The 72,089-nt window shown below is 35.7% G+C and overlaps 3 protein-coding genes across 5 annotated transcripts in view; all 3 read left to right on the top strand.

The window, feature by feature from the left end:
- LOC112323976 (glucan endo-1,3-beta-glucosidase 7) overlaps positions 1–227 on the top strand; it is a 2,412-nt gene extending 2,185 nt beyond the window's left edge. Inside the window, exon 4 of the mRNA XM_052447121.1 lies at positions 1–227. This exon is cut by the window's left edge and continues 304 nt beyond it. Within this exon, the coding sequence (XP_052303081.1) occupies positions 1–11 (11 nt within the window). The 3' untranslated portion in view covers positions 12–227.
- A 23,320-nt stretch (positions 228–23,547) lies between these two features.
- On the top strand, positions 23,548–24,735 carry LOC18105391 (glucan endo-1,3-beta-glucosidase 7-like). Its single transcript, XM_052447040.1, has 4 exons — positions 23,548–23,645; positions 23,817–24,135; positions 24,234–24,410; positions 24,502–24,735. The coding sequence occupies exons 1-4, from the start codon at positions 23,548–23,550 to the stop codon at positions 24,733–24,735; spliced, it is 828 nt and encodes a 275-aa protein (XP_052303000.1).
- A 13,496-nt stretch (positions 24,736–38,231) lies between these two features.
- LOC7463414 (glucan endo-1,3-beta-glucosidase 7) lies at positions 38,232–40,509 on the top strand. 3 transcript variants are annotated; one of them, XM_024585009.2, is made up of 4 exons: positions 38,232–38,372; positions 38,545–39,209; positions 39,300–39,623; positions 40,145–40,509. In XM_024585009.2, the coding sequence occupies exons 1-4, from the start codon at positions 38,306–38,308 to the stop codon at positions 40,379–40,381; spliced, it is 1,293 nt and encodes a 430-aa protein (XP_024440777.1). In that variant the 5' UTR covers positions 38,232–38,305; the 3' UTR covers positions 40,382–40,509. The 3 variants fall into 3 exon arrangements, with proteins under 3 accessions (XP_024440777.1, XP_002321274.2, XP_024440778.1); XM_002321238.3 differs by having other exon boundaries at positions 40,139–40,509; XM_024585010.2 differs by having other exon boundaries at positions 40,122–40,225.
- The last annotated feature ends 31,580 nt before the right edge of the window (positions 40,510–72,089 follow it).

Raw genomic sequence — 72,089 nt, 5'->3', positions numbered from 1 at the left:
TTAAAGGGTGAGACTAGTCCCGTTCGGGGCTTGTGGCTGCCTCTCCCAACAAGCATGCTTCTCAAGAATCGAACTTGTATTCTCACCCTTGCAGAGATATAACGGTGCCTAACTACTAAACCAACACTTCATTGGTTTTTGCCTTTTCTTTTATGACTTGCAAACTTAGAATATGAAGTTGTAAAGAGATTATGAAGATGGGTTAAGGTTTTTCTCTCTATTTTATAAGTTTCTCACTTAAAATGGTGAAGCCATCATCTTTTTACGAGTAAATTAGGGAGATTCAGGGTGTGTTTTTAAGCTTGCAAAGAAATGTTCATACAATATATTTTGCTAGAACGACCTATCCTCCATGTATTTGTGAAATTAGTCAGTCAAGTTTCTTACAACTGAGTAATGCTTGAGGTTAAGCAGCAAGATAGTGTGATTTGATCAATGCAAACAACAATAAAATATATATAGACTTGTCCCCTAGGTCTTGTAGCCCTTTCTGGCCCAAGATAATTGGGTCAAGAGTCAGACCCTAGGTTAATGGGTTCGCGTCAGGACCCAATGCTCTTGAGTCTTGCATCTTCACCCAACTCTGATGGGTTCGGAATGCAGCAAGACCCAAGGCTTTTAGATCCGTTATTTAAGAGGGGTCCAAAGCTCTCCGGTCTGGTGTTACAGCTAGATCTACTTAAACTTGAGTAATTTTATTGTTATTATTAATATTAAAAATATTATTATTTGTTTTAAAAATATTTTTAATTTTATTATTATTAATATTAAAAATATTATTATTTGTATTATAATTAATATTGCTAATATTAAAAATATTATTATTTGTATTATAAATTTTATTGTTTTTATTAGAATTAATATTATTAATATCATAATTACAAAATTTTGAAAATATATAATTAATTTTGAAAAAACAACCATAGATTTGATTTGAAGGGAAAAAATATTATTATTACTATTATTATTATTATTAAATTAATAAATTTAAAGAAAAATATTATTATTATCGAACAAAAACAACAAGTTTTATTTGAGGGGATTAAAAACTATAAAAACTTAGGTCAGATAAGTTTAATATTATTATTAATATCATAAATATTATTAAATTTGAAATAATTTTTATTACTATGGAAAAAAAAAACATAAATGTTATTTGAAGGGTAAAATAAATTATTTTTATTATTTTTAACTTGGGTATGGAAGGACTTGCTAGACCCAATTTGTTTGCGAGTGGCCAGGGTCAGATAAGTCCCTTAGGTTTTGCATCCTTCTGTGGCCCAAGACAATTGGGTAAAGCGTCGGACCCTAGGCTAATGGTTCCACGTCATGACCCAATACTCTTCGATCTTGCGTCTCACCCAACTTTAATGGGTTCGAATTGTGGCTATACCCAAGGCTTTTGGGTCCCTCATTTTAGAGGGGCCCAAAGCTCTTGAACCTGGTGTTGCAGTCAGACCCACTTAAACTTGGATAAGTTTATTATTCTTATTAATATTAAAAATATTATTATTTGTATTATAATTAATACTGCTAATATTAAAAATATTATTATTTGTATTATAAATTTTATTGTTTTTATTATAATTAATATTTTTAATATCATAATTAAGAAATTTTAAAAATATATCATTAATTTTGAAAAATAGCCATAGATTTTATTTGAAGGGTAAAATTATTATTATTAGTTTTTATTAAATTAATAAGTTTGAAGAAAAATATTATTATTATTATTATAGAAGAAAAACAATAAGTTTTACTTGAGGGGATTAAAAACTATAAAAACTTAGGTAAGATAAGTTTAATATTATTATTAATATCATAAATATTATTAAATTTGAAATAAATTTTTTTACTATAAAAAAAACATATATGTGATTTGAAGCATAAAATTAATTATTTTTATTATTATTAACTTAGATCTGGAAGGGCATGCCAGACTCAAATTGCTTGAAAGAGACTGGGGGAAGACCAAGTCCCTTGAGATTTGCAGCCCTAACTAGTCCAAGTCTTTTGGGTCAAGAGTCCAACCCGAAGCTAATGGGTCCGTCTCAGCATCCAATGCTCTTAGGTCTTACGTCCTCACCCAAATATAATAGGTTCGGATTGCAGCCAGACCCAAGACATTTAGGTCCCTTATTTAAGAGGTGCCCAAAGCTCTTGGGCCTTGTGTTACAGTATGACCCACTTAAATTTGTGTAAGTTTATTGTTATTATTAATATAAATTAAATTGAGGGTGTTACAAGTTTTATCTAATTTTAATGGCTCATTAATTATTAGAAAATTAATAAAGGGTATATTTATCTTACATAGTAAAATGAATTATTTATCCCAATATAAAAAAAAATTAGAATTGTTTACCAATAGTTTTGTTTGTCTTTTTGTTTCTTAGAATATAGTAAAAAAATATCTTCACCCCTAGAAAAAGACAAAAAAAAAATAGGCATGCATTTATGGGTATTTTTTCGTGAACTCCTAAAACATGAATGCATGAGATTTAGTAAATAGAGAAGAACCTATTGGTAAAAGACAATAGCTCTAACTTGAAGTATGAAACACACATAAGTGAATAAGGAGAAATTGGGATTTAATATGAGAAAGACAAAAGAGTGAGGGGACTAAACTGAAAATATATAAACCAATGAGGGACAAAAGCAAAAACAAAAAGAAAAAAACCTATTAGCCCTAAGAAGAATAAGAGGGCTGATGGCAGAATAGAGAGGAGGGGAAAAGGAAGAGACACTCTTCTCTTCAACATCTTATTCCAAAGAACAGGTGGAGAAAATCAAAAGCAAGCAAACACATAAGAGAAATTAAGAGGTTTGAGTGAAGATTAAAGCATCAAAAGCAAAATAAATTGAGGGAAAGGAAGGCAGGAGGCTAGCGACAATAAAGGAAGAGTGGAAAGAGACCAAGAAAATATGAGGGAGAAGAGTTTTTAGGGAGTAGAAAACGCAACTAGGATAAACCCAAAACCTTCCTAGAACAATTTCTAATACATTGGGTAAGTTTTGTACAAAAGTTGTCTCTTATATTAGGGTTTTTGAGGATTTTTCTTGGGTAGATAGAAGTGAAAATAGTGTGAAATAGGAGAGAAAGCCTTCAGCCAGACATGAAGGAGACAGGGGGGCACTTTTAATGTTGAATTATGTATTACATGTTAAAATAAACAAGTATGGATCATGCAAGAGGCCATGGTGTGTTGAAACATGAACATGTATACAAATTTATGTGTGCATGCTCTTATAAAAAAAGAAGAAACGCATGAAAATAATTTTTTATATGTTAGACATGCAAACTAGAATTCTAGACAATGTTTTTAGTTAACTTCTGACAAGAAATTTTTTAACAGACACATTAGTTCATGTATATAAATTTTTTATTTTCACTCTTTATTGACACTAAACATTTAACTAATATACATCCACTTTATTGTGTAAAATAAAATAATATACTTATTTGAATAAAAATAAAGTTCAAACACCTAATTTTAAAAATCAATAAGTTCAAACACTTAAAATCATATTGTTCCTTTGATTATCTCGAGAGTAGACTAATAAAATCCAAAATGGGCGCAATATTAGGGTCATTCCAGGGAGGCATTCATGTCATTTCCCCTGCATTAAAGCGATTTTCAGTTCATGCCGCCACGTGTAAATGTTCCATATATCATGATCCATGCTTACAAGTTTACTAGAATATTCCCTATGCTTTGCCGTGATCAATTTTTTAAAAAAAATATAAAAAAATTATTAAAAGTATGAAGAATTTTTTAATAGTATTATTAAACCTGATAAAGTGGGTTAATTTTATCTATAACATTCTACTTGAAGGGATAATGACCAAAAACTTCCTTGTGATTCAGAAGGAGCGACCAGGATTAGATCTTCTGTTGGGGGAGGTCACAAGATAGGCGGAGCAGGTGCGTGATTTTCCCTCCTCTTTGCACTTATGCAATTTAAAGTTCTTCTGGTGAATGCCATTACAATAAATGCCATTTTCAATGTAAATAAAGTCTAGTGTATTTCCAAGATTAGCTTCGGCTAATGGCATCTGTGATAGGATTGTCGGGAAATGAATCACAAGATTAGCTTTGGCTAATGATGTCCGCGTCGGGACGCCCGAGAATGATTAATAAGACTCGATTTGTAAAGGGTATCCGTGTTTGAATGATCTGGGAGAAATTGATAAATATAATTGCCTAAAAATATCCAGGTTGGACTATGTAAAGTCACCCGGTTCATGCAAGTAAATAAGAGTATTCAAATTAAAGATACGCAAATGAGTTTTAATTAGGTTTAAATGATTTTACAAGCAAATTATAAGTTGATTGTTAGAATTCCTATGGATTCGATAGAAAATTTATACTTCATTCGTATACATTCCATGATCATATATATTTCTTTTATCAACATAATGGTATGCTTACTGGATTGTTTGTGTAACAGGTACATCAAATGTCCAGGGAGATCATTAGTTTAAGACTCTACTTTGTTAAGCTTATATAAATATTGAACTTAAGCATAATGGAATTAACGCGATTATGCAGCATTCTTTTGTGTAAACCTTGATATATATATATATATATATTGTGTGGATTGTATGAGGTGTTGAATATTGGTTATTGAAATAAGGTTCGGAATTATAGGACCTTGTGATGATGGGTAGATTGAGTTAATTGATAGTAGTCGATAACTTGGGATGTCCTAAATACAAAAGAAACTTTGCCAAAATTTTGATAGAATTATTTACAAAAAAAAAAAATACCCTCAAATTAAGAGCATATGTTGGGATCTTTTAGCATAGGATTTTCATTCAATTTGCACTACTTTAAATCTCGTGTGTGGTTGGTTTCTGTTTCTTTTGAGTTTCCTTGACAATTTATGCTTGTAACCCGTTCTACTAACCAGAGAAGTGCATGTAGATCTTGAAATAGAAAACACTTTACGTAGGTTATGAAAAGAAGCTCGCATCAACATTATGGTTGTTACACAACAACAGACACTCAAAGAGCTTGGTGCTCCTAATGTGGAGAATCAACCATTTTGCATAAACATCGACAACAATGCCAACTTCGAGCTCAAGTCTGGTTTTATACATTTACTATTAATATTCAATGGACTTGCCGGAGAAGATCCTTACACTCATCTCAAAGAGTTCCACATGGTTTGTGTTGGCATGAAACTAAACGGAGTTGACAAAGAACAAGTTAAGTTGAAAGCTTTCCCTTTCTCTTTAAAAGGGGCAGCAAAGACATGTCTTTTCTCTATTCTCCCAGGTTCCATTGGAACTTTGAATGACATGAAGAAGATTTTCCTTGAAAAGTATTTACTAGCCTCTCGAGTTGCCAACATAAACAAAGAAATATGTAGGATTCAACAATCTCATGGGGGGAGACTCTCTGAGTGTTGAGAAAGATTTGAGCAATTGTGCATTCAATGCCCTCATCATCAGATACCCGGTCAACTGCTCCCTTTTTTTGTTCTATATTCTTTATTTAATAAAAAAAATTGAATAAATATAAAAAATGAAAGATTTGAAAGAAGGATAAAAAATATCTTTGTAATTAAAACATATTTATCTTATTAACACGCTCCCTTTTTTATAGCATTTTATTACAATAATATTTTTTTACAACACCTCACCATAATCATAAAAGGAAGTTTAAATTAAAAAAAAACTAAAGTTTTGATAATTTGAACGCAAATGCATTAAAAAAAAAATATAAGAATGATACGAAAATTGTGTGTTTATTCAGAGAACATTTTGGCTAATTTATCAAATCCAGTCTAGCTCTGCGGGGCAATCTAGAGACCCTTATACCCGGTTCCTTGCTTGACCCGAGTTTCAAATTAAATCAGGTTGAAGTTGACATGATATGACTCGGTTGACATGGTAGGTCCAAACACAACTCGGTCAAAACACAATTTGACTTAAAAAAAATTCAAGACAACTTTGTTTAATTTTTTTGAAAAAAACATTTAGAAGATGTTTTGAATCAACCGGCGTTTACCTAAGTTAACTCGTCAAACTCACGATCCAGGTCATAGATCCAGTTAGGTTTAAAAACTTTTTTTAATCTATTTTTTTATTTAATTATGAAATAATAAAAATAAAGATGCATATGAAAACAACCGAATAAAATTTAAGCAGAAAAAGAAATACAATACATGAAGGGTTGTACAAAAAGAGTGCTTGCTATATTATAAAAAAATATTATAATATCATTCAAAAACAAACAAAGAATTTAATGGTATTTGATAAAATAATATCCCAAATATATATTGAATTAATTAATTTTAATAAATTTTAAATGACATCGAAGACTCATTGTGCAGACCCATTACCTGACTGAGTTTCAAATTAAAACGTGTTAAAGTTGATTTGATGTGACCTGTTTCATAATCCATCAAGAGTCATTCATATTGTTGTTTCAAGGCCATGAACTCCTCAGACTGGATGCTCGATACTGATGGAGAGCTCCCAATGGTTAAGACACTACGACCCGCCCACAAGTTTTCGGCCGTAGTGTTGGAGAGCCCGTAGACCCGATTTTTATCGGGTCCACTAGACGATCCTACCTCCATCCATAAATCCGGATCGAAATCCAGATGGCTTGAAGGATCGTCCCCATATCTCTCCCTCAACCGGCTATTATAGGTCTCCTGAAATTTTTTTAAAAAAATCATCATATTCAATTCAAGAAAATAATAACTTACGAAATAAAATGATTAAATGAACATACCATGAAGTGTTGAGCATGGTTGTCCACGAACTGTTGCACGCCCTTTTGGCGGTCTTCACTTCGCACGTGCGTCTCGACAAACAACTCTATTGGGCTCAGCTCACGTCCAAGAGATGTAGCCTGGAAGAAAAACAATGTTGCAAGTTAAATATATTTATAAGCAACAACAAATTAATTAATGATATATTTCATTTAAATTAATCTTACCATCTGCTTCGTATGTGCACTAAACAGAACAGAGTCGCCGGTGAGCGTGGTCACCGAACCATGAATTTTTCGGTTCTGTCTGTCAGCACCGGACTGTGAGCATCGTGCGAACCGCTCAGACATCACGTGCGCAATATATTACATCCATTTATCCCCCGAGATGAATGGTGGTTTGAACTCCCGCCAAACCACCACCTCATTCTAGCCTTCTAGATTGTTATCTCTCACATATCTTTTTGCTTTTTTTTGTGTATCATACAAAAAATTACACAACCTACTTCTATAGTAACAAATTAGAATTTAGAACATAAAATTATAAAACAAAAAATTATATTATTTTCAGTGTTACCTAGTTGCTGCGTGATTCTCTCATACCCTCCTCACAACATTGTTGTTCACGCTATCCCACTCAAATTTGTGTTGTGTATAAATAATTCATTTAAAATAATAATAGTACAAGATATAAAATTAAAAAAATACTTTATTAAAAATAAGCTAGAAAATAGAAGTTAACACCTACCTGAAATCGTCGAAACCATACATCGATATTAGGTCTCCACTCAGGATGTCTGGAAACCTGACTCCATTGAAATAATGGAACCTCCATCGACGATTTAAACGTCGATGTTATTGTTCAGGCACCCTCAATGTTTGTGAACCTGAAATTAAATAAAATTAATAAAATATTAATTAGTTGTTCATAAATTATGTTATAAGTATAAAAAAAACTAAAACCTAAATAAACTGACATTGAAAGGTCATCCTTCCAATGTGCCTGGTACTTGCGGGTGAATTGACCCCGCTATGAAGGCACAACACCTCTGCGATGTGAAATCGCGCTAGAAGAGGCAGCATTACAAGTTGGCGTAGGTGCCTCTTCTTGATTAGCATCTAAGGATAAGTCATCCTCGCTACTATAAGAACTAGCTGCAACCGTCTACTGATGATGTCCTGTTGATTTCATTCTACACATCTACACAAATTTATACGAAAAATTACATAATTAAATTCAATTATTTAAAAACAATTCGGTAGCACCTCCCCTATATTGGAGACTACCCATAATTTTCAAACCTGCAAATATTTACAATAACCACAAACCAATTGACTCCATTGAAAAATCTTATATACAACCTAACATCTATAGAAATTTAACATCTATATATTTTCAACTAACATCTATAAAAATACATAAATGACAAAATAATAAAAAACATAACAAGCAATAATAGAATAAAATTGAGATAAAATAATTAAATTTAATTCTTCATTTTCAATTACCATTTTCAAGGTAAATTCAACAATAACAATTAAAATTCAACAAAATTTTCAGATAATTATTACAATACAAACAATAAAATAATTAAATTTTCATTCTACACATTTACATAAATTTATACGAATAATTATATAATTAAATTCAATTATTTTAAAAAAATTTGCCAGCACCTCTCCTATATTAGAGACTACCCACAGTTTTCATACCTACAAATATTGATAATATCCACAAGCCAATTTAATTGACTCCATTGCAAAATCTTATATACAACCTAACATCTATAGAGATTTAATATCTATATATTTTCAACTAACATCTATACAAATTCATAAATAACAATTAAAATTAATCGAAATAATAAAAAACATAACAAGCAATAATATAATAAAATTAAGATAAAATAATTCAATTTAATTATATATTTCAATTAACATTTTTAAGGTAAATTCAACAATAACAATTCAAATTTAACAAAATTTTCATTTATTATGGCAATACAAATAATAAAATAAATTGAACAAATAAAAAGAAAAAACTAAAGACTTTAGGAATGAAAAATGTTTACCTGAATAGTGTGTTGATTTCAAGATTTTATCTACGAATAATACACAAAACAAAAAACAAAACAAAAATAATCATAACAACCATTACTATGATAAAGATAAAGAAAGGAGAATACATATCTTTTAATATGTTGAAAACTATAATCAAAACAATTAAAATCCGCACCAATTCTTGCAAAAACAAAACACAAACAGAGAGGAAAAGAGAAGATTAATTGAGAAACAGAGAAAAAAATGAACCACGGAAGGGGGGGGGGGTGGGTTTTATACTACAATTGTACCGACGGACATTTGAATAATATTTTCATGGCAGTGGCATTAAATTTCCGTCGGTAAATTCCATCGGTATATTTTGAATTTGCAGTGTCCGTCGGTGATTCCGTAGGTATCCGCATCAACAAACCTAACACTCTGACAGTCGCACGCACCTCTATGATGATATACAGACGGCCTGTCTGTTGGAAACAACGTTGATGATTGTGGCATGGGTAGTAAATATTTTGCAATTCTCGGTATGGTCGTCGATGATTGTGGCGAATGTAGTAAATATTTTGCAACTCTTGGTAAATTACTGGCGGACGGTTTCTGTTAGTATGTACGTCAGTATTTGTGTCATACTTTTACATATTTTGTTTGTATTGCCTATTTATCCTCCTGCTCATACACTTAAATTGCAAACTTACTGAACAACACAATAACAACAGCAAACAATTATAAAATAAATATTTCATATTCCAAAATATCATCCATAATATTACATTACAAAAAAAGGCTTTACACTTTCATGTTCTGATCATATTTAGTCAGAATTTTCATCTTCGTCGTCAATTGAATTGTTATCAGCTCCATCGCACTCTTTAATGTGCTTATCATCATCTTCATTGACATTTGCTAGTCCACTAGAGCTCAAAACAACATTCAACTCCTCTGCGTCAACATCAACAAGACTATCATTGAAAACATGAAAATTCAAATTTTCTTCTAAGTCAATCGAAAGAGCAACTCGATATGGTTCAACCAACTCACTAACTTGAAAGACTTCATCTATCACACTTATGTCTTCGTTCTCATCCTGAACAACCTCGACACGACCCTTGGGTTTTGTTTCTAAAAAGGATAACCAATCAACTCTTGATCGGTCCTTTCTAAAAGAAGAGGTGTATGTGTAATAAACTTGATGTGTAACAGTCCGATTGTACGACTTGATCAATGTTAAAAGATCCCAACATATCCTTTTAATTTGAGGGTAATTTTTTTTTGATTTACTAAAAATTCAACAGAGTTTCGTTTGCATTTAGGACATCCCAAGTTATCGACTACTATCAATTTACTCAATCAACCCATCATCACAAGGTCCCATAATTCTGGACCTTATATCAAACATCATAATTCAACGCCTCATACAATCCACACAATATATATATCCTACGAGTAAGTTCAATATGAACATGGTCCACATATCATATCATAAAATTTAAAAGAAAAGGAAAACTAACATGCAAAGAAAGCATTTACAACATAATAAGTGTTCTTAAACATTTCAAAAGGGTTAATTACAAGATAACTAAAATACTACATGCTAAACTGAACTTTTATACATATATCAAGGTTTACACAACTATACTACATAAACACGTTAATTCCCTTTTGTTTAAGTTAAATATTTACATGAGCTTGACAAAGTAGAGTCCTAAACTAATGATCTCCTGAATATTTGATGGACCTGTTACATAAATAAACATACCATTATGTTGATAAAGAATATATATATATATGCTTATGTAATGTATACGAATGAAGTACTAATTTTCTATCGGATCCATAAGAATTATAACAGAGAGCTTATATTTTGCTTGTAAATCTTTTAAACCCAATTAACACTCATTTACATATTCTTAATTTGAATACTCTTATTTACTTGCATGAACTGGGTGACCTTGCAAAGTCTAATCTTGAAATTCATTTCTCGGCAATCCTATCACGGATGCCATTAGCCGAAGCTAATCTTGTAATTCATCTCCCGGCAATCCTATCATGGATGCTATTAGCCAAAGCTAATCTTGTAAATCATCTCCCGGCATTCCTATCACGGATCCCATTAGTCAAAGCTAATCTTGTAATTCGTTTCCCGACATTCCTATCAAGGATGCCATTAACCGAAGCTAATCTTGTAAATCATCTCCCGACAATCCTATCACAGATGCCATTAGCCCCTATCACGGATGCCATTAGCCAAAGCTAACCTTGTATATCATCTCCCGACATTCCTATCACGGATGCCATTAGCTGAAGCTAATCTTGCAATTTGTTTCCCTGCATTCTTATCACGAATGCCATTAGCCAAAGCTAATCTTGTAAATACGCTAGACTTTATGTACATTGAACACAATATTTATTATAATTGCATTCACTAGAAGAATTTTAAATTGTATAAGTGAAAATAGGAGGGAAAATCACACACCTGCTTTGCCTGTCTCGCGACCTCCCCTAACAGAAGATCCAATCCTGGTTGCTCCTCCTGAATCACAAGGAAGTTTTCGGTTATGATTCCTTCAAGCCGATATTATAGAGAATCCATATTCATTCATTACCCATATGTTACTTTCTATGCATGTTCATTTCCTCATAATAACATACATACATATATCATGTATATTTTCAGAGTTAGTATCTCAATGTGCAAGTGTTCGTATGACTCAATTCTTTTGTATTCTTATATATAGTATTCACGTGAAAATCTACTGTTACTGTCTAACTTTGAATTGTTACTGTCAAATTTCCAATTGTTACTATCTAACCGTTACTGTCTAGACATTGAACTATTATTGTCCAACCGTTACTGTCTAGATATTGAACTGTTACTGTCTAGACATTGAACTGTTACTATCTGAACACTCATCAGATTTTTAACTATATCTAAAGTTCTAAAACTCTATTTTAAGTGAGATTGATCTCGTTAGAAAGCTAAGACATGAGGCTACAAGTTCTCTGAAGGAAGGAGAACCCAGTTCTGCCTTCAAGATAGTCAAAATTGCTCATCAACTAATCAGTCCTACTGCCTTACATAATCATTTACGACTCAATCTCGGTTGGTAACCCATAACTAGAGTTCTACATCTTCAAATTGAGCAAGACTAGTTTTCTTGGTTAGCTAACATTCAAATCTACAATTTCTATGAAGAAACCCGATCCTAATTCCCTCATCCTCCTACCTGAAATCTCACCGAAAGTTAGGAGATGAGTCTGTCCAGATTCGTCACCCCCTTCCCTTCACATAATACTTTTATAAACTACATACCACACATGAATTAACTTAATTTTAACAGCAAATACTTTTTCCCCAATTCATGTCTAAGAACCCTAACTTATAATTCAATATCAAGGCATCAATTCATTATCGAATTTAAAATGAATTTTTAAGATCATGTTTAGAACACCTTACCCGGTACGAATTAAGATTTTGATCTTCAACAAGTTGAAGATCTTCAACTCCTTCCTTTCTTTTCTTCTTGTTCAACTTTTTTGTTAATCCCTTGCACACAAGTGTTTATCCCATCTATATACCCTTAATCTTGAATGGGTTCTTGAAATTTTAGTGTTCCTCTCTTGATTTTGTAAGAATGGGTACAAAACTCCCTATTTTCTTTCCTTATGGTTCCTGCAGATTTTTTTTTTGGTGAGGAGAGGGTATTTGTACTCTATAATTTTCCTTATTTGCATTTAGGCCCCCCTTTTCTTTTAAGTGTATTATTTTCTTCAATTAAATCCAACCCTCAACAATATGGGGTTTATTATAATGTCTCGAATTATTTCACCCGGAAATTTATATTAAAAAATTTCTGAATTCCTGTTTTTATTTAACCATATATATGAATTTCTTCACTTTTATTTATTTATTTATTTATTTATTTTCCCGAGTTTTACATTCTCCCCTTCTAATAGAAATTTCACCCTCGAAATTTAAGTGTTGTACCTAAGTTTATAAACAAGTCAGGGAATTTTTGTCTCATTTCTGATTCTCTCTCCCATGTTTCTTTCTTGATTTGTGAGCTTCGCCATAAGACTCTGATGATGGGAACTTTCTTATTACGAAGTTCTTTCTCGCCCCAATCAAGTATCTTTATCGGTCTTACCTCAAGTGTTAAGTCTTCTTTTACCTCCACTGGCACTTGAGGTAACACTCTCGAAGGGTCTACATGAGCTTTTCGCAACAAAGAAACATGAAATACATTGTGAACCTTGGCCAACTGTGAGGGCAAGTTTATTTCATATGCTACAGGTCCGATACGTTTTCGGATTTCAAATGGTCCGATGAACCTTGGAGCTAGCTTCCCCTTCATGTCGAATCTCAGCATATGCTTCCATAGAGCTACCTTCAGAAATACTTTATCTCTAAGACAAAATTCAAGTGGTCTTCTTCGAATATCTGCATACTTCTTCTGTCTATCCTGAGCCACCTTCATTCGATCCTTAATAATCCTCACTTTTTCAGTAGTGATTTGTACTAATTCTGCCCCATACAACTTTTTGTCCCGAACTTCTTCCCAACACAAGGGTGTCCTACACTTTCTGCCATAAAGAGTTTCAAATAGGGCCATTCCAATTATTGTCTGATAACTATTGTTATACGTGAATTCTACTAGTGACAGGTGCTCCTCCTAGTTTCCATCAAATTTCAAAGCACATGCCCTTAGTAAATCCTCTAAGATCTAAATAACTCTCTCAAATTGGCCATCAGTCTACGGATAAAAGGTAGTACTGATACTCAAATTTGTTCCCTAGGCACGTTGTATGCTCGGCTAAAGACATGAAGTAAATCTTGGATCTCGATCTGAAACAATTGATGTTGGGACTCCATGAAGCCTTACAACTTCGTTCACATAAATCTTAGCCAACTTGTCAACTGGATCTGTCATCTTTACTGGTAGGAAAAAGGCAGACTTAGTTAGTCGATCCACAATGACCCAGATTGCATCATTTCCCCTCTTTCCTTTAGGTAGTCCCGACGCAAAGTCCATTGTGATCATCTCCCACTTCCACTCAGGGATTGGTAATGGTTGTAACAGCCCTGCCGATTTTCAGTGTTCTACTTTTACTTGTTGGCAAATACTACATTTTTCCACATAGTCAGCCACTTCTTTTCTCATATTTGGCCACCAGTAGTACTGTTTCAAATCCTGATACATCTTATACTACCTGGATGTACAGTGAACTTAGACTCGTGAGCCTCTCGTAGTAACTTTTGTTTAAGGGCTTTGTTGTCAGGCACATACATACGTCGCCCCAACATCACTATTCCATTATCACCCATTCGAAAAAGAGTTTCACCCCCCGATTCCAGTTTGATTCTTACTTTTAACACTTCATCATCAAGCTGTTGTGCCTCTAATATCTGCTCTCGATATCCTGACTTCACCCTTAGTTGAGCTATTAAGGATCCTTCCGGACTCACATTTAATACTGCCCCCAATCTCTTTAGCTCAATCATGGTTTCCTCATTCCAAGTCGTTGGTCCACCCCTAATCGCCTTGTATTTACGGCTGAGAGCATCCGCGACTACATTTGCTTTTCCTTGATGATAATCAATAATACAGTCTTAGTCTTTAATTAATTCTACCCATCTCTGTTGTTGCATATTCAACTCTTTCTGCGACATCAGATATTTAAGGCTTTTATGATCCGTGAAAATTTGAACCCGGGATCCGTATAAGTAGTGACTTCATACTCGTAAAGAAAAACTACTGCTGCCAATTCTAAGTCATGAACTGGGTAGTTGACTTCATGAGTCTTCAGTTGTCTCGATGCATGGGCAACTACTTTTCCATGCTGCATTAGGACACAACCCAATCTTTTTCTTGAGGCATCATTGTAGACTACAAAGCCTTTTGTTCCGGATGGAAGGATTAGTATGGGGGCAGTAGTAAGCTTTCTCTTCAATTCTTGAAAGCTCTTATCGCACTCCTTTGACCACTCTCATCTTATGTTCTTCCTGGTGAGTCGTGTCAATGGAGTTGCTATCGTTGAAAACCCTTCGATAAACCTTCTATAATACCCTGCCAATCCAAGAAAACTACGAATTTCAGTTACCGTAGTAGGCCTTTCCCATCTCAAAACCGCTTCGACCTTCCGAGGGTCCAAAAAAATGCCTTTTGAAGACACTACATGCCCCAAAAAGGTAACTTCTTTTAACCAGAAGTCATATTTATCCAACTTGGCATACAACTGGCGGCTCCTCAGAGTCTGTAGTGTCTGTCTCAGGTGCTGTTCATGCTCCTCATAGGATTTGGAGTAAACCAAGATGTCATCGATGAATACGACAACAAACTTATCAAGGTATGGTTGGAATACTTGGTTCATTAAATCCATAAAAGTGCTGGAGCATTAGTTAATTCAAAGGGTAGCACCAAGAACTCGAAGTGTTCGTAGCAAGTTCTGAAGGCAGTTTTTGGCACATCTTGCCCTTTGATTTGTATTTGGTAGTATCATGATCTTAAATCAATCTTTGAGAATACTTTAGCACCTTTCAACTGATCGAACAAATCATCTATCCACGGAAGTAGATATCTGTTCTTTACCGTCACTTTATTCAGCTGACGGTAATCTATGCAAAGTCTCAATGTTCCATCTTTCTTCTTCACAAATAATACGGGTGCCCCCCAAGGTGAGTTGCTTGGTCGTATGAACCCTTGTCTAAAAGCTCCTGCAATTGAATTTTCAACTTATCCAATTCTTTTAGGGCCATTCTATACGGTGGTTGGGCTATAGGAGACACCTCAGGCAATATATCGATGGTGACTTCAGCTTCTCTTTCTGGGGGTAGTCCTGGCAATTCTTCCGGAAATACGTCCGGAAATTCCCTCATAATTGGAATGTCAGACAATCCTATTTTACCCTTTTTTGAATTTATCACATAGGCAAGGTATGCTGTACAACCTTTCTTTAGTAGTTTTCCCGCAACCATACTCGAGATTATATTTGTAAAGTTGGAAATTCTCTCCCCCTTAAAGACCATTGTTTCACCCTTAGCCCCTTAGAAGGTTACTGTTTTTGTAAAGCAGTCTAGACGAGCCTTATTTTTGCCCAACCAATTCATACCTAGAATTATATCAAAATCACTTAATTCTAAGGGTATTAAATCTACTTCTAGTTCACACCCATTAATGTTAATTCCCACCCCTTCAAATACAACATTTGTTTTCATAGTTTCACCCAAAGGTGTCCTAATAATAAATCCTTTTTCTACCCTTTTTGTTTCCTTACTCAATTTGGTTACATTTTTATTTGCTATAAAGGAATGAGTGGCACCAGAATCAAACAAAACATGCATTTGATAGTCTTTCATTTGCAGCATACCTACTACCACATCTGATGCTGCTCTGACATCCTCCTGGGTCATATGAAAAACCCTTCCTTGATCCCTTTTATTTTGCACTCTGGGTCGTCCCCTATTTGAGTTAACTCCTAACTGAGTCGACCTTCCCGGTCTATTTACTGTGATGGACTGCTGATGACTTTGACTTTGTTGCCTATGTCTCTGAGACTGTTCAGTGTTTAACTGGGGGCATTCCCTTTTAAAGTGACCCTTCTCACCACAGTGATGACATCCTCTTCCCAAGTACTGGCAAGTTCTCCAATTATGACCTTCTCCTCGACATATGTAGCATCATCCAGGAGAAACCAAGCAACTCCTGGGGTGTCTTTGTTCTCACTAAGCACATCGAGGGTAAACAATTTCCTTTTGTTCATTAGCCCCCCTCGCAGATATAGACCTGGAGCGGGTCTGACCTCTTCCCGACTTCCCACCGATATCCTGTCAGGAGCTAGTTGATGTCCCCCCTTTCTTTTTGAATTGAAGGAACTGTTCGCCTCTACCTTTCTTTGGAAGCGGTGGCCTGCCTAAAAATTTCATATCCTTTTGTTTTCCTACACCCCCGTGACCATGTTGGCCTTCTTCCATACAAGCCTCTAAGGCCTGTGCTGCTTAAATCAGTTCCCTTACTGTCTTGAATTGTAAAGCAATCAACCCCTGCTTCAATTCTTGTCTGAAGCCATCCCTTAACATAATGTGGTGCGAATAGTGAGAGGTCATGAAATCGTCTCTCGTACTCGAGTACTGACATTCCCTCCTGTCTCAAGGCTAGGAATTCCTATTCCTTCATCTTCCGATGATATTTGGAGTAATATTGATTCTTAAACTCTGTCTTCAAATCATCCCAGGATAGGGTTTCTGTAGCCCTCCTTAACTAAACTGTCTCCCACCAAGTCATAGCTCTGTCTGATAGTAATTGTGTAGCACAATCTACCCGCAGATCATGTGGTATCTTAATTTGAATCATTGTTTTCTCCACCTTTCTAATCCATCTTCCCGCCATTTCAGCATCCTGTTCACCTCAGTAGGGTTCACAACCCATTTCTCTCATACTTTTCACCAAACAAACTAGATATACTACATCATTAGTAGCTGTAGTTGCTTCTGAAACGGTTGGTATGATGGGTGCGGGTGGGGGTGCTAGCATAGGAGTGGCAACATTAGCCATACCTTCTATTACTGCTTTGACTAGCTGAGTTAGGAGCATCGGATCAACATAGGAAAAAGATGGCCCTGCAGGTGTAGTTTGAGGGGGCTCCTCTACTCGTTCCCGTGGGGCTGACATGGTCGGCCGAACATCCCCAGTTTGTCTTGGTGCCAGTCTAATTTGAGGCCCCGTCGATTCTTCATGCCCTTCTTGAGTCGATACTACCGGTGCAGGTGAAGTAGTATCTTCCAAAGGGCTCTCTTCTTGCCCCTCGGAAAAGTCTATATCTCTATTCCCTCTCCTTGCAGAGGTTAGATCTGTTCTAATCTCTTGACGGGTACGTACCATCCTGCAATAATTAATGAACATCAACAACCTCTTTTGAATTCTTCTCATAACCCATACTAGGGCTCTGATACCAACTGTAACAGTCCGACTGGATCAATGTTAAAAGATCCCAACATATCCTCTTAATTTGAGGGTAATTTTTTTTTAATTTACCAAAACTTTAGCAGAGTTTCGTTTGCATTTAGGACATCCCAAGTTATCGACTACTATCAATTTACTCAATCAACCCATCATCACAAGGTCCCATAATTCCAGATCTTATATCAAACATCATAATTCAACGCCTCATACAATCCACACAATATATATATCCTACGAGAAAGTTCCATATGAACATGGTCCACATATCACATCATAAAATTTAAAAGAAAAGGAAAACTAACATGCAAAGAAAGCATTTACAACATAATAAGTGTTCTTAAACATTTCAAAAGGGTTAATTACAAGATAACTAAAGTACTACATGCTAAGCTGAACTTTTATAAATACATTAAGGTTTACACAACTATACTACATAAACGCGTTAATTCCCTTATGTTTAAGTTAAATATTTACATAAGCTTGACAAAGTAGAGTCCTAAACTAATGATCTCCCTGGATATTTGATGGACCTATTAAATAAATAAACATATCATTATGTTGATAAAGAATATATATATATATATATATATGCTCATGTAATGTATACGAATGAAGTATTAATTTTCTATCGGATCCATAAGAATTCTAACAGAGAACTTATATTTTGCTTGTAAATTTTTTAAACCCAATTAACACTCATTTGCATATTCTTAATTTGAATACTCTTATTTACTTGCATGAACTGGGTGACCTTGCAAAGTCTAATCTTGAAATTTATTTCTCGGCAATCCTATCACGGATGCCATTAGCTGAAGCTAATCTTGTAAATCATCTCCCGACATTCCTATCATGGATTCCATTAGCCGAAGCTAATCTTGCAATTCATTTCCCGGCGATTCTATCACGGATGCCATTGAAAGCTAATTGCATTCACCAGAAGAATTTTAAATTGTATCAAATAGGAGGGAAAATCATGCACCTGCTTCGCCTGTCTCGCGACCTCCCCTAACAGGAGATCCAATCCTGGTTGCTCCTCCTGAATCATGAGGAAGTTTTCGGTTATGATTCCTTCAAGCTGATATTATAGAGAATCCATAATCATCCATTACTCATATGTTACATTCAATGCATGTTCATTTCCTCATAATAACATACATACATATATCATGTATATTTTCAGAGTTAGTATCTCAATGTGCAAGTGTTCGTATGACTCAATTCTTTTATATTCTTATATATAATATTCACATGAAAGTCTAGCTTTTGAGTTGATTTCGACTAGACCATATTGAGGATATACTCTGATTCCTCTGTCAATGGTGTCATACCAATAGCATTTGAACAAAAACACTCTATTCTACTCGCTATTATATTGTAATTTGACGACCTCTTTTAATTTTTCATAGTAGTCAACTTCAAACTCACTACAAGTCGATCCTTTAATGCAAACACCGTTGTTGTATGTCTTTCTTTCATGCTCGTATTCTTCAGTATGAAACACATATCCATTGACAAAATACCCGTTATAGCACTTGACTTTTCTTTCAGGGCCCAGTCTTAGTAAAAACAATGAAATGGCAGCACTACCTCCCACTTGATACACCTTGTATATCAAATACAATAGTAATCAATAAATGGACATTCTGTAATATTGACGTACAGTTACCTTGCAAGAGATAATGAGTTTGTAATAGAACTTACATGTGTTCTAAACCACGTGGCAAATTGTTCATCTTGTAATTGAAAGATTTGGGATTCGATCACCTGTGAGTTATTGGACAGTAAATATCATCGATGTTGCCTACAAGGTTGTTCCAAATTATATGAGTTTATGATATCACAATATATAAGTAGTACACTTTTGACAAAGTTTAAGTAGTACATCTACTTACTTAATAAAAGGTCTCAGCTCATCACAGTTAAATAGAACATAATTGTGTTTTTCTGAACTCTATTTCAGACAAATATCTTCCCCTTAAGGAATTTTTAGGTGTGGGTCATCCAGGATTGAAGAATATTGACAAGTTCCCACTTGAAGGCACTTCACCACTATCATCATGTCGTGGAACACGGTTGATTCTCGTTCTCAAATGAGGTTCGAAATAGTACGAGATAAATGTTGAGATCTTATCAACAATATAGGCCTCACATATTGAAGCCTCAACATGCGGCTTGTTCTTAACCTTTTTCTTAAGATTGAACAAGTACCTGCATATATAGAATTAAACAAAAATTATCAAATAAAAAAAACAATGAAAAACTTTTAATTATGAATTACATTGCAATTGTAATATCTAACCTATCGAATGGATACATTCATCTATACTGGACCGGTCCTCCAACTTTTATCTCATACGGTAAATGTACAGGTAGATGCTCTATTGAGTCAAAAAATAATAGAGGGAATATCATCTCAAGTTTGCATATTGTCTCGACGATATTCATTTCAAGCCTTTCAACGTGATCAACATTCAACTTGCTGGAGCATATATCTCTAAAGAAATGAGTGATCTCTGTGAGTGCATCCCATATCCCATTTGGCAACAAATCACGAATAGCTAATGGAATGAGTGTTTGCATAAACACGTGTCAGTCATGACTCTTCATTCCATACAATCTGCATTCCTCCATATTAACCAGCCTTGATATGTTCGAGGCATGTCCACCGGGAAAATGCAGACTCTTAAGCCATTTGTAGACTAATAGTTGTTCATTTTTCTCTAACATAAAGCTTGCTCTAGGTTTTGTGACCCGTGACTCATGAAAAACCAACTCCATATTTTTTCGATTACAGAACAATGCTAAATCCAATCTAGCCTTGATGTTGTTCTTTGTTTTCCCCTTCACATCCATGACGGTGTTGAAAATGTTCTCAAACATGTTCTTTTCTATGTGTATGACGTCAAGGTTATGGCGGAGGAGATTGGTCTTTCAATAAGGAAGCTCCCAAAAAATACTTCGCTTTACCCAATTATAGGTCAAACCAAAACCAGGAAACTTCTGCTTACCTGATTGGAAACCAGACACAATGTCATCGTACTCTGATACAACATCATGCAATTCATCACCAGAAAGACACGGGGGTGCAACATCCTTTTCAACTCTGCTAATAAAAAATCCTTTCTATTCTTTCTGTACATGTGATTCGGTGGCAAGAAACGACGGTGACAGTACGTACAAAAAAGAAGCTTTACCTCTGTTTGTTAGCGTGAAAGCCTTGTTGTTTTCCATGCAATATGGACAAGCTAGTTTTCCATGCATGCTCCAACCAGAAACCATTCCATAAGTTGGGAAATCATTGATAGTCCACATCAAAGCCGCCCTTATAACAAAGTTATGTTTCCTCGATATATCATAAGTCAAAGCTCCGGAGGACCACAACTGCGGCAACTCATCAATCAACTGTCGAAGACAAACATCTATATTTCGGTCTGGACTCCTCGGACCTGGTATGACAATAGATAAAAACATGAACTCCAACCTCATACACATCCCCGATGGCAAGTTATAAACCGTTAGTATAACCGGCGAACAAGAATAAGGAGCAGCAAATGACCCGAATGGGTTGAATCTGTTTGTACACAACCCAAGACGCACATTCCTTGATTTAGCTAAAAATTAAGGATGCACATTGTCAAAGTGTTTCCATGCTTCCCCATCAAAAAGATGCATCATCACTCCATCAACCGTATTATGTGATTGGTGCCATATCATGTGCTCAACAGTTCTTGGTGACATGAATAACCTCTGCAATCTAGGTGTGATTGGGAAGTATCCAAGTTTCTTATATGCCATGAGATTCTTTCCCATGTCAGTTCTGGGTTTGTAACGGGAATGCCCACATGTCATGCACTTGGTCAGCTCAGTATTTTCAAGGTAGTAAATCATGCAGAAGTTAGGGCACAAGTCAATTTTCTGGTATCCTAAACTGAGGGGTTTCATCACGGACTTAGCAGCATTGAAGTTCTCTTTAAGCTTGTTCCCTTTAGGTAAAATACTTCTCGCTCATTTCATAATTTTGTTGTAACTGGCCTCACTCAACCCGTGATCTGACTTGATGGTGAACACTTGTGCTACGGCTGATAATTTATTGTGGTTCGTGCACCCATCCCATAATGGTTTGTCAAAATCTTTCAATAGATTAAAAACCCTTGCTGCATCTGCATTAGGTTCTTCTATGATTGGACAATATTGACATTACCTTGATTCATTCTCATTGCATCCATAACCATATTCCTGTAAGGATTACTGTTGTCATTTACAACTTTATGCACGTTGCTAGCACTAGAAGTTGACCCAACCACCCTTTTTACCATGCTCTTATTAGGAATAAATAGTTCTTTGTGTGTATACCAACACAGGTAATCCTCTATGAACCCTTTGATTAGAAGATGCATCGTTATAACATCTGGATGCAGAAACTTTTTATTTTTACAATTTCTGTATGGACACCTAATACCGCCATCAGTAAAATTCCTCGGAATAGATGTTGCGAAATTAATAAAACCCTGAACCCCATTACAATAATCCATCCTCCGCAATCCTTGGGGTGAGTCTCGATACATCCATGAACGATCATCCATGACTTATATCGAACCTCTATAAAATTATGATGACAACATGTATTAATTAACTATGTTACTTAAATAAATTTGCAAAAATATTGGTTTGCCCTGACATTATCCAACAAACTAAAAAAACACTTATGTTAAATATTCATTATCAATTATTAATTATCAACGTTCATACAAATTTATACGTATATAAATTTACGGAAATCATAACTCCGCAATAGAATTGATAAAAATTAAAACGAACCCATTAAACAAGCTATTATTTATTTCATCACAACACATCTAATTCAGTAATTCAAACAAAGTTTCAACAATTTACAAACAAATACAATTTGACAAAATCTAAAATAAACTATAACGACTATAAAATTATGTATTCATACTACAAGTTTCTTTGACAAATAACAATAAAACAAGTACATACGTTAACAAAATACATATACTAAAAAAAACAATAAAATTGACATTTAAATGTTAAAATTAAAAAGGTGAGTGCTTGTGGGGGATATGTTTAGGGGGGTGGGTGGTTGTTTGTAGTTTGGGAGGGGAGAGTTGGGATGGGGAAGAAGAAGGAGAAATAGAGGGGGAGAGAGTCGGCAGAGTGTGGATATATTGGCTTTTACCGATGGAATCACCGATGGACACGTCATGTTGGTATACCTGTCGATAATTCTGACGGTGAATGGGCTATATCACTATACGGGGATCCCAGTTTGAATCCCTCGGTCATTCTATCAGTAAAATAATCTGAAAAAATTTCATGTCATCAAACTGTTTCTTTTTTTCAAAATTCTATATATTCCATCGGCAATTCGGTCAATATATACCGACAGAATTATTCTTTCGGTATATACTGACTGAATTACCGATAGAATATATGCCATCAGTAATTATTATTGACAACAAAGGTTTGTCGGTAAAGACCGACAAAGTTAGACACGAAATTATATCTATCGGTAAAAATTACTGACCAAATAATTCTGTCGGTAATTCCATTGGTTTTCGCTGATTTTCTAGTAGTGTATTTGATCATAAAAAATAGAGAAGCTCATAGAAGTAAAAAAAAAAAAAAAAATTAAAAAACACGCAAATAAAACATTACACGAAGGTTGTACAATATAACAATTGCTAATATTATAAAAAATGCTACAATCTTATTAGAAAATAAAATAAAAATTGAATGGTATTTAATAAGAAATATTCCAGATATATTTTTAATTTATTTATTTTAAAATGCTAAATTATTTGAGATACCTCCTAAGCCTCGGTGGTGCTTCCTTATACTGTTGCTTTCCTACTCCTTTCCTTCTTACAGACTGTAAAAATCGCAAGTAAGTTTTCGTCTCTTCTATTTTAATGACCTCCTTCCATTTCTAAACAATTTACCTTAATTTGGCTGTCTTCTTTTCAGTCTATGAAAACAAAAAAAGTTGGTGTTCTGTTTTGTCGTTTAAAAATTGATGTTTGATCATCTGCTTTAAATTTTGCTGCTTTTTGTGCAGGCTCGCAATCATTCATCGGTATAAACTATGGCCAAGTTGCGGACAACCTTCCACCACCATCATCCACCGCAAAACTTCTTCAATCCACTTCAATCAAAAGGTCCGATTATATGGAATTGGAATTGGAATTGTTATCGGTACTACAAATGGTGACATTCCAGGACTAGCCTCTGATCCCAATTTTGCCAAGAGCTGGATCAACATGAACGTGCTTCCCTTCTATCTAGCTAGCAATATCATCCTCATCACTGTTGGCAACGAGGTCATGACTTCCAATGATCAGAATCTCATGAACAAGCTCTTACCAGCCATGCAAAATGTACAGAATGCTCCACAGTTCATTCGATGGGAGTGCTTAAGCAGTCCGAGCCACCTTCTTCTGGAAGCTTTGATCCAAGTTATGGGGATCTGATGAAGGGCTTGTTGGAGTTTAATAGTGCGAATGGTTTGCCTTTCGCAATCAATCCCCACCCTTACTTTGCCTACAGAAGCGATACAAGGCTTGAGACTCTCGCTTTTTGCCTTTTCCAGCCGAATGCAGGACGAACGGATGGAAACACTAAGATCAAGTACATGAACATGTTCGATGCTCAGGTGAGAGTAAATGAAATTGCAAGTGCGAAAATTTTGTATCAATAGATGATCTAATAAAAATGCTACTGACAAGTGGTTTAATCAATTGCAGGTGGATGCAGTGTATTCTGCACTGAATTCTATGGGATTTAAGAATGTTGAGATTGTGGTGGCCGAGAGTGGATGGCCATATAAAGGGGATGACAACGAAGTAGGGCCAAGCATTGAGATTGCCAAGGCTTACAATGGCAATTTGATCGCACACCTTCGATCGATGGTGGGCACTCCACTCATGCCAGGAAAATCAGAGGATACATACCTCTTTGCTCTTTATGACGAAGACTAGAAACCTGGACCTGGTTCTGAGCGATCATCTGGACTTTTCAAGACTGGTCTCACCATGGTTTATGATGTTGGATTCTCTACAAGTAGCCAGTTAATCCCAAAGATCTGTCATTGTAGAATAGAACTCCTGAATACTCACATTTTTCTGGTGAAGAGCTCATATGTCATTCTTTAATTGATACTACTTTGTAAAATTTGATTGCGTGAATAACTTTTGCAGATGATTCCAAACCTCCTTTGCTGTCTCATACTCCGCCAACTACGTACCTATGGAATGCTCAACAAAATTGTTAATCCAAGTAATAATCTTTGCATTGTTTGCTTCTCATGCATCTATCAAAGCAACATCCCCTTCCTCAGTATTCTTAGATACCACATAGGTTCCACTGACATATCCCCACATCTTTTTGCCCTTAAAGAAATTTCACATTACATAACTCCAATACGAATAGTTCTTCCCATCCAACCTCACACTCACAGATTGAACTGAATCATCTCTTTCAGTAGCTATAATCAACAATTACAGAGAACCAGAATGCAAAAGCAGCAAAAAACAAAATACCAAATTGCAGAAACTAAACAAATATCTCAAAAACTAAACAAATATCTTCTCGAAGTTATATGATTACTCAAAAACAAAAAATTGAAAAAATAGAATGCAAATGCGAAGTTGTAGAAACTGAAGAGAAGATGAAATACCAAATTGCAAAAACTTAAGAGAAGATGAAACACCATATTTGCAGAAACAAAGCAAATATTACTAAAAAAATTAAACCAAAAGCAATCAAACCGACAAGATTGTGCAACCAAGTCTCTTCAAAATCCGTCTAGTTCTAATTATTATTTCTATCTCTTTTCAGTTTTATCGCATATTAATTTAGTCTTTTATAAAAACTGAACTAATTAATTATTTTGTTCATTAATTTTTTTTATTGCCTTGGTTAATCCTATATATTCGAATATAATAGATAACTATGTTTTCAACCATTTTTAAAATGTACTAGTTCTGTGACCCGCGCTTTGCCGCTGGTCAAATATTTTTATTTTTTATAAAAAATATTTATGTATATTTTTTCAACGCATTTTAATAGTTCAAAAAATATAACAAATTAAAAAATGTATTTTTATGACAACTATAGTTACGAAACCCGACCTAGGGGTTGACTTGGCAAAGGGGTTGGGTTCTGGGTTATAAGGGTTGACTTGAGTCAAACCGGGAATATTGAAAAAAAATTATTTGAGGTTTTAATATTTTATATGAAAAAATCTAGAAATAATCCATGTGGATATAGGCTATACATCTTGTAAACAATTAAATTCAAAAGATTACCTCAAAAAACTTTTATCCCACATTGAAAAGATACTATCTTATACTTCTAACTTGAAGTATTTAAACCAAAAATGTTTTTTTATCCCACATTGAAAAAATAAAATATTCTTCTAATATTTATATAGTGAACTTTGAAATGAATTAGTAATTAACTGAAAAATATGAAACAAGAGGGGTCTCTAGGTTGGACAAAAACAAATTAAAAAAAAAGGAGACTCTACCGGGTTTTAGTCGAGTCGCCCAAGTTACGGGTTGACCCGGCGGGACAGGTTTCCTCCGGCCCAATTACAGGCCTAAATTTTTAATGAAACAAACTTGGCCAACGCTACTGGGTCCTGGTGACAAAAATACCCAGCAGCAGTGGGTCTTTGTTGGCAACTGGGCCCACCTCTGCTTAGTCCTGGTGGAAGCAGGGCCCAACTTTAGTGGGTCCTGCTTCAGCTAGGCACCCAGACCCACCATCATTGGGTTTGGCATCAGAGTTAGGCCCAATAAACTTAGGTCCAGCACCATTGTTGGGTCCTGCTGACAGCAATACACAACAATGAAGGGTCTTACTGTCAGCAATATTGATAAGTGCAAAATGTACATGTGTTTTTCTTCCTTTTACACTATGCTTTTTAAGGGATTTTGAACTTATTCGAGTTGCTTGGAAGTTATTTTTATGAGTTTGGCATGCAGAAGAGACTTCGTGAATTATTCGCTAAAAGATAAGAAATTCTGCATTTTATTTTTTGGATCTAGCTCCTTGTGATAGGTTTTTGGCCAAGTTAGAGTTCTAGAATGAGAATGTGGGCTTAATTTAAGTTGAAGTACACGTGTCAAGATTTCCAGGAAGGTATATATGCCTCTACATTTTTTCTATCTTGGTAAAATCATAGCCATAACTCAAAGCTACGCTTAATCCATCCTTACTATCAAAATCACAAACTTGCTGCACACACTTATCAACTTGGTCATACCATGTGATAGAATAAACATTGCTATAAGGATATGTCATTGCATCATGAAAATTAAATTCAATTTTTTCATCTCCTACCTCCATAGACAAAGTATCATTACCGCAATCAATTTTTGTATTGGCAGTTTTCAAGAATGGTCTCCCAAACAATATAGGAGTGTTGTTTGATGAATCACAAGAATCATGTTCCATATCAAGAATATAAAAGTCACATGGAATGACCAAACTATCAATATTCACTAGGACATCTTCTATCACACCAAGTGGGTAAACAAAACAACGATCCGCAAGTTGTATTACAATGCTAGTTTTATTCAAAGGCTCAAGACTAAAAGAATCATAAATATGTTTAGGCATAACACTAATGGATGCACCTAAATCACACAAGACCCTTTTGAAACTAGCATTACCAATAACACATAGGACAGTAAACACACCTAGGTCTTTTTGCTTCAAAGGCATATTATTTTGAACAACAGCAGATACAACTTCACCCATACATACCATTTCATGACCTTTCAATTTGAAAGCTCTCTTGGTAGTACACAAATCCTTCAAGAATTTGGCATACTTGGGAATTTTCTTGATAGCATCAAGCAAAGGAATGTTGAGTTCTACTTTCTTGAAAACCTCTAAAATCTCTTTTTCTTTGTCCTCTTTCTTAGACCTAGTAGAACTCACAAGAAAGGGTGGAATTGTTTTAAAACTAGAATTCATTGAGTGAGGAGTTACCTTTGAAGTGTTGGTCGATGTTTCAGTTTGTGGAGGAGGAGGATGTTCCTTCTTTGTACTCAAATCGTTTTTTATCTCTTCTTCTTCCTCCAACTCAATTTGTTTCGACCTTTTCTCTTCAAGTTCTTTCCCACTTCGCAGCATGATCGCACTAACATTCTCTATTGGATTCAATGCTTAGGAGGGCAATTTTCCATTCATTTGTGCTTCCAATTTCCCCACACTTGAAGCTACTTGCCCCATTTGCTTCTCCAAGTTGTGAATACTTGACCTTGTTTCCTGTTGAAAGACATGACATTTTGTTGCAAGGTCACAGTGTTAGAAGCCAAAGTTTTCATCATCTCATGAAGATCATCACTGGATGACGACCCCATAACATTGGAGTTTGTGAATGGAGGGGGTTGTCTCGCTTGATAATTCTGTTGGGATTGAAATCCATGGGGATGGAACTGTCGGCCTTGATTGCCTTGTTGAGGTGGGTTCCCATAGCATAAGTTTTGATGATCTCTCCATCCGGGATTGTATATGTTGGAAAAGGGATCATGTTTACGTTGGGGCTGTCCGTTGAATCCTCCATCAACTGCATGAACTTGTTCAATGTAATCTTCTTGCATTGTTGGGCACATATCTGAGGTATGTCCTTGTAAGGAACACATGCTACAAATTTTCATCTGCTGTACATTTCCACAAGCCAAAGAATGCATAAGAGAAGTAAGATCATTAACTTTATTTTCAAGGTTAGAAATACTTACCTCATTTACTCGTTTGTTTGCAAAGTCTCCACGCGTGCCAAATTTGTTTTGAGTTGGCTGCCATGTTTGAGATCAATTGGTGTGCAGCCTCAGGTGTCTTATCTACCAATGCCCCTCCACTTGCAGCATCAATGATACTACGGTCAGTAGGCATCAATCCTTCATAGAAATATTGAATGAGCAGCTGATCGGGTATTTGATGATGAGGACATTGAATGCACAGTTGCTCAAATCTTTCCCAATACTTGGAAAATGTCTCTCCATGAGATTGTTGAATCCCACATATTTATTTCCTTATGTTGGCAATTCGAGATGCTGGGAAATACTTTTCAAGGAAAATCTTCTTCATGGCATTCCAAGTTCCAATGAAACCTGGGATAATAGAGAAAAACCATGCCTTTGCTGCCCCTTTTAAAGAGAAAGGGAAAGCTTTCAACTTAACCTATTCTTCGTCAACTCCATTCGGTTTCATGCCAACGCAAACCATATGGAACTCCTTGAGATGAGTATGAGGATCTTCACCTGTAAGACCATTGAATGTTGGTAGCAAATGTATAAAACCAGATTTGAGCTCAAAGTTTACATTATTATCAATGTTGATGCACAATGGTTGATTTTCCATGTTAGGAGCAGCAAGCTCCTTGAGTGTTTGTTGTCGTTCAACAGTCATGGTGTTGACGCGAACTTCCTTTCGTAACCTGCGTAAAGTGTTTTCTATTTCGAGATCCACCTGCACTTGAATCTGGTTAGTAGAACGGGTTACAAGCATAAATTTTCAAGAAAACTCAAAAGAAACCAACCACACAAGAGATCGAAAACAATGCAAATTGTATGAAAATCCTACGCTAGAAAACTAAAACTGCCTACAAACCCTAGAAAACAGTGGAATTTGGCCTCGATAGGGTGGGGCTAGTGATACTTCACTAGTCTTGTTTAGAACGTCGTTTTCCTTTTGGAAAAAAAAGGCCGATACCTAATTCCACCAAAAAATCTGTTTTGAACAGTACCGCTGCTGTAATGAACAGTACCGCAGCAAGCAAAAATTATGTTTCTCTTTTTTTTTTCAGAAAAATAAATAACAATCACAGTAAATAAAAATAATAGCACAAGAATCAACTAAAATTACTTTCCTGGCAACGGCGCCAAAATTTGTTACGATGTCGCGGTCGCACAAATTAATTACCCTAGCTTAAAACACAACACACAAGATAGTATAGGTCAAGCAAGGGGTCGATCCCACGAGGAAGGTTCAAGTCAGATTTGTATGCTAGATGATATGCAATTTGGGGGGGGGGTTTGGACGTTATCTAGGATAAAGCACACATCCACCTACAGAAATCAGAACTGATCATGGAAACGAAACATCAAATTATATTCTGAATATTTATCTCTTCTTAACATTGGTTAGTTAACGGATCCGCCGTATAACTAACCCTAACCATCAAACAACCACAGTATCCGCACTAGTAATTTAATTCAATTGCAGCCTTAAGAACTAGATAAGTTGATTAATCAAGAAAACATAACTGTCCGCAGTCTATGTTTGATTTGATTGAATGTTCTCCCTAAGATTAATAATGTAGATCTGCCACAATTATTAAACTTAGTTGCTTCACAAGTTCATATACCACAACTCCGGTTTTGATATCAAACTTAGCAATAGATTGTCTATAATAATAACTTAGAGTCCGCTCTAGCAATTAAAATAAACAATCATAGGAAAAATAAGCATAGGAGAACAAATATATTCATCATGTAAATTGAAAAGAAAAGGTAAAATAAATCTCACAATTCTTGAAATCCGAAGGTTTTCGTGTCCTTGCAACCAAGAAAAAGAGTTTAGCCTTGCATGTTTGTTGAACAACTAATCAAAAAGAAGGAGGAATGCATGATTTTGTGTTTCTTAGAGGAGAGGGGTGTTTTTCTCTTCTTGGCTGGCTGCCCCCCTTCTCTTCTCTCATTCTTTTTATATCCTAGGAAACCCTAGTCTCTATTTTACAAAATAGTCCTCCCTTAAGTAGACTGTTTACATTTAAGTAGTTCAATAACTATTTTTCTAAAAAAAGAGAAATAGCCTTGCATGAAATCTTCAAGCTTTGACTTTGAGGAGCTAAATTGTTGAAATAAAAACTTGGATATCGGTTTAGATGCTTCAGAAAGTAATTTGGACTCGTTTCTTCACGAAACCTGTTTACTGGCAGAATTCAGTTATCATCTTTGAAAAATCATATCTCTCTCATATAACATCTTTTTTTGCTGAAATGTGGAGAGTTTATAGACCTTTGAGTCAGGAATCCAACAAAATTGATTTTGCATCAATTGGACTTCTGTAGGGCCAGATATTCGAGTCAGAATGGCCGAAGATCAACATTGGCAGATTGCGAGATTTGACTTTGAAGGCTGCGATTTCCATGCTCTTCCTTATTTATTTTCTTGACTTAGATGTCCAGAAAGGTGTCGCACCCGACATCGCGGCGGCCCTAAAAATAAATCTTGATTATGGAAAAAGAACAGATTTCTGGCATCTTGTTCTTTTAGAAAAAAAATGTCTTGTTTAAGGAGTCGCCACCTAGTATTATGGTCACTAGGAACCCTAACTGGTCAACAGAGATTCTATGGTTCGGGACTGGTTACGTAAAATAGAAGATATTATCACCCCTTAAACGTTCTGCCTGAGGCAGACTGCATTGCTGGTTTTGTCTTATATTGCTAAATGTTTATTAGTTTTTGCTATGATAATTTGCTTATAATATTCCTGACTTTGGCGCCAATGAATATTCAACTACGAATACTTCCAACTCTGGCGTTGGTAAATATTACGTAGCTATAAAAACAAAATAAATTTAAATCAGTATTTTTTATTCCTGACTCTGGTGTCAGTGAATAAACAAACAAAATAAATTTATTTTTACACATGCACAATTTTATTTTTTTCTTGCTAAATAAAAATAAAATACAATGAATAATATAAATTTAAACCGGTATTTTTATTCTTGATTCTGGCATCAGTGAATAAACCAATAAATCTATATAATTTTTACTCATGCATACACATTTTATTTTTTATTTTTGTTTATTTTTTTTGGTTGGGCTAGGCTGGACCCAGCCCGGCTCGGTCACTGGCCCAAGCCAGTGACCCGGCTGGGCTGCAGGCACGCGTGGTTCAAACCACGCGTGCGCTGCTCAGGGATTACCTTCGCCCCGTTCTCTTCTCTACAGAATGAAATGTACATAAACGAAGATAAAAGGAAAGCCTTACCTGGCGATTCGAAGGCGCAGGCGACAGCAACAGTTCGGGCACTCCCGGAGAATTCTCCCTTCCTCCTCCTCTCAGTCTCTTCTCCTCTGTTCTTGTGTTTCTGTTTGTTGGGTTTTTTACTTACTCTCTGCTCTCCTCTGCTTTCCTCTTCTGTTCGGATGTTGTGATTGAATTCTGGGACTAAACCAAAGATGGGTTTAGCTCTCTGTTTACTTCCTTTTGTTCATTCTGCTTCTGGGTTTTTTTTGTTCTCTGTGTCTCTTTTGCTCTGGTTTTCGGGTCTTTCGTTTTCTGCAGGGATGTCTGCAGAGATGAAGGCAATGGCCTTAGGCTGAGTTTTTTTAGCTATGGTTTTCGGTTCGTGCTCCTCCAGTCTCCCCTCCTGCTAGCCTCTCTGTTTCTTGGAATTTCCTCTGTTTTCTCCCCTGTTTTCCCTGCTTTTCTTCGGTTTCTGGTTACCTGCCTCTCCCCCTGTTTTTCTTCCTCTCTGTTTCCAGTCCCCTGCGTTATTCGTCTTCCCCCCCGGTTCTGTGACTCCTTCCCGTGGCTCCTTTTTTTTTCTCCCTTTCTGCTTTCTTTCTCTGGCTTCTTATAGCCAGAGAAAGCCATGCCGTTAAACAGATAATAAAGTGACTGTTATTGCAGGAGTAATGGCGATGCATCGTTGGACATCCGTTTTTCTGGTTTGGTGAACGGAAGAAGATGATGGGTTCTCTTTGAAACGACGCCGTTCGATTGTGTTTTGGTCCTTGAAGTTTTGAAATTTTCGTAAGCAAGCCCCTGGATAAACTTTAATTGGACCCCTGCAATTCAGAGCTTTTTACAAAACAGTCCTTGGACTCTAATCTGTTGCAATTTTGCCCCCAATTAACCCCAAACTTTGGTAATTCTTCAATTAAGTCCCTGATTTCATTAATTAAATTAAATTCAAGTCCAATTAAGTCTCAAAACTTATCAATTTTACAATTAAACCCTTAATTGGATTAATTAAATTAATTCCAAGCTCAATTAAGTCTCAAAACTTATCAATTCTTCAATTAAACCCCTAATTGGATTAATTAAATTAATTCCAAGCTCAACTAAGTCTCAAAACTTACAATCATGTTGTCTTTCACCAAAATTTTAATTTATTCTTCATTTTTTATTTGTTTTTCATCATCATTTTTCTTTTTTCTTTTTATTTTTCAGTAGATAAAATAATAGTAATAATAATAAAATAAAAGGGTCAAAAATTGGGTTATGACAAAAGGTATGGATGTTAGCTTTTTAATGCCACTAGAAGAACTTCATTTTAACCTCTAGAGCTCATGCTCAACACAAAACATCGACTGAAGGTCAAATCTGCCAATTATCTCAAATTTACTCCTTTTTGCATCTTTCATCCAAAAGTGCCTTCAAAACATAAAACAAAGAATATCAGGAGTGAAACTAAACAGACACTCAAACGAAGATGTATTTTGAAGAACAAGAGTAGGCATGCGATTAATAAGGTATACCGATTATTCAAACGCATAGTTCCAAAATCGCAATGGGGCACTACACTGGCCTATAAGGGTTAGGCCAGTTTCGACAATATGTTGATGACGACGTTCAACAGTGCTATTTTGTTCATGAGTATGAGGATAAATTAACCGATGATGAATACCAATGGTCTGAAAAAATTTATTTAATTTACGATATTCACCGCCCCAATCAGTTTGAACAGATTTAATTTTAAGTGAAAACTGACGCTCAATAAGTGTTTGAAAATGTTGAAAAGTGGAAAAGACATCAGATTTCGCAACAAGCGGATAATACCATATATGTTTGGTATGCGCATCAATAAAAATAACAAAATAGCGGAAGCCATCAGAAGAAAACATAGGAGCAGACCCCAAACATCACTAAAAATTAAATCAACTGGGGCAGAAGTTTTATGACCCGTAGGTCGCAATGAGAAACAAGACGACTTGCCTAAAGGACAAGCTTGACACTGGGTAAGAGAACGTCTAGAAGTATATACGATTTTATTGCCGGAAACTAACAAATTTAAAATGTGAGGGGTTGGATGACCCAAACGACAATGCCATAGGTCGGCAGTCGCGGAGATGCACGGAGACCAAAAAGCTTGAGGAACTGACGTGGCAGAAGACTCGGAGAGGACATAAAGACGATCATGAGTCTGACCAGAAAGGAGAACTTCCTTGGTGACGAGATCCTTCACATAAAACATAGAAGCGTGAAATTCAAAATAAACATGATTATCACGGCAGAATTTTTGAACAGATAACAACAAATTGGTAAAGTGAGGCACATGGAGAACATTAGATAATGTAAACATGCGTTTTGGGGAATGTAATGTAGTATGTCCAATATGGGATATGTCAAGGCCCTTACCGTCACCAACATGCAAATAATCATTACCAAGATAGGGTGCAGAATCGGTTAGAGTTCCAAGATCAGGTGTGACGTGTTGATTTGCGCCGGTGTCGGGGAACCAAGTCACAGCAAAAACATTCCTAACAACAAGGTGAGCGGAGGGTTGCTGAGTGCTGCTGCAAAACTGGGAACAGTGGGGAGCTATGTGACCGAAACTGGAGCCCAATTGGCAGCGTACATGCTGCTGTGCAGACCACTGCCCAACACCGGAGTTGCGCCTGGTATGCTGCTAGTGGTTTGGCCGCCAATCTGCAACAGATTGGCCCCTGTTCTGGGGAGTGTAACGGTTGTTGTTGGGATGCCAATTACCTCTAGAGCGACCCTTGTTGCGGCTGAAGTTGGGGCTATGATGAGACATAGCATGGTGAGCAGAAAATTGTGGTGTTGGCAGCAGTGGTGGCTGCTGCGACAGAGAAGAAGAAGACAGTAGAGAGGGAGCGGTAGTCATGGAATGGAAGGAGTTCTTGTGCAGAAATTCATGGGTAAGAAGGTGGCTGTGAAGATCATCATATAACAGCGATTCTGCCTTGGTTATGAGACTCGTTACTAACTCTTTGAACTCGCCACGAAGGCCACGAAACACATAGAGATTGAAGTCTTCAAGAGACATTGGGCGACCAGCAGCAGCCAATTCATCAAATAACGATTTGGCTTGCTGCATGTATATACTAACCGATGAGTCACCTTGCCGAAGGTCTTGAAAGGAGCCATGAAGTTGCATGATGCGAGAATTAGATGGAGAGGCAAACGCTTTCTCAAGAGTGCGCCAAACACAATGCGAGGTAGAACAATCTACCACGAGATGCAACACATCTACGAAGAGAGAGGAGAGTAAAGCACTAAAAATAAGTTGATCCTGTTGCTTCCAACGAAGAAAAGATGGGCTGATGGTAGAGGAAGAACTAGCAGAACTATCAAAAATATGAGATGGAGGACACGGCACTGAGTCGTCAACGAAGTGAAAAACACCTTGACCAAGGAGATATGGCTTCTTCTGCATTCGCCAATAGAGATAATTTGTGTTCATAAGTTTCAACGAAACAACTTGGTGGGTGTTTGATAAAGGAACGATAGCTGAAGTGTGTGTTCCCATGAGAGGCAAAGGAACGGCAGAGACTTGTGAGGAAGAATCAGAGACATGCTCTGCAAGTGGAGGCTGTTGTTGGGGAGAAAAGACACCACTGGCAGCAGCTTGGGGATGGCTGGCCGGCTGTGCTGCACCGCTAGTGGAGAGAGAGAAGTCGGCGGCAACAGTAGAATCCATGTAGGAAAAGTAGAGAGAGGGCTGTCTGCAAAGGGAGGGAGGGAGAAAAGAGTTCTGACTGCAGAAAGCTTTGATACCAAGTTGAGAATAATTAGGAGGCTTAACCTAATGGTTAGCCAACCCTTCCTATATATATGTGTAGGACAATAGCAATGGTGGAGGTTACCACACAAGAGTATGTCTACAATATTTCCTGTATACAATATTTCGTATATAAATACATTCTATAATATTGTGCAACAGAATAAATCAAATTTTCCTTTATTATCAACAGAGTAATTTGATTTAATCCAATTTGCGTTCTGTTGCACAATTTTCCTTTATTTCTCGCTCAGGTGAGAGTAAATCAAATTGCAAGTGCGAAATTTTGTTATCAATAGATGATCTAATAAAAATGCTATTGACAACTGGTTTAATCAATTCCAGGTGGATACAGTTTGTTCTGCACTGAATTCTATGGGATTTAAGAATGTTGAGATTGTGGTGGCTGAGACTGGATGGCCATTTAAAGGAGATGACAACGACGTAGGGCCAAGCATTGAGAATGCCAAGGCTTACAATGGCAATTTGATTGCACACCTTCGATCGATGGTGGGCACTCCACTCATGCCAGGAAAATCAGTGGATACATACCTCTTTGCTCTTTATGACGAAGACTTGAAACCTGGACCTGGTTCTGAGCGATCATTTCGACTTTTCAAGACTGATCTCACCATGGTTTATGATGTTGGACTCTCTACAGAGCCTTTTGGAGGTGATGGGTGCTTTATGCCATTCGCTTTCTCACTTAAAGCGGTGAAGCCATCATCTTTTTACTAGTAAATTAAGGAGATTCAGTGTGTGTGTGTGAGCTTGCAAAAAAATGTTCATACAGTAATTTTTTTTTTTTTGCTAGAACGACCTATCCTCCATGTATTTGTGAAACTAGTCGGTCAAGTTTCTTACAACTGAGTAATGCTTGAGGTTATGGAGCAAGATAGTGTGATTTGATCAATGCAAACAACAGTAAAATATATACAGCCTTGTTGCAGGTGGTTAATGAAACCATAAAAACTTTTACTGCTTAGTCCATCATATGTGCCTAGCACCAGGTGTCTACAACCGGGTCTGTAGTCCTATTATGCCCCATCAAAATTTACACTGACCGTTTTTTTTTAACCATTCTTTTAATGTCAAATGTATCCCAATGAAAAGACAACCCGGCCCACCCTCCTCCTACAGTCTTTGCACCTCTATGTGACAAGGACAACTCTGTCATTACACTGCTCCAATCCACAGTGCCATGAATCTTGATGAACATGACTTTTGCTAATACTGTTCCAATTCACGGTACAATTAGTCTTTATAAATAGAACTTTCCTCACATGATTTAGCTTTATATATAATAATTTGCAGTTATGGGGAAAACAAGAGGGAAAGGCTAAGAACTCAAAGCGATCCAAGTCCTTGGAAAGTTAGGGTGCGACGACAAACACTTCAAAGCTAGCTTGTTAACGTATAGTTCCTCCAGCCCTAACAACTAACACTAGGCATTGTCACAACCGTTGCATCTGCTTCTAAATTCTTTGAAGACAAGTTCTCCTTCCCAGTTTCAAAGCTTCTCTGTAGAAATAAACATGCACAATTTTCCTTTATCTGAACCTACTAGTACGTGGGCACAACATATATAGATGACGTTGAAATAAATCACGACTTCTAGATTTAGAAACGTGTGCTAACTAAGTACGCTACAACACAAAATTATTATCATATGAATCAAATAAATATATTGAACAATGAAGTACCAAAAAAAATAAATCGAAGCTCAGCATAGCAATTTGTGCTAATAAATAGATTATTTCCCTTGTTGTTGTTTAGTGTATACAAATCAAAGCTCAAACAAATTTTCAGAAGTTTACATAACAATTTGATATATGGATTGCACACCATTAACACTTTGTGAGTCTCAAAAAAGAGGAAACCTTCTCGTCTAATTCTCCGTTTCACTTGCAGGATTGAAGGGTGGAGAATGCTTTTCAGTTTTCAACACTTCTTTTCAACATGAACTTGGCCCCTAACGATCTACATACAGGATTTCAACGTCATCTACGGTGTGCCCACGTATTAGTAGGTTCAGATAAAAGGAAAATTGTGCATGTTTATTTCTACAAAGAAGCTTTGAAACTTAGAAGGAGAACTTGTCTTCAAAGAATCTATAAGCAGATGCAATGGTTGTGACAATGCTTAGTGTTAGTTGTTAGGGCTGGAGGAACTATACGTTAACAAGCTAGCTTTGAAGTGTTTGTCATCGTACCATAACTTTCCAATCGATTTGAGTTCTCTGCCTTTCCCTCTTGTTTTCCACATAATAACCAAAAGGCAGGTCAATGGTCCTAAGAAAAAAAAAACAACTGCAAATTCACTTTAAAAATGGTTGAAAACATAGTTATCTATTACATTCGAATATATATGATTAACCAAGGCAATAAAAAAAAATTAATGAAGAGAATAATTAATCAGTTCGATTTGACTAAATAAATAGGCGATAAAAGGCAAAAGTACATTTTCTTACGAATTCTAGAAAAGCCATGCTATTTTTTTATGTTTGGTATTTTTTCTTTTAAATATGTTTTTATCCTATAAATTTAAACTTTATCTCATCAACTTTGCTTCCAAGAATATATAAATTTAAGAGATCACATGAAATAAATAAAAAATTTAACTCCTAAAACATAATGTTAAGGGCCCTACTATTCTATAATAAGAATATATCCGAAGTCATCTTTACGCTTCTGCCCTCGACTTGTAGCATCTTCTATATTTAATGCCCACTCCACTTTCAAAAAATGCAGAATAGAAACAGCTCCTCCTGAGCCATGGTGGTGCTTCCTTATACTGTTGCTTTCCTACTCCTTTCCTCCTTACAGACTGTAAAAATCGCAAGTAAGTTTGCGTCTCTTTCTATTTTAATTACCTTCTTCCATTTCTAAGGAATTTACCTTAACTGAGCTGTCTTCATTTCAGTCTATGAAAACAAAAAATGTTGGTGTTCTGTTTTGTCGTTTAAAAATTGATGTTTGATCATCTGCTTTAAATTTTGCTGCTTTTTGTGCAGACTCGCAATCATTCATCGGTATAAACTATGGCCAAGTTGCGGACAACCTTCCACCACCACCATCCACCGCAAAGCTTCTTCAATCCACTTCAATCCAAAAGGTCCGACTATATGGATCGGACCCCACTATAATCAAAGCCTTAGCCAACACCGGAATTGGAATTGTTGTCGGCACTGCAAATGGTGACATTCCAGGACTAGCCTCTGGTCCCAATTTTGCCGAGAGCTGGATCAACACAAACGTGCTTCCCTTCTATCCAGCTAGCAATATCATCCTCATCACTGTCGGCAACGAGGTCATGACTTCCAATGACCAGAATCTCGTGAACAAGCTCTTACCAGCAATGCAAAATGTACAGAATGCTCTAAATGATGCATCGCTCGGGGGTAAAATTAAGGTCTCCACAGTTCATTCGATGGGAGTGCTTAAGCAGTCTGAGCCACCTTCTTCTGGAAGCTTTGATCCAAGTTATGGGGATCTGATGAAGGGCTTGTTGGAGTTTAATAGTGCGAATGGTTCGCCTTTCGCAATCAATCCCTACCCTTACTATGCCTACAGAAGCGATACAAGGCCTGAGACTCTTGCTTTTTGCCTTTTCCAGCCGAATGCAGGACGAATGGATGGAAACATTAAGATCAAGTACATGAACATGTTCGATGCTCAGGTGAGAGTAAATCAAATTGCAAGGCGTAAATTTTGTATCAATAGATGATCGAATAAAAATGCTACTAACAAGTGGTTTAATCAATTGCAGGTGGATGCAGTTTATTCTGCACTGAATTCTATGGGATTTAAGAATGTTGAGATTGTGGTGGCTGAGACTGGATGGCCATTTAAAGGAGATGACAACGACGTAGGGCCAAGCATTGAGAATGCCAAGGCTTACAATGGCAATTTGATTGCACACCTTCGATCGATGGTGGGCACTCCACTCATGCCAGGAAAATCAGTGGATACATACCTCTTTGCTCTTTATGACGAAGACTTGAAACCTGGACGTGGTTCTGAGCGATCATTTGGACTTTTCAAGACTGATCTCACCATGGTTTATGATGTTGGACTCTCTACAAGTAGCCAGGTAAGAACAAAATTTACGTGCATTTCATTGGTATTTCGATTTTTCAACAGCCAAGTGTTCTATTCCTGAGCTTTCCTTTGATTTGGCATTTAAATTTCTGTGTTTGGTTGGGAAGATGGGTTTTAAAACATCACTATGCATTTTGTTTGTTAACAGAATGGACAGTTCCTTTTCAGCAAAGAAAAAGGCCAAATTGTACTAAAAGAAAAACCCCTTGAACTTAACTTCTGAACAAAAAAAATCCTGATTTTCTATCCTAAACATTATGATTTTTGGAATAGGCTTGTTCTGTTAGGAAATTAACAAAATAAGAAAAACCCATCCCATAACATCTTTTTAATCGATCTCTATGTCTCTATTAATAATGATAAAAAAAAACATATATATTCAATTTTTTAATTTAACATCTTTATCAACAATATTTGAAATACATGGAATCATCATTTTTAGACAAATAAATCTAAAATATTCTTGCATATTTCACCTGCAAAAACCCAGTTAATTTATTGAAACAGAAACAGTCACTAGCAGCAGCATCACAACCGCTAATAGGAGCAGCCACCAGCACCAGCAACAATAACAGCAGCATGAGCATGAGCACGAGCACGTGCAATTGCACGTGTAATTGCACGAGCACTATCAACATCAGCAGCGGCAGCAAGAAAGTATATTTAATTAGGATTTTCAGTTTAGATTTGTTGTATGGGTTTATGGGACTTTCTTTGATTTACCTTTTCTTTTATGACTTACAATCTTAGAATAAGAAGTTGTAAAGAGATGATGAAGATGGGTAAAAAATACCCGTTTTGAATCTCTCTATTTTATAAGTTTCTCTGTCGAATCTATTGTTTATGAGTAAATTGAAAAATCAGTTAAGAGGATATTTGTACTCGATTTACACTTTTACAGTGTGCTCAGTTTCCAATCCAATGGGATGAGGAAAGGGATGAGGAAAGGTAATGTCGCATTCAGCATTGTGACCAACTGGCTCATTTGGTAGAAATGTGATCCTTACGAGTATCAGAAACCTCAATTTTGGTAGATTTTGTTGGTGGAATTGTGAATATTTTTACATGATGCTTCTTTTATAGTTCCTATCCATGCCTTCCCTGTTGCCACTGTTTCTTTCGGTTCATCTCCGTCGTAACAGTAGTTTATGAAGTTTTATTAACTTGATCTATTATGCTTTAAGACTCCGACTAAACCAAAAACTCCAGCAACACCATCTCCAAAGCCGAACAAACAAAGCAACATGGTGTGTGCCCAAGTCTGGTGTATCAGATGCACAGTTGCAGGATAATCTGGATTTTGCTTATGGACGAGGGATTGACCATGATCCGATCCAACCAGGCGGGGCTTGCTTTGAACCGAACACAATAGCATCTCTTACACTACCAGAAATTCACTTAATACCAACGGAATTGCCGACGGAATAATTCTGTTGATAATTTGAGGTCGCCATTACCGACCGAATTTAATCCGTCGGTAATTTTGTCGGTAGATACCGACGGCCAAATTCCGTCGGTATCTACCCACGAAATTACAGATGGAATGTTGAGAATATAAAAAAAAAGGGCGGTTCGCTGACGTGGAGGTTATTGCGGGTATTTTTTACCGAGGGATTCAAAACGTCAGCTCCGTACGGTGACGTGACCGATTCACCGATGCAAATGCCGACGGAATCACTAAGGGATTCAAAACAGCAGCTCCGTACGGTGACGTGCCCTATTTACCGTCAGACGAGCCGACGGAATCACAGACGGAATAGGTCTGTCTGTGAAACCGTCGGCAAAAGTTAATATATCCTCTCTCTGCCGACCCTCTCCTCCCCTATTTCTCCTTCTTCTTCCCCATCTCAACTCTCCCTAACTGCAAACAACCAGCCCCCCCCAAAAAAAATCGCCATCTTCTCAGCACAACAAGTCATATTTCTTAAAGTCTTCTCGTCATAGTATCCGTGTTCTGATTTACCGACGGATTTGCAAGTAATTCTATCTTTTTAAATTTTAACATTTAAATTTGAATTTTATTGTTTTTTTAATATATGTATTTTGTTAGTAGATGTACATGTTTTATTGTTATTTCTCAAACAAACTTGTACTATATGAATGTATAATTTTATACTTGTTATGGTTTGTTTTAGATTTTGTAAGATTGTATTTGTTTGTAAATTGTTGAAACTTTATTGAATTACCGAATTACATGTGTTGTTTTGAAATAATTAATAGCTTGTTTAATGGGTCCGTTTTAATTTTTATAATCAATGGTATTGCGGAGTTGTAATTTCCGTAAATTAATATATATGTTTTAATTTGTATGGACGTTGATATGGACTTTTTTTTTGGCGCGCAATTTCCGTCTGTAAAACCATCGGCAAATATTTTTTTTTGTTTTGCAGACCGATATAGCGACGGACGGTGGTATTACCGACGAACGGAAAGCTTACGGACGTATTCCGTCGGTGAAGACGTCGGTAAATAAATTATCGACGAACTCTTAATCACATACCGACAAAATATTATCGTCGGTAAAACTGTGAAATCTTGTAGTGTTATGCCATGAATCTCTTCTATCAAACTTCTGATAAAAATCCTTTGAACTGTGATTTCTCACAATCAGCCATTTTCTCTTCCAACAACCCAGCAAGTTCTCTCAAAACACTTCCTTCTTGGTTTTACTAATCCCTCTTCATGTTACTGCATTTGCGCATAAACTACAGCTGTGTAATGTTCTTTTATTTCTGTACTACAGGCTATAATGCTTGCACTTGCCCTAGTGAGGACCCATGTACAGAGCCTTTTGGACGTGATGGGTGCATTATGCCATTCTCTTTCTCACTTAAAGTGGTGAAGCCATCATCTTTTTACTAGTAAATTAGGGAGATTCAGTGTGTGTGTGTGTGTAAGCTTGCAAAGAAATGTTCATACCGTATTTTTTGCTAGAACGACCTATTCTCCATGTATTTGTGAAATTAGTCGGTCAAGTTTCTTACAACTGAGTAATGCTTGAGGTTAAGCAGCAAGATAGTGTGATTTGATCAATACAAACAGCAATAAAATATATATAGCCTTGTTGCAGGTGTCTCCATTAATAAAAGGAACTTCTTCACCAAACCCAAAACTTTTACTGCTTAGTCCACCATCAGATAGATCTAAACCTTTACCATGACATTAGGAGTTACAATTTTCTCAAGAATCAACTGCGCAATTCTATCGCTAATTAACCTTTACCTCAAAATCAACATTAGAGTTACAATTTTATTTTTATGATGATTAATATTAAAAATATTATTATTTGTATTATAAATATTATTATTCTTATTATTATTCTTATTATAAATATTAAAAATATTATTATTGCATGCTAGACCCACGTTACTTGAGAGGGGCGGGGAGCAGACCCGCATACCCTTGGTCTTGTAGTCCTACCTGGCCCAAAACTATTGGGTCAAGAGTCAGACCCTAGGCCAATGCATCCACGTCAAGACCCAATGCTCTTGGGTTTTGCGTATTCACCAAACTCTAATGAGTTCCTATTGCAGTCAGACTCAAGGCTTTTGGGTCCGTCATTTAAGAGGGACCTAAAGCTCTTGAACCTGGTATTACAGTCGGACCCACTTAAACTTGGGTAAGTTTATTATTATTATTAATATTAAAAATATTATTTTTTGTATTATAAATATTTTTAATTTTAATATTATTAATATTAAAAATATTATCATTTGTATTAGAAATATTATTGTTTTTATTATAATTAATATTGTTAATATTAAAAATATTATTATTTGTATCATCAATTTTATTGTTTTTATTATAATTAATATTATTAATATCATAATTAAGAAATTTTCAAAATATATCATTAATTTTCATAAAACAACCATAGATTTGATTTGAAGGGTAAAATTCTTCTTCTTCTTCTTATTAAATTAATAAATTTGAAGAAAATTATTATTATTATCGAAGAAACACAATAAGTTTTATTTGAGGGGATTAAAAATTATAAAAACTTAGGTCATATAAGTTTAATTTTATTATTAATATCATAAATATTATTAAATTTGAAACAAAATTTATTACTATAAAAAAAAATATAGATGTGATTTGAAGGATAAAATCAATTATTTTTATTATTATTAACTTGGGGCTGGAAGGGCATGCCAGATCCAAGTTGCTTGGGAGTAGCAGTAGGCAGACCCAAGTCCCTTGAGTATTGCAACCCTACTTGACCCAAGACAATTGGGTCAAGAGTGAGACCCTAGGCTAATGGGTCCACGTCAGGACCTAATGCTCTTGTGTCTTGCGTCCTCACCCAACTTTAATGGGTTAAGGCTTTTGGGTTCCTCATTTTAGAGAGCCCAAAGCTCTTAGACCTGATGTTGCAGTTAGACCCACTTAAACTTGGGTAAGTTTATTATTATTATTAATATTAAAAATATTATTATTATTTATATTTAAAATATTTTATTGTTTTTATTATAATTAATATTGTAATATCATAATTAAAATTTTTGAAAATATATCATTAATTTTGAAAAACACATATTAAATAAGTTTTATTTTAGGGGATTGAAAACTAAAAAACTTAGGTAAGATAAGTTTAATATTATTATTAATATCATAAATATTATTTAATTCATTCATATTATTAAATTTGAAATAAATTTTATTACTATAAAAAAACATATATGTGATTTGAAGGGTAAAATCAATAATTTTTATTATTATTAACTTGGGTTTGGAAGGGCATGCCAGACCCAAGTTGCTTGGGAGTGGCAGGGGGTAGATCTAAGTTTTCTAGGTCTTGCAGCAGTACCTGGCCCAAGACAATTGGGTCAAGAGTCAAACCCAAGGCTAATGGGTTTGGAATGCAGGCAGATCCAAGGCTTTTGGGTCCGTAATTTAAGATGGGTCCAAAGCTCTTGAGCCTGGTGTTCAGCCAGACCCGCTTAAACTTGGGTAAGTTTATTATTATTGTCATAACCCATTTTTGGATTATTATCAAATTCATTTCCTTTTTTTCAAAAGAAAAACCAAAACAGTGTGTTTTAAACCACATTGTTCTCCTTCTTCCCCTGCATATGCAGAGGCAGGGAAGAAGGAGATTTTTAAAATCTTCTTTCCCCACTCACTCTCTCCCCAGACTTGACACCACCTATACCCACCATACCCTGCCAACATGATAAAGAAAAGAGAGGGAACCATGCCCTGTGCATAGCCGCCCCACGCCACCTTACCCTACACTTGGATAGGGTAGGGTGGCCCTTCCCCCTGCTTCCTATAAATACAGGGTGAGAACCAGAAATAGAGGGGGGGGCAAGATTTTGAAGAAAGACAGAGAGAAAGGGTGAAACAAAAGGGGAAGAGAGGAGATTTTTGGGAGGTGGACAAAAGTTTTGAGAGAGAGACAAAATAGAGAAAAGGAACAGAGAGGGGGGGAGAATAGAAAAAAAAACGAGGACAGGGAGATTGTTTTTGAAACCAGAGAAAAAGGAAACAGGGGACAAAAAAAAATAAGGGAAAGGAGAAGAGATAACAGAGAAGAACAATAACCTCACTCTCTTTTTTGTCTCTTTCTCTACCGTTTGAAAAAGCATCATTGTCAGCCTCTGCCATCTTCTTCTCCCTGTGGGCTGCGCTGCAACAATCATGAAGAAAAGGAAGAAACTGGTGCCTCTGCACAAAAGGGAAAAATAGCAGCAATGATTGCTTTTTTTTCACCACCGCCTGGAACCAACATCCGATCGCCACTAGCAGCACCGCCAACGATAGCAGCACCACCGTAAGAGGGAAGAACACCGTAAAAAATAGAAGAAGAATCAGAGAAGAGGAGGGAATGAAGAAAAAAAGGAATAACACAGAGAGGCAGAGAAGAAGAAGAAGAACTGTTGACTGGCCACCCTCAGCTCCCCAGTTCGTAACCACAACGCCACTGCCACTGCCATCGGCGAGCACCACCATGAGCCACTACAAGTCAGCTTCTCGCTCTTGTTCATTGCCTGCACTATTTACTGGGCCAGACAACACTGGGGCAGACCAAAATGGTTAGGCCGGGTGCGACGCAGTCCAAAAAAATTTCAAAAAAAAATCCTTTCAAAATGTGTGATTTCCCACATTTTTTTTTATCAACTTTGGTTAATATTGGTTTACAAATTCGGTATTAAAATACCCGGTTTTCATCAAAACATTGCAAAAAATTATAAAACAAAAAAAATGTTTTGTTTTCATGCATATGGCCAAGTCTCTCAAAGATTAAAAAAAAAATCATATCATATTTTCATACAACAAAACTTCAAAATTTTTATTTTTTAGCATGCATTTTAGCTTTTATAACCAATTTATTAAAGTTATGAGAACTAGGCCAGTATTTCAAAAATACCCCAAAAATATTTTGTTTTCTTTTAGTATATGGGCTTAGAAATTTATACGTAAAACGTATTCCGGACACTAAAAAGGTAGTTCTTTTTATTGATGTTAGAACGATTAGGTTTTATCCATAAGATAAGGATCTCCTTACTATGGAGGACTTTTCTTAAACCTTCGACAGACCAACAATTAGAAAACACGACAAGACCTTATTTTTTTATCAGACAATTAGACAATTAAATAATGCAGCCTACCTTAGGTAGAGTGTAATTGGGGTGCTAATACCTTCTTTTTACGCGATTAGTCTCTGTGCCCGATCTCTAAGACCTGTTAAGGTTTCTAATGACAAAAATACTAGGTGGTGACAACCATTTCCCCTTTCCACTAATAAAAGAAAAAAATTCCTTGTCTCCCCATATTTTCCAGATACATACGAGAGTGGACAATCGCCATCGACACCGCGCGGGCATGTGCGACAGAATGGAAACTCCGCTGGGGACCCAGTGGACTAAGCTTTCTTTATGTCTAATTTTTATGTTATTGTTGGGTTTGTATGTTTGTTTTTTTTAATATGCATTTTCCTTTTATTATTTACACTTTGATATTTGCACGTATCGTTCACACATTGTATAGAATAGATTCATACATCATTCACTTTTTTTGTGAGAGTTTACACTGAAAAACTTTAGGTTAAGTGGGAGACTAGCAGCTTACCTTATGACTTTTAGTCAAGGTTTAAGTTTGTGTAAACCCTAATTGTTCGCTGAGTGCTTAGACTGGTAATGATTGGTCCAAATGTCATCCCATTACCTACTAAGCCTCTGCATTGCCTTCATGAGGGTGATCACTAGGACAACAAGAGACCATTTTGAGACTAGGGTAGAAAGCCTACCCATCATGCAATGTCCCCAAAACTTGTTCTTAGAGTATAAGCTCCCTAAATAGCCATCCATATCCAATGAGCATATACAAACATTTACATCCATTCATTGTAAATAACATACATACATGCTCCATGTTGAAAAATAGGTCCCCAAAGAATCTACAACACCTGACTTCGAGCAAGAAACATGGAAGATGAAGAGTGTGCTCATCATGATGCCCATTTTCAAGAAGAGTTGGAGTCTCTGAAGACAAGCATGGCTCGCCTCACAAGCTTACTCAAGCAAATACTAAGAAATACCTTTGGTGAAAGTCCTCCTAACCGACCCATCACCTTCAATTAGACTCCGACAACAGCTTAGCCTGAAGAAAGAATGAGTGAACATACTCAAGAGCCTCAATGCAATCCAGTATTTGTGCAATTAATGATACCTGTACCAACCCTGATAGTCATGGAAAATTAGAAGTATATGGAGACTCGATGTAGATAATATGTTAGGTAAAGGGTGAATGGTAGATAAAAGATGAAAAATTAAGACCATACCAGGAATACCTATCCAAATTGGCTGAAAGCTTCGATGAAATAGAATTTACTCATTTGGGGAGGGACAAAATCAGTTTGCCGATGCTTTAGCTACCCTAGCTTCTATGGATATAATTGGTGGTGGTGCCAAAATTCAGCCTATAGGCATAGAGATCAAAAATTTTCCCACTCACTATTGTTCAATAGAAGAAGAAGAGAACAGTAACCCATGGTACCCAGATATAAAAAGGTTCATCCAACATCAAAAGTACCCATCGGGAGCCTCGAAGATAGATAAAAAGACTTTGAGAAGAATGGCTATGGAATACTATATAGACAGGGAAATTTTGTATAGAAGGTCATTTGATGGGACCTTGCTGAGGTGTCTGAGCGATCTGGAAGCCAACAAAGCCCTGCAAGAAGTGCATGAGGGAATTTGTGTTATCCACAAAAACGGACACATGATGGCTAGGGACAATCTCCACTCCTCCTTTGCTTTGAGCTTGGCTTGCAACAATTTTACTTGCTCTCTCAATTCTTCTTCACAACCCACCCTCTTTCTTCAGATGCCCATGAATTTAGAAGCTTCTTCCATGTTGGTAACTCCTCTATTACACCATTCAGGATATGTTTCGCTAACCGTGGGATTCCTCGATCCATTCTCTTTTTTTATCAGTAACAAAGATTTCCAATCCCGCCTGATATTTTCTAGCATCTCCATGGTGCCCCTTTATAGACCCTGGTAAATTGAGCTATGCCGACTGTCCTAGGGATGCTTTGTATGTTCCCGTGCTGCTTTACAACTAAGGCAGGTGCGTAACTAACATATCTCGTTACTCCAATTAATGGTACCCAAGGCTTTTAACCATAACTCATCAAGCTTGCCATATTCCTCATCCATGGAGCTCTCCAATTAAAAACGCTTAAAGGAAGTCTTTATAATTTTACCTTCCAATCGTTTTCAAAAAAACTCTCCCACTCCTCTGATACGAACAACTCGAGTGGCTTTTGGTCGAACCACCAGAAATTTTTGAATATGAGCGTCTTTGTTTCTACATGGCTTACCAACCAAATGAATAGTAATGAGACACAGCATCTCATGGAACCTTTACCCGTTTTCTTATAATGATTAAGAGACAGGAAGGTTTCGACTAAACTCGCAGCACATGGGTTGATCTTTGTCTTTTCATACTCCATAAACAAATTAGCAGCTTCCAGACTGATAATTCCCGTGGTAGAGGGACATAGAACTAATCCAAATATTCCCAAGGCCAATATTATGTGTTTCTCTATTTTAGCACCAGGATTAGCCTTTTTAGCAATCAAGAACTCCTCTAGTCGTTTCTATCTAAAACCCCCAGAGTTATCTTTCTCTCTATATGGGATTAGGTGAGGGATTCCCAATAGTTTGGCAAGCTCATCCATGGTGTCATCAATTCTCTAGCGAAAGTACACTTTATGGGCACCTTCAAGGAATTCAGTCAACACACTATACTCTTCAATGGTAGGTTTCATGTTGACATTTTGGAATGTGAAATGTTGATAATTAGGATCCTAAAAATGGGTTAGGGCTTTTATAGCTAATGACAATATCGACACTTTCAAGAGGTGCAAAATCCTCCAATATTTCATGGAAAATTCTACTTCATCTATCTGATACTTGGTGAGCAAAAACAATCGGTTGGTGTCATTTATTATGCACCTAATGTCTTTGAGTAACGGTGTCTCATTAACATTAAGTTTAGAGCAGTCTCCTTCAGTCATTTGCAAGGATTCAGACTCGAGTATATACTCAACAATTGTTACCCCATGAATAGCGGCCATTATGTCACCTAAAAGCCCTATAATAAGGATGCTTACATGTTAAGCTTATCTTAGTGAAATTATACAAGGATCCACCTAAAAGATAGGTTCTAATCATTAAATGCATCAGGGTAGTTTTGCTATCTAGTCTCAAAGGTCTTTCGCATGCTTAGTGATCATCCTTGAAAGGTCGATATGAGGTTTGCAAGCAGCGTGAAGATAGAGGCCCTGAGTAATATTAGTTCAGCATATCGACCACTGTCGAGCAAACAATCATGCGAGAGTTGGAAAGTTTCGCGATCCTTACCCAGGCTAAAGCCATTGGGGTGTCGTTACTCCTCCACTTATCTTAAAGTTGATACCCATATAATTAAAAAAAAATTAGATGAGTGATGTGTGACGACCTAGATCCATATCCAATATATATGCAAGATAAACATGAATAACTATGCATGTTAAAATAGTAAAAAGAGCAAGAAAATAAAACTTGATAAACACAACATAGTAATAATAAAGAAAAAAAATAGTTCGACAAATATTGTTTAGCAATAAAAAGACAAATATCAAAGCTTAGTCCTAGAAGGGGGACCAGTGGAGTCACCATTTTTTCACACCCGGACATTACGGCGACCAATTAAAAATTTATTATATCTTGATTGGAAAAAAACAGATATCCGGCATCTTGTTCTTTGGGGGAAAAGGTCTTGTTTAAGGAGTCGCCACCTAGTATTATGGTTACTAGGAATCCTAACTGGTCAACAGAGATTCCAATGGTACGACACTAGTTACGCAGAAGGGAAGATGCTATCACCCTTAAGCGTCCTACTTGAAGTAGGCTGCATTGCTGGTTTTGTCTAAAATTGCTAAGAATATGTTCTCTTATTTTTATTTTCTTTTTCTTTTTTTACTCTTCTTATAATGTTCCTGACTATGGCATTAGTGAACAGTTCATACAAATATTTCCAACTTTAGCGTTGGTAAATATTGCACAAAACCCAAAAAATTGTGATATTCTTGACTCTAGCGTCAATGAACAATTTTACAAAAATTTGAATTCGAAGAAGAATTTTCCTATGCCTTTTTCTTTTTGTTTACCCTTTATTATTATTTACCCTTTTTAGATGAAAAAAAAGCATTGTACGATAGATTTGCATTTAATAGTAATAGTCCATGGATTGAGCACATAAAAAAATACAAAACACAAAAGAAAATAATAGATCAAAGTGCGAGTGGCCCATAAATAAATCAACGAAGATCCCAAAATATTTTTGGAATTTTCTGATAACACAAAGCGGCTCGTTTGGCCCAATAGCAAACTAAAATAGGCATAAAAATGATGGCCAAGGCATAAGGATGTGTTTTGCCAAACACATCCTTAGCAAACAAAATTTGGGCCGACTGGGCCTAAAGCCCAAACCCGACCAACCTTTTTTTTTGGGCTGGGTCTAGCCCAACCAGTATGGGCTGAGCTTGACCCAGCCGGCCCAGCCTGGTCACTTGCCCAAGCCAGTGACCTGGTTGGGCAGCAGGCACGCTTGAACCAAGTAATGTGTGCACTGCACAGTGCAAATGTAATTAATTACCTTCACACTGTTTTGAAAATCTCAGAAACAGAGTGAGAAGGAAGCTTTACTTGGCGAAGACAAAGACGAAGACGAAGGTAATGGTCCTAGCACCAACCGGAGAATGTTCTCTTCTTCCTTCTCCTTTCAGTCTCTCCTCCCTCTGCTCTTGTGTTTTTTTTTTTTTGTTATGGATTCTCTCCTCTGTTTTCTATTCTACTGTCTCTCTACTTTTTGTTTTTTTCCCTAGAGCTCTGTACTTATAGGGGACGTGCCTGGTCTTCTCTCCGCGCACGGCTTGCCTCTGGATAAGCACCACTGGAAGGGACGTGTTGGTGTTTCACTGGGACTTGGATACCTGAGCTTGATCCTTATCTTCCCGGGGCAATGATCTTCATGAGGATAGGGTTTGAGACTCTGTGTTTTGGTTGGATTAGGACACCAACAGTCCTGCCATTGTTGGACTGTTGGTGGTGGTTTCCTTCACACGTCAATGTCTTGTTATGGCGACGAGGGACACGGAAACGAACTGAGAAGCTGGTGGTGGAAGTCATGTGCATCGCAGTGCGTCTGGTGGTGTTCTGCATTTCCTTCGTTGGTAGTTTCTTTTGTTTCCAGAGGAAGAAGATGAAGAATAGGAGTGACCAAAACAACGTCGGAATTGTAGGTGGCCCGTTTGTCAATTCGGCCCCTGAAGTTTTGCATTTAAACCCCTAATCGTTTAAATTGAAAGATTTACCCTCCTTAAAATTAAATTAAAAATAAGTGGGTCAAAATTGGGTTATAACAAGCACCAAAATTTATAGTTCAACCACTACAAGATTTCACAGTTTTTTTACCGGCGAAATTTTTTTACCGACGAAATCCCTAACAAAAAATGTCTGTCGGCTTTCCTTTCATCAGTAATACCTAATTCCGTCACTAAGTCGGTCGGTAAAAAAAAATAATTGCCGATGATTTTATAGATGGAAATTGTGCGAAAAAAAAAATCCCGCTTGAAATATAACGACGGATGTATTCCGTCGGTGATAGTGGCATATCCAGTAAATATTTTTCAGCTCCTGGTTAAATGCCGACGGACTATATCCCTCTGTAAATTCATCGGTGATTGTGGCATTTCCACCAAGCTACTGTGAAATGCCGACGGGAACATTCCGTCGGTAAATTCGTCGGTGATTGAGACATTTGCACCAAGCTACTATGAAATGCCGACGGAAACACTCCATCGGTATATTTCATCGGTGATTATTTTTAAATATATTTTTAAAAAAATTATTTATAATAAATAATATAAAATTATATAAATTAATAGTAAAAAAACAAATTATGCAAATAAAAGTTTTATTAAACATCAAAAACAAAAAAATAAAGTTAAATAATATTCATTACAAATTGAATGTGTTTCAAAAAAAATATTAAATTAACATAATGGTGGTGGAGGAGGAGGAGGACGCTGGTTCTTATACGACAAAAAAGGAGGCGCACATGTATCATCACTCTGTGATGCCATGTTCATAACCATGTGGCGAAGCTATTCATAATTCATCGAGAGGTGCTCGTATTTTTTGGTGAGTTGAGCCATGTGTTGCTGCAAGGCCATGAACTCCTTAGATTGGATGCTCGATACTGATTGCGAGCTCCCAACGGTTGAGACACTACGGGCCGCTTGCAAGTTCTCGGCCGTAGTGTTGGAGAGCTCGTACACCCGATTGTCATCGGGTCCACCAGACGATCCTACCTCCATCCACAAATCTGGATCGAAATCCGGATGGGTCGAAGGATCGTCCACATATCTCTCTCTCAACCGGCTATTATAGGTCTCCAGAAAATGAAAAAAGAAATCATCATATTCAATTTAATAAAAATAATAACTTACAAAATAAAATGGTTGAACAAACATACCACAAAGTGTTGAGCACGGTTGTCAACGAACTGTTGCGCCCCCTTTTGGCGGTCTTGACTCCACACGTGCGTCTCAACAAACAGCTCCATTGGGCTCGGTTCACGTCCAAGAGACGTAGCCTGTAATGAAAAAAATTAATTAACAACAAATTATTTAATGATATATTTCATTTAAATTAATCTTACCATCCGTTTCACATGTGCAGCAAACGGAACACAGTCGCTGGTGTGCGTTGTCACCGAGCCATGAATTGGCCGATTCTGGTTGCCAGCACCGGACTGTGAGCGTCGTGTGAACCGCTCAGCGTCACGTGCTCAAGATATTACGGCCATATATCTGTCGAGATGTATAGCGGTTTGAAATCCCTCAATACCGCCACGTCGTTCCAGCCTTGGAGACCCTTATCTCTCGCATTTTGTTTTGCCTTTTTTTGTGCTTCATACCAAAAATCACGCAACCTACTTCCATAGCGAGAAATTAGATTTTGAAACATAATTTTTTTCTAAAAAAATCTTGTATTGTTTTCGATGTTACCTAGTTGCTGCGTGATTTCCCCACACCCTCCTCACAATAGTGTCATGCGCGTTGTCCCAGTCTAATTTGTCCTGTGTATAAATATTAATTTTAAATAAAAATAATAAGTTATTTACAATTATATTAATAATTTATTAGAAATAAGCTGGAAATTAGAAATTAACACCAACCTCAAATCTGTCAAACCATGCATCGATTTGAGGTATCCATTCAGGATGTCTAGATACCTGACTCCATTGAAATAATAGAATCTCCATCGACGATTTAAACGCCGATGATATTACTCGGGCGGCCTCAATGTTTGTGAACCTGAAAATAAATTAAATTAATGAAATATTGATTAATTGTTCATAAATTATGTTATAATTAAAAAAAAAACTAAAACCGAAACAAACTTATAGCCACAATTTTATACGAATAATTATATAATTAAATTCGAATGTTAAAAAAATTCGGAAGCACCTCCCCTATATTGGAGACTACCCAAACTTTTCAAACTTGCAAATATTGACAATAGCCACAACCAATTGACCCTATCTATACTAATCTTGTATATAACATAACATCTATACAAATAACATCCATACTAATTACAAGGTAAATTCAACAATAATAATTAAAATTCTACAAATTATTCAATTATTATGGAAATACAAACAATAAAATATATTAAAAAAAAACTCTAGATTAATAATTAAAATTAATGAAAATAATTAAACACAAATCATGCAATAATAGAGTAAAATTAAGATAAAATAATTAAATTTATTCCAATATATTCAATTACTAATTACAAGGTAAATTCAACATTAACAATTACAATTCAACAAATTATTCAATTATTATAGCAATACAAACAATAAAATATATTCAATAAATTCAAAAAAAAAAACTCTAGACTAATAATTAAAATTAATGGAAATAATTAAACACAAATCATGCAATAATAGAGTAAAATTGAAAGAAAATAATTAAATTTATTCCAACATATTCAATTACTAATTACAAGGTAAATTCAACATTAACAATTACAATTCAACAAATTATTCAATTATTATGGCAATACAAACAATAAAATATATTCAAAAAATTCAAAAAAAAAAAACTATAGACTTTAGGAATGAAATATGCTTACCTTAATAATGTGTTTATTTCAAGACTTTATCTACATTATAAAAATACACCAAAACAAAAAACATAACAAAAATAACAATAGCTAAAACAAAGAAAAAAAGTTCTTAAAGTAAAATGAAGTAGAGGAAACACATACCTTTTAATTTGATGAAGATTCAAGTAAAGATTACAAGCAAAACAAACAAAAGTCTTGAAGGAAATGAGAGGAAAAAAATCAAAAATAAAAGGGGAATAACAGAGCAGATGAAAAAATGAACTGAAGGGGCGGTTGCTGGGATTTATAGCGCAGTTTTACCGACAGATTAACCGACGGACATTAAAAAAAAATATTATTTTAAATTATTCCGTCGGTGATGTTTTGAAAATCCGTCGGTAACTTTTGAATTTCGCACCATCATTTTTAACTATCCTTCATATTTTTCACAGTCCGTCGGTAATTCCGTCGACAAATACACACAGTCAGAGATGCATTTAATACCCCGCCCTTTGGAATTCGCACCGTCCGTCGGTGATGTTGTCGGACTGGAATGCGTCCACAACGTCATCGGTGATGGTTGTGGCATTTACAGGGATGCCATTGTGAAATGCCGACGGACTGGAATCTGTCGGTATGGACGTCGGTAATAGTGCAGTGTGCAAGAAAGATGATGTTTGTATTGCCTATTCAACTTCTTGCAAACACTTAAATGATAAATTGTCCATCGCACAAAACAATAACAACAGTGCTTAAACAATACAAACTTATAAAATAAATATTTCGTGTTACAAAATATATCATCCATAATATATATTACATGAAAAAAAATGTTTTACACATGGCTTCATTCTGATAGTTAGTCAGAATTTTCTTCTTCTTCGTCATCAATTGAATAGTCATCACCTTCATCGCAATCTTCAATATGGATATCATTATTTTCATCGACATTTGGTTGTCCGCTAGAGCTCAAAACAACATTCAACTCCTTTACGTCAACATCAACAAGACTATCATCGAAAACACGAAAATTTGAATTTCCTTCCAAGTCAATCGAAGGAGCAACTCGATATGGTTCAACCAACTCATTAACTTGAGAGACTTCATCTCGCACACTTCATCTCGGTGATTCCATCGGTAAAATCACCCGCAAAAACTTCCAAGTCAGCGAACCGCCTTTTTTTTTAAATTCTGAATATTCTGTCTGTAATTTCATCGGTATATATCGACCGAAGTAGTCCGCCGGTATATACCGACGGAATTACAGACGGAAAATATGTCGTCAGTAATTATGACTGCAAATTACCAACAGAATTATTCTGTTGGTAATGACGTTGGTATTAAGCAAATTTCTGGTAGTGAACAATTAGTTAAAATAATTCTTAACTAGAGGAGATATAGAAACCGAGTACCAAACTACTGTAAATGCTCGACTTACGTTCCCCTGTTGTTGCTGCCCTCCTCCTGCGGTTCCTCCTGAAACCATGAACACCCATCACCATTCTATATTAGTCCACATATCACAACACAACAACAACAATAGCAATAATATTCATTTCTCTTTTACCATTCTTTTCTTTCTCACCTACATTCCTCATTATTATCCGTTAACATTTTCAGCTCATTAGTAGCCCAAGTGGACATCATGAATTCAATTTTTATCACAGTTTATTCCTTTTTAAAGATCAAGACGTGATGTTACACACTTTACGAAGGGCAAGAAAAGAAATTTTATCCTTAATATGGCTAAATTTCGTTGTTTTATCGACTTGGCCGAATCTGCCAGTAGGGGTGACAATTTGACCTCCCCTCAGATTTTTATTTGTATATGGAGTTCTAGAACTCCAAATTAAGCGAGGTCAGATTCGTTGGAAAGCTAACACTCCCGGCTACAATTGCTATAAAGGGACCTTCCTTGGATTCTATCGTCTTCATGTCCGAACTACCTTAGGAATCAGGGCGGCGAACCTACCTTGTTTCGTCAATGGGCAATGTATCTCCAATTTTTTTCTCCAATCCCTTCTTCCTCATTAGATACAGCTATGCCTTCAACTTATACATGGCAACCCATCTCATTGTGACCTCCCAAGGTCATTTGTACCAAGTTAATTAATTCATTTCTACTTTGGTCGAACCTACCCAAAGGAACAAAGGGTTCCTTTTCCTTATAAGTGATGCATTTATTTTTTCTAATTAGCAACCACATTATAACAGCACATCTCAAATAATTAAGCAAGGAAATCATAAGTTCTCCTCTCCTTTCTTCCCCTCCAATAGCTAGTCACCTTGCATATGTTCTCTCTCTCTCTGTTTTTTTTTTTCATTGCACCCCTCCACATTCAAGACCATTTCTATCACTAATTTATGCATCAAGAATACTCAACCCACCAGAATTTCTCTTCCCTTCCTGACTTGGCTCTTGGCCGAAACATGCCTAAGGGAACCAATGGTTCCCTTCCTCTCTTTTATGCATAATTTCATCTTTTGAGGCAACTTAGAATATTCTAATCCATTTAATTCCAATCATTTCGACATTCCCCTAATTTTTTTTACTCAAGAGCCCTAATTTTTCAACTTCAAATTACTACACAATTCTTAATTGAATCTAAATTGGCTTTCATAATTTGTGTAGTACTACATACCAGAGGGAAATTTAGGTTTAATTTCTAGTTTGATTAAGGTTTCTTAACTCTTTTTTTCTTCACCTGCAGCCGACCCTCCCTGCTCCCTCTTTTCTTCATAAATTCTTCACTTTTCTTCTTGTAAATCCTCTGCCCAAGTGTGTTTTCTCCACTTAATAATTCCAAGACTTGTGTAGGTATACTAACTTGGGTGTTTTCTCCTAGGCTTGATGAAGGAAAATCTGAAATTCCCCCTCCCTTTCTTAATGTTGTCCAGCCGGCTAAGGTTGTCAAAAACATATTTTTGACACGACACGGAAAATACAAAATAAACTTGGATCGTAAAAACGGATCGTGAAATCGTAAAATCATAAGAAATTTTTTCAAGAGAAGCCTATTGTCCCAAATTCAAAGAAGATGATACAAACAAAAAAATGTTCTGGAAAGGAACAAACATTACCAGTAATGCTTTCATAATCACAAAGACACCATAACACCATACGACACAAACTCAAAGAAAGTCAATACAAACAAAACAATGTTCTGGAAGGGAACAGGCATTACCAGTAATGCTTTCATAGACAGGGACATTGGTGACCAGTTCCTTCACAATCAAATGTTTGCACAACACCGTTGTAAAATTCATAATGTTCAATCACCAAATAGTTAAAAAACCTGCAAAGAAAAAAAAATCGCATCAAAACCCACTGTCGCACCCGACATCGCGGCGGCCCACAAATAATTCTCTTGAATTATGGAAAAAGAACAGATATCTGACATCTTGTTCTTTTAGGGGAAAATGTCTTGTTTGAGGAGTCGCCACCTAGTATTATTGTCACTAGGAACCCTAACTGGTCAACAGAGATTCTATGGTTCGGGACTGGTTACGTAAAAGGAAAGATATTAGCACCCCTTAAACGTTCTGCCTGAGGCAAACTGCATTGCTGTTTTTGTCTTAAATTGCTAAATTTTATTGGTTTACGCTCTAATGGTTTATTCGCAATATTCCTGACTCTGGCGTCAGTGAATATTCAACTACGGATAATTTCAACTTTGGCGTTGGTAACTATTACGTAGATATAAAATAAATTTAGATTAATATTTTTTTATTCCTGATTCTAACGCTAGTGAATAAAAAAAAATAAACGAAATTCATTTTATTGCGCATTCATTTTTTTTATTTCTTATGTAGTTAAATGAAAAATAAAAAAACAATTAAATCAGTGTTTTTATTCCTGACTCTGGCGTCAGTGAATAAACCAATAAAATAAATTTTATTTTTCATACATGCACATATGTTTTTTTTATTTTTTCTTGCTAAATAAAATAAAATATAACGAATAAAAATAATATAAATTTAAATCAGTATTTTATCCCCGACTCTGGCGTTGGTGAATAAACCAGTAAATTTATATTATTTTTATTCATGCATACACATATTTTTCATTTTTTATTTTTTTATTTTTATTTCTATACTTTCTATTTTTTTATTTTTTTATTTTTTATTTTTTTGTTTTGGGGGTTGGGTCTGATCCAGCCTACATGGCTGGGTAGACCCAACATCCTGGTCTGGTCACTGGCCGCAGCCAGTGACCCGGTTGGGTAGTGAATTAATTATAATTCACTTGCTACTGTAGCAAGTGAATTATAATGCAGGAGGGGAGAGACGAGAGAAGACTTACCTGGTGCAGCAAGGCGTAGCCGGAGACGATGGCGCACTGCGCTGGACGAACGGCGCTGCCACCTCTTGTTCTTCCTCTCTTCTTCCTTCTCTTCCTCCTTTTCTTCCCCGGTTCGTCCCTGTATTTCTCTCCTGGAGTGCCCTGTTTCTGGTGCAGTGGCTGCTGAAGATGGAGCTCTGAAGCTGCTGCTTCTGGAGGCGACGAAAACAGTTGTGACGCTGGTGGTGACTCTTGTCTACTGCTTTCCTTTGTCTTTCTTCTGTGTTTCCTCTGCTCTCCCTTTCTCCGTGGCCTCCTCTGCTTTTCTTCGGTTTTTGGTTACTGGCCTCTCCCCCCCGGTTTTTTTCTTCCTCTCTGTTTCCAGTCACCCCTGTCTTTCTCTTCCCTTTTTCCCCTGGTTCTGTTTCTCCCCTGGTTCTGTGATTTGTTTTTCGTTTCTTCCCCCCCCTGTTCGTTCGTCTCCTCTGTTTCTTATTGAAGAAGCCAGAGGCTACCCCACGTCCACTCCTTTTCTTTTTCTTTTGTCCTCCTCTCTCCAGCCGTTTTTTTCTGGTTTTATCCTCCCTTAGAATGCCATGCCTTCCCGTGCTCTCTGTTTTTAATGCAGGAGTAAAGGCAGCAGTTTTCTTTTTTTTCGGGTGAAGAAGATGAACAGTGTTGAGGTTATTTTGCGTTTTGGTCCTTGATGTTTTGAAAGTTTTGTAATCAAGCCCTTGGATAAAATTTAATTGGACCCCTGAATTTCAGCGAATTTTACAAGACAGTCCCTGGATGTTAATTTCTTGCAAAATTTACCAGAATCAGCCCTATACTTTGATAATTTTTCAATTAAGCCCCCTGATTTCATTAATTAAATTAATACCAATCTCAATTAAGTCTCAAAACTTATCAATTCTCTAATTAAGCCCTTAATTGAATTAATTGAATTAATTCTAAGATTAATTAAGTCTCAAAACTTATCAATTTTCCAATTAAACCCTTGATTAGATTAATTAAATTGATTCCAATCTTAATTAAACCTCAAAACTTCCAATCATGTTGCCTTTAACCCAAACTTTAATTCATTCTTCATTTATTTTATTTTTACTTGTTTTTCATCATTTGTTTCATTATTTTTTCAGTAAATAAAATAATTAAAAGAAAAGGGTAAAAAACTGGGTTATGACACCCACAAACCACACTTATCAAGAAAATCCAAATTCACCTCAAATCGACCTATATACTGATTTTGCGAAAGAAATTATCATAAGAAAAATTGGTCTCATTTCACGAGTTTGATTACCCTTTATAAATCAGCTTTGGTTTTGGAACATAAATTAGATAGAGCAGGACATAATTAAGCAGTGTAACAGAGATGGATGCAATTGAGTTTTCAACTACAAGTCCTGTAAGCTGAAAGCAGTGACTGATGTCTCCACTCTCCAACAAAAAGATTTCTAAAATAATCCAAATATATCTTTGCAGGAGATTTTTTTTTCAAGTCCATACAATTAAACGAGAGTATAACGGCCATCAAAGTAAAACGTGCCAAGCATAATGTACTTGTTGAAAAGTTACACCAATTGGCCTCAAAATCTCTGTTACCCTTTCTTCAGACAGATTCAGTGCACCCCTGATCTATGGAGGAAGCAAATTCTTGGCAGGCCCATAAGAATAAACAACAAAAGAAGCCCCTTTTGCTATAGATTCCTCCACTACAACGATTGCAACTCTGAGCACATCTACAGAAGTGCCAGTAGCTTTTTGTGTGGCTTCCCTCAAACCAGATGAAAAGCTAGTCAATCTATCACCAACTAATTCTCCTGTTTGATCAAAACTTGAGAATACTTTACTCAAGGCACCATCTACTGCTTCTGAAGCACCTTCCTTAATCGATGTTATTGAAGAAGCAATTGTGTCTAGTAAGCTTTGCACAACATTTCCTCCCTTATTTACTGAAGTTTTGATGGAGTCCCTAACCTCGCTCAAAAAATTATCAAAACCAGCCTTGAGTGAGTTGTGGAGGGAGAGCAGTAGAGCACGCTTGAAGAACCCTTGAGATTTGAGAAAGGGGAAAGGGGAAAGGGGAAAGGGGAGAGTGACGGTGTGACGAGGAGGGGAGACAAAGATAGTTAATTATTTTTTTCATTCTTTATCAAACTCGTTAACTCGGTCTATTTTTACCGAGTTTGACCGTTTTCGAGTTTTTAACCCGATTTTGCACGTTATATATGAGTTGACTCGTAAAATCATACGATTTTACGAGTTAACTCACGATTTTGACAACATTACAGCCGGCCATGGGAGAGAGAATGAATGGGGTATTTATAGTCCCATTTCTTCTTAATTCCATTTTGGCTCCATCTTTCTCCTTTTTTCTCAATCAAGCCCCCCCCCCACCCCTTTTTCCTCCAAAACTATTAAATTTTATCACCATAATTATTATCATTATTATTTTTTTGTAGTTATACTACTTTTGTATTATAAAAATTTAAATTTTTATAAATCCCCTCTTTTTTTTGTATAATTTGTTCTTGCGTTTTACAATTGTCGTGGGGCGGCTTCTACATAGCCACCCCAGGGCATGGTTCCCTCTCTTATCTTTATAATGTTTGCAGGGTATGGTGGGTATAGGTAGTGCCAAGTCTGGGGAGAGAGTGAGCGGGGAAAGAAGATTTTAAAAATCTCCCTCTTCCCTACCTTTGCGCATGATGGGGAAGAAGGAGAACAATGTGGTTTAAAACGACACTATTTCAGTTTTTTTTTTTTAAAAGAAATGAATTTGAGAATAATCCAAAAATGGATTATGACAATAACAATAAACTTACCCAAGTTTGATTGTGTCTAGCTGAACACCAGGCTCAAGAGCTTTGGACCCCTCTTAAATGGCGAACCCAAAAGCCTTGGGTCTGGCTGCATTCCGAACCCATTAGCCTAGAGTCTAACACTTGACCCAATTGTCTTGGGTCAGGTACTGCTGCAAGACCCAGGGGACTTGGGTCTACCCCCTGCTGCTGCAAAACAACGTGGGTCTGGCATGCCCTTCCAGACCTAAGTTAATAATAATAAAAATAATTGATTTTACTCTTCAAATTACATGTATGTTTTTTTTATAATAATAAAATTTATTTTAAATTTAATAATATGAATGAATTTAATAATATTTATGATATTAATAATAAAATAAAACTTATTGTTTTTCTTTGATAATAATAATATTTTTCTTCAAATTTATTAATTTAATAATAATAAGAACAACAACAACAACAACAACAACAACAACAATAATTTTACTCTTGAAATCAAATCTATGTTTGTTTTTCAAAATTATTGATATATTTTTAAAATTTCTTAATTATGATATTAATAATATTAATTATAATAAAAAAAATAAATTTTATAACACATAATAATATTTTTAATATTAACAATATTAATTATAATACAAATAATAATATTTTTAATATTAATAATAACGATAAGTTTAAGTGGATCTGACTGCAATTAAAACTCATTACATTTGGGTGAGGATGCAAGATCCAAGAGCATTGGATTCTGAGACGGACCCATTAGCCTAGGGTCTGACTCCTGACCAAATTGTCTTGGGCCAGGTAGGGCTGCAATACCCGAGGGACTTGGGTGCTTTCCCTTACCACTCCCAAACAACTTAGGTCTGGCGTGTCCTTTCAGATCCAAGTTAATAATAATAAAAATAATTGATTTTCCCCTTGAAATCACATTTATGTCTTTTTCGATAGTAATAAATTTATTTCAAATTTAATAATATTAAACTTATCTGACCTAAATTTTTATAGTTTTTAATCCCCTCAAATAAAACTTATTTTTTTTCTTTGATAAAATAATATTTTTTTTAGATTTGTTAATTAAATAATAATAATAATAATAATAATAATAATAATTTTACTTTTCAAATTAAATCTATTGTGTTTTTAAAAATTATGATATTAGTACTATTAATTATAATAAAAAAATAAAATTTATAGTACAAATAATAATATTTTTAATATTAACAATATTAATTATAATACAAATCATAATATTTTTAATAATAATAATATTAATCATCATAAAAATAAAAATATTTATAAACTATAATAATAATATTTTAATATTAATAATGTTAAAATTAAAAATATTTTTAATACAAATAATAATATTTTTAATATTAATAACAACAATAAACTTACTCAAGTTTAAATGGATCTAGCTGCAACACCAGGCCCAAGAGCTTTGGGCCCTCTAAAATGAGAGACTAAAAAGCCTTCACCCATCAGAGTTTGGTGAGGACGCAAGATCCAAAAGAATTAGGTCCTGACGCGGACCCATTAGCCTAGGGTCTGACTCTTAACCCAATTGTCTTGGGTCAGGTAGAGCGGCAATACATAAGGGCCTTGGGTCTGCCCACTGCTACTCCCAAGCAACTTGGGTCTCGCATGTCCTTCCAGCCCCAAGTTAATAAAAAAATAATAATTGATTTTACCCTTCAAATCACATTTATGTTTTTTCTTAGTAATAAAATTTGTTTCAAATTTAATAATATTTATGATATTAATAATAAAATTAAACTTATCTAACCTAAGTTTTTATAGTTTTTAATCCCCTAAAATAAAACTTATTGTGTTTCTTTTTACTTAAAAATTATTAATTTAATAATAAGAAGAAGAATTTTACCATTCAAATCAAATCTGTTGTTGTTTTTTGAAAATTAATGATGTATTTTTAAAATTTCTTAATTATGATATTAATAATATTAATTATAATAAAACAATAAAATTTATAATACAAATAATAATATTAACAATATTAGCAATATTAATTATAATAAAAATAATAATATTTATAATACAAATATATTTTTAATATTAATAATAACAATAAACTTACCCAAGTTTAAGAGGCTCCAGCTGCAACACCAGGTCCAAGAGCTTTGAGCCCCTCTTAAATGGCGGATCCAAAAGCCTTGGATCTGACTGCATTACGAACTCATTAGAGTTGGGTGAAGACGCAATACCCATGAGCATTGGGTCTTGACATGGACTCATTGCCCTAGGGTCTGACTATTGACCCAATAATCTTAGGCCAGGCACGACTGCAAGACCTAGGGGACGTGGGTTTGCCCCCTACCCCTCCCATGCGACGTGGGTCTAGCATGCCCTTCCAGACCCAAGTTAATTAAAATAAAAATATTTGATTTTACCCTTCAAATCACATATATATTTTTTATAGTAATAAAATTTATTTAAAATTTATTAATATGAATGAATTTAAAATATTTATGATATTAACAATAATATTAAACTTATCTAACTTAAGTTTTTATAGTTTTTAATCCTCTCAAATAAAACTTATTGTTTTTCTTTGATAATAATTTTTTTTTCAAATTTATTAATTTAATAATATTAAGAATAATGATAATAATAATAATAATTTTACCCTTGAAATCAAATCTATGTTTGTTTTTCCAAATTAATGATATACTTTTAAAATTTCTTAATTATGATATTAATAATATTAATTATAAAAACCAGAAAATTTATAACACAAATAATAATATTTTTAATATTAATAATAACCATAAACTTACCCAAGTTGAAGTGGGTCGGGCTACAACATCAGACTCAAGAGCTTTGGGCACCTCTTAAATGAGGGACCCAAAAGCCTTTGGTTTGGCTGCAATCCGAACCCATTATATTTTAGTAAGGACACAAGACCTAAGAGGATTGGATGTTGAGGCGGACCCATTAACCTAGGGTCTGACTCTTGATGTAAACCCTGGAAATAAATAAATAAAAGTGAAGAAATTCATGCATATGGTTAAATAAAAACAAGAATTCAGAAATGTTTTAATATAAATTTCCGGGTGAAATAATTCGAGACATTATAATAAACCCGGTACGGTTGAGGGTTGGATTTAATTAAAGAGAATAATACACTTAAAGGAAAAGGGGGGCCTAAATGCAAATAAGGAAAATTATAGAGTATAAATACCCTCTCCTCACAAAAAAAAAAAATATGCAGGAACCATAAGGAAAGAAAATAGGGAATTTTGTACCCATTCTTGCAAAATCAAGAGATAAACAATAAAATTTCAAGAACTCATCCAAGATTAAGGGTATATAGATGGGATAAACACTTGTGTGCAATGGATTAACAAAAAAATTGAACAAGAAGAAAAGAAAGGAAGGAGTTGAAAATCTTCAACTGGTTGAAGATCAAAATCTTAATTCGTACCGGGTAAGGTGTTCTAAACATGATCTTAAAAAATTCATTTTTAATTTCGATAATGAATTGATGCTTTGATATTGAATTATAAGTTAGGGTTCTTAGACATGAATTGGGAAAAAAGTATTTGTTGTTAAAATTAAGTTAATTCATGTGTGCTATGTAGTTTATGAAAGTATTGTGTGAAGGGAAGGGGGTGACGACTCCGGACAGACTCGTCTCCTAACTTTCGGTGAGATTTTAGATAGGGGGATGAGGGAATTAGGATCGGGTTCCTTCATAGAAATTGTAGATTTGAGTGTTAGCTAACCAAGGAAACTGGTCTTGCTCAATTTGGAGATGTAGGGCTCCAGTTATGGGTTAACAACCGAGACTAAGTCGTGACCGATTATGTAGGGCAGTAGGACTGATTAGTTGATGAGCAATTTTGACTATCTTGGAGGCAGAACTGGGTTCTCCTTCCCTCAGAGAACTTGTAGCCTCGTGTTTTATCTTTCTAATGAGATCAATCTCACTTACAATGGGGTTTTAGAACTTTAGATATAGTTAACAATCTGATGAGTGTTCAGACAGTAATAGTTGGACAGTAATAGTTCAAATGTCTAGACAGTAACAGTTCAAATATCTAGACAGTAACAGTTCAATGTCTAGACAGTAACGACTAGACAATAACAGTTGGACAGTAACAGTTCAATGTCTAGACAGTAACGGTTGGACAGTAACAGTTGGACAGTAACAGTTCAATGTCTAGACAGTAACAGTTGGATAGTAACAATTGGAAATTAGACAGTAATAGTTCAAAGTTAGACAGTAACAGTAGACTTTCACGTGAATACTATATATAAGAATATAAAAGAATTGAGTCATATGAACACTTGCACATTGAGATACTAACTCTGAAAATATACATGATATATGTATGTATGTTATTATGAGGAAATGAACATACATAGAAAGTAACATATGAGTAATGAATGAATATGAATTCTCTATAATATCGGCTTGAAGGAATCATAACCAAAAACTTCCTTGTGATTTAGGAGGAGCAACCAGGATTGGATCTTCTGTTAAGGAAGGTCGCGAGACAGGCAGAGCAGGTGCGTGATTTTCCCTCTTATTTGCACTTATACAATTTAAAATTCTTCTAGTGAATGCAATTATAATAAATATCGCGTTCAATCTAAATAAAGTCTAGTGTATTTACAAGATTAGCCTTGGCTAATGGCATCCGTAATAGGATTGCTGTGAAATGAATTACAAGATTAACTTCGGCTAATGGCATCTGTGATGAATTGCAAGATTAGCTTCGGCTAATGGCATCCGTGATAGGATCGTCGGGAGATGAATTGCAAGATTAACTTCGGCTAATGGCATCCTTGATAGGATTGCCGGGAGATGAATTGCAAGATTAGACTTTGCAAGGTCACCCAGTTCATGCAAGTAAATAAGAGTATTCAAATTAAGAATATGCAAATGAGTGTTAATTGGGTTTAAAAGATTTACAAGCAAAATATAAGTTCTCTATTAAAATTCTTATGGATCCGATAGAAAATTAATACTTCATTCGTATACATTACATGAGCATATGTATATTCTTTATCAACATAATGGTATGTTTATTTATGTAACAGGTCCATCAAATATCCAGGGAGATCATTAGTTTAGGACTCTACTTTGTCAAGCTTATGTAAATATTTAACTTAAACAAAAGGGAATTAACGCATTTATGTAGTATGCTTTTGTGTAAACCTTGATGTATTTATAAAAGTTCAGCTTAGCATGTAGTATTTTAGTTATCTTGCAATTAACCCTTTTGAAGTGTTTAAGAACACTTATTATGTTGTAAATGCTTTCTTTGCATGTTAGTATTCCTTTTCTTTAAAATTTTATGATATGATATGTGGACCATGTTCATATTGAACTTGTAGGATATATATATTGTGTGGATTGTATGAGGTGTTGAATTATGATGTTTGATATAAGGTCTGGAATTATGGGACCTTGTGATGATGGGTTGATTGAGTAAATTGATAGTAGTCAATAACTTGGGATGTCCTAAATGCAAACGAAACTCTGCCGAATTTTTGGTAAAAAAAAAAACTAAATACCCTCAAATTAAGAGGATATGTTGGGACCTTTTAACAATGATCAAGTCGTACAGTCAGATTGTTACAGTTGGTATCATAGCTCTAGTATGGGTTCTGGGAAGAATTCAAAAGAGGTTGTTGATGTTCATTAATTTATTGCAGGATGGTACATACCCGTCAAGAGATTAGAACAGATCTAACCTCTACAGGGAGGGGGAATAGAGATATAGACTTTTCCGAGGGGCAAGAATAGAGTCCTTTAAAAGATACTGCTTCACATGCACCAGTAGTATCGACTCAAGCAGGGCATGAAGAATTGACGGGGCCTTAAATTAGACAGGAAAATATACACTGAGATTCAAAATTCAGACCAATTGCAATTGTTGAAGGAAAATATACAGCACAGTGAAGCTATTAGACCCTGGAAGTATAAAGATGGCTTGCTTTTCTTTAAACAATGAGTTTATTTGCTACACAATTCCCCTCTTGTTCCATCCATAATCTCGACTGTCCATAATAGTACCCAAGAGGGCTATCATAAAACACTTCATCGCATAGCTCAAGACTTTTATTGGCAAGGAATGAAAACTTTTATCCAAGCTTTTACGCGACAATGTCTTATCTGCCAAAAACACAAGGCTAAAAACTTACATCCGGCAGGTCTTCTTCAACCTTTGCCAATTCCACTTCAGACCTGGTCGCATATCTCTATGGATTTCATTGAATGACTGCCTACCTCCCAAGGAAAGTCTGTTTTGCTGGTTATGGTAGACCATTTTTCGATGCATGCACATCTCCTTCCTATTGCTCATCCATATACTGTTGTGAGTGTAGCCCGCTTATTCTTTGATAATATTTTCAAACTTCATGGCTTGCCTGAAACCATTGAGTGATTCTGATGTAACGTTCACAAGTTTTTTTTGGACTAAATTGTTTCGGTTGAGTGGCACTAAATTGTCTTTCAACTCTGCTTATAATCCACAAAGTGATATACAAACAGAGGTTGTCAATCGCACTATCAAGATGTATTTGCGTTGCTTTACAAGTGACCGTCCTCACCGTTGGTTTCAATGGTTACCTTGGGTGGAGTATTGTTACAACACAAGCTACCACTCCTCTCTTAAAGCTACTCCATTCAAAGTGGTGTATGGCCGCTCTCCTCCCACTATGTTGTTTTATTGTCATGGATTAGCTAAACTTGAAGTTGCGGATCAGGAATTAAAATCCAGGGAATTGGTGCTTCAAGACCTTCGAAACCGATTACTTCAGGCTTAAAATTCCATGAAGGCCAGGTATAATGCTAAACATCATCTTGTTCAATATAAACTGGGTGATCGGGTTCTCCTCAAACTTCAGCCTCACCGCCAACTTAGCCTCTCTTCAAAATGGTACACACTAAACTTTCACCCTGTTATTATGGTCCTTTTTCCTATTTTAGCCAAACTGGGTTTTATGGCTTAATAATTAGACCTTCCCTCCTCCTCTAAACTACACCCTGTTTTTCATGTTTCCTACCTTAAACCTTTCCATGGAACTACAGTTCCAATTGAACCCTCTTTGCCTATTCTGACACAAGGCAAAATTCAACCTCTTCCTAAAGTTATTCTTGATTCCCGATCAGTTAACAATTAGCACCGGGTTTTAGTTCATTGGGACGGGTTGTCCCTTGCGGAATCCTCTTGGAAGGATGTTGACTCTCTTCGCAATCGCTTCCCTTCTTTTGCACTTGAGGAAAAGTGTCGTACAAATGGGGACAACGATGTTATCAATGACCACATGGATAATCTCTTTATATTGTAAGCTGGAATGTTGGTTATAGTAAGTGTCGCACCCTCGCGGCGGAGAGCGGCGTCGCAGCGATCCTCGATCGATTTCAGGGTCTTTTGTTTTTTTGTGTAAAAGGGACTCGCCACCTAGTATTATGGTCACTAGGAAACCTAACTGGTCTTTCAGAGATTCTAAAGCAAGGGACTGGTTGCGTAAAGGGAAGGTATTAGCACCCCTAGTACGCCCTACCTAAGGTAAGCTGCTTGGTGTTTGGTTTGTCTTATAATTGCTATGGTGTTGGTATTTTCTAATCCCATCAGTTTTTTCTAGGTTTGATTCTAACTAAATTTATTAAGATAGAAATCCAAGGAGATTCCATGTGCTTTAAAAGCTCATTTTCCCTTGGTATTTCAAGAGTTTGTGACTCATAAATCGCAAAGAGGAGGGACACAAATTTAGAAATCTAGGGCGCTTTAAAAGCCTATTTTTGCCTTAGTGTTTCGTACTCTCACGGCTCGTAAACCGTGGAGTAAAAAAATTGAAATGTCCTCAATTATAATCAAGGCTTCTTTCAATGATGTGTAATGACTTATTATTCCTAGAAAATTATTTTGGATATTTACCGCTTAGGGTTTCTTTATCCAAATATTAACATTGAATAATAACAAATTATTCCCTATAATATTTTGGATATTCATCCGTTAGGGATTTCTTTATCCAAACATTAGCGGTGAATAATAGATGAATTCCCTCAAAATAAGATTTTTTATATTTTTGGAATATTAGCCAATACCCTTTGGAGTTTTACAAACATGTTGTAAAATCCAGAAATGCAAAAAAATAGTATTTGTTGTGTTTAAGAAATCCATGCGAAAACACATTTTCAAAACTTCAAATATTTGTTTTTTTATAAAAAAAAAGACGTTCAAAACATGTTAGGGTGTTGGCCGTATGCAACACACAAGAAAACATTTTTTTTGTTTTTCAGACGTATATATATATATTTGCAACATTTCGTGGAAAACCGGGTATTTTAATACCAGATTTGTATTTCCACAACAAAAAAAAAATACAAACCATAAACTAAATACACGAGAAAACCAACGATATTACTCGTTTTTTTGGACTGGGTCCAGCTCGGCCCATGTGGCTGGGCTAAACCCAGCAGGCTTGGCCGGGTTGCTGTTTGCCGCTTTGGGAGGAAGGATCCCTGCTACTGTGCTGCTCTTGCTTATTGCTGCTCATAGTGTTGTCGTCTCGTTCACAGGTGGAGGAAAGTCTTCTGCTAGCATGGCAAAAGATCGGCGCCCTTCACTACTAAAAACAGGGGCTATTAGCATCTGAATTTAGCAACGGATAATTCCGTTGCTCAATTCAGCAACAGATTTGCAACGGATTACACATATATTATTTTTTTAATATTAGCAACAGGCTTTAGCAACGGAAAATCCGTTGCAAACTTTACGTTGAATTTAGCAACGGATTTTCCGTTGCTAATTGAAAAAATAAATATTTAAATCTTAATATAAAACCAAAATTATGTAGATCGTTGATTACACTTATTATGATAAAATCTGAACCGTTTATTTTCGCTCACCAGTACTCTCCACCAGTACTCTTCCCCCACACCGAAATACAGAGACCAACAAAACCAATTACAGCTGAAAATTAATTAACTTCCACTCTTCCAGTATATCCTTCGTCCCTAATAACATCGATCCATAACTGTTGAAAAATCACCCTCTCTTCATCGATTTGATTTTCCTTTATCCCAAACTGTTCATCATCTTCACATTCGTCTTCAGCATCTCTAATTTTTTTTCTTCATCTTCTTCTCCTTCATCTTAACAGTTTTAATATTTCTCTGTAAACCACCAAAAACATAGACTCATGGCAACATCACACCAGACCCATCATCGTCACCATCGAACATCCTGATTTACCCCTTCTCCTTGTAAACGGGTTGGGTTTTGCACTCTTTTCTTCAATAGCTCAGGTAATTAATTTAGGGTTTTTATTTTCTTTGTTGCAATTTAAGTTACACTAAACAGTTCTAGCCTAACTTTCCCAATCTCAGGTGTTATTCTGTCGTGTAGATCCATCTCCCTCACCTGTAACTGAAGAACACATGTAACAATTTTTTTTTTCGATACTTTGAATAATAGTTTTAGTCTATTAGTTCGATAATATAAGGTTTATGAATTGTTTTTACCATGATTTATAACCTAATTATGCATGTTTAATTGAAAATTTATCAAAACCCCCAAATTAATTTTTAGGGTTACGGTTCATAAATTGAATGATTTTATGCAACTGGACCAATGCTGGCAATTCATGTGTCTGGAAGAGAGTGATTGATGGAAATTATGCATGTTTAATTGAAAATTTATCAAAACCCCCAATTTAATTTTTAACAAGTAGTCTTATTGATGCTGGGTGTTCTTTGATGTCTGCAAGTCTTTTTGTCCTCCTGTGCGCCGACACCTAGGTGTTTTGCATGTATTCATATGCTTATATATATATAAGAAAACTTGCTTGTTGATGTTGTGTTTCGTTAATAAGATTGCTGTTTTATTTTTGTATCTTCATTCATTCTTTTTTTTTCTTGTTGTTTTACTTGTTATATATATAAGTAGCAGAATTGTGTAATGAAAGAGGTTAGAATTCATGGTTGCCTCCTCCTTGCATGGTGATAAGTTAATTTCCCACATTAGCTATATATGTAGTCTGTTTTCAGTTGATTGTCCTATCTTGAGGTCAGCATGCATGATTTGGAAACGTTATTGATCACCAAATGGTTTAGGTGGCAGGCTTTTAATTCAGTTCAGCTAAAAATGTTAGATGGCATCTAATTTTTCTTTTTAATCCTTCCTTCCCCCTAATTAATGTCCATTATTCTCACCTTGCCTAGCTAGACCAGCAACCCACCCGTAAGGATGCAGGATCCCAAACCCTAACTATTTTTTTTTAATCTAAAATGCTCTTAATTATATTTTAATATGATAGTCACATTGAGAATTTAAAAAAGTTAGAGAAATAATGTAAGAAATGGGACATGATTTTTTAGTACATGAAATATAGTAATTTCACTATTTAATTTCATTTATTTTTTTTAATATTCTTTCTCTGTTTTTAAAAATTTCCTTAATTTAACTATTTTTTTATTTTATTTTTTTCAACTTAAAGGCATTCTAGATATAATAGGGAGTTTGGAACTCGCTAAATAATTCATCTACATGAATGCTTCAGCTATTGAATTTTGGATAAAAATCTGTAATATTTACTCCTTTTGTTATAGTACCTAATGCTTGCTTTGTTATTTGGCTTTTTTTTTTACTTTCTAGGTCCTGACATGACTTTGTTCAATATGATGGCTTAGGTTTTTAAGCGTGGCATCAAGTTATCTT

Source organism: Populus trichocarpa, chromosome 14, assembly GCF_000002775.5.
Source record: "Populus trichocarpa isolate Nisqually-1 chromosome 14, P.trichocarpa_v4.1, whole genome shotgun sequence".
Classification (NCBI taxonomy): domain Eukaryota; kingdom Viridiplantae; phylum Streptophyta; class Magnoliopsida; order Malpighiales; family Salicaceae; genus Populus; species Populus trichocarpa.
This window is presented reverse-complemented; position numbering and strand designations above follow the sequence as displayed.

Coding starts and splice junctions, on each gene's coding strand:
- LOC18105391 (XM_052447040.1), top strand. CDS start 23,548: ATGCTAAATTATTTGAGATACCTCCTAAGCCTCGGTGGTGCTTCCTTA. Junction 23,646..23,816: donor ACAGACTGTAAAAATCGCAA/GTAAGTTTTCGT, acceptor CTTTTTGTGCAG/GCTCGCAATCATTCATCGGT. Junction 24,411..24,501: donor TGAACATGTTCGATGCTCAG/GTGAGAGTAAAT, acceptor AATCAATTGCAG/GTGGATGCAGTGTATTCTGC.
- LOC7463414 (XM_002321238.3), top strand. CDS start 38,306: ATGGTGGTGCTTCCTTATACTGTTGCTTTCCTACTCCTTTCCTCCTTA. Junction 38,373..38,544: donor ACAGACTGTAAAAATCGCAA/GTAAGTTTGCGT, acceptor CTTTTTGTGCAG/ACTCGCAATCATTCATCGGT. Junction 39,624..40,138: donor GACTCTCTACAAGTAGCCAG/GTAAGAACAAAA, acceptor TTATTGAAACAG/AAACAGTCACTAGCAGCAGC.